At 43.4% G+C, this 72,089-nt stretch overlaps 1 protein-coding gene across 1 annotated transcript; it reads right to left on the reverse strand.

The window, feature by feature from the left end:
- Nucleotides 1-4,690: 4,690 nt before the first annotated feature.
- Nucleotides 4,691-27,463, reverse strand: LOC311109375 (uncharacterized protein). The gene is made up of 15 exons (XM_084152229.1): nt 27,392-27,463; nt 19,948-21,147; nt 19,509-19,667; nt 18,977-19,138; nt 18,791-18,872; nt 18,340-18,547; nt 11,728-11,795; nt 11,431-11,524; nt 11,005-11,152; nt 10,525-10,662; nt 10,136-10,289; nt 8,182-8,296; nt 6,180-6,331; nt 5,981-6,067; nt 4,691-5,740 (listed from the first exon to the last, which is right to left on the reverse strand). Exons 1-15 carry the CDS (start codon nt 27,448-27,450, stop codon nt 5,537-5,539), a joined length of 3,030 nt encoding a protein of 1,009 aa, XP_084008355.1. The 5' UTR covers nt 27,451-27,463; the 3' UTR covers nt 4,691-5,536.
- Between the last annotated feature and the right edge of the window lie 44,626 nt (nt 27,464-72,089).

Raw genomic sequence — 72,089 nt, forward strand, 5'->3', positions numbered from 1 at the left:
ATGTACTCTGTGGTGTACTTGTGGGTTTATCCTCTCACTTGGATGGCAAGGAGGTTCAGATTGTCATAATGGGTAATGCACACATTCATTATAAGTATTTTCTTTTTTACAATCTGGGATGACACCCATATGGTAGACCCCAGTCAGTGAGGTTGACCTACACTGAGTGTACAAAACATTCGAAACACCTGCTCTTTCCATGAAATAGACTGACCAGGTGAATCCAGGTGAAAGCTATGGTCCCTTATTGATGTCACTTGTTAAATCCACTTCAATCAGTGTAGATGAAGGGGAGGAGACATGTTAAAGAAGGATCCAGGCGCACCGGTTTGAGTGTGTCAAGAACTGCAACGCTGCTGGGTTTTTCACGCTCAACAGTTTCCTGTGTGTATTAAGAATGGCCCAAAGGACATCCAGACAACTTGACCCAACTATGGGAAGCATTGGAGTCAACATGGGCCAGCATCCCTGTTGAATGCGTTCGCCACCTTGTAGAGTCCTTGCTCCAATAAATTGAGGCTGTTCTGAGGGCAAAAGGGGGTGCAACTCAATATTAGGAAGGGGTTACTAATGTTTTGCACACTCAGTGTATATCTAATCTGTTAACCCAGATGGTACACTTTGGGAGATTTTGAAGAGTGCACATTCACAGGTAGGTAATTAGAGCCTATTGAGCCTCCGACCTTTGTAATGACAACCAGCGCATCTGTCCATGAGAGATTACAACCTTGTGACAGTTATTACTGAACCGGATGCAGCTGAGAAGAAACAAAACACTAAATTGGTGAATTTAGTGGAAACATGCCCATTTGTAACAAGCATGGTTGTTACACCTCTATTTACAGACTGCAAGATTAACACTAGTTACATGTTATTACAGTGTAACTATGAGTTATTACAATTAACTACAATACTTACCTTGACCACTGTAATAAGGACCCCATAAAATGAAGTGTTACCATTCTGTGATATGGAATTATCTTGGTAGAAAATCCCTAATCTTCTCTGATACACTGAGATTCTTATATTTTGACCAAAGATTGCCCTCAGAAGATTATCTGTGGCTCCAGAGATTTCATTTCATTTCAGTCATTTAGCAGACGCTCTTATCCAGAGCGTTAGTGAGTGCATTCATGTTTTTTTTCATACTGGCCCCCCGTGGGAATCGAACCCACAACCCTGGCGTTGCAAGCGCCATGCTCTACCAACTGAGCTACAGGTAATGGATCATCTGTCCCCTTGTGAGACTCTCTGATTGACCTCTTTGCCATCTGCCATTTCACAATGCCCATAATTGACCCAATCCTTTAAAATGGCAACTCAATCCATTAGCAACCATTTCAAGTCCTTTAGGTGCCCTTGACGTAAGTAGAGCCAAGTTTAACTTTATTTTGCCTTTCCCCTGGACATTGTAAGACTTCCTAAATGCTCTCTGCCTTTTAGAAGCCACAGTGACTGAACACTGCAATCACCGAGATTGAAATGGAGGACTTTCAAATGGGTACCTACTACGTAGCATCAGAAGACAGGAAATAAAAAGAGGAGAGCTAAATCGTTCCAACTGGACACGTGAGATGGGCTCTTTGACTTTGAAGCTCCCAGGCTGCAAATGTTTCAGACAAGAACAGTTCCCTTCAGAGACATTTCTATCTCCTTTTGACTCCAGCTCTAGCTCTCCTCAGTCTGTCTCAGACTGAAATGGTAGGCGTGTTTCAGGGAACAGCTGTCAGAGCCCTGGTTGGTGCCCTCTCAGGGCAGAACTTCAATGCTAAATGGAGAGACAGATGGGGATACCTGTCAATCTGAGTTCATATTTTCACAAGTCTCCTCTTCCTCAGTCAGCATCCAAACCTAAAGAGGAAGTCAACCAGTCTTACATAGAAAATACACTGAAGACAAGGATGCCCTCTATCCAGTTATCCGTTTGCCACCCCAAACATCAATAATTACAACTCATTGCTCAATTGAGGCAAATACACTGTGCTGTACATTTGTATTGTACTTGAGAAAAGAGGAGAGCCAAAACAATATTGAATATGAAATATTTTATTACTAAAAGTTGTGGTACACTGAAGGTGCTCTTTTCACATCAGCTGAATTTCACAACTCAATTATTTGCTTAAATCACAATATTTTTTCCCTCAGTGAAAAAACAAACAAATCAAACATGAAGAAAGACGATGGTAACAATGGAATATACACTCACCGGCCAGTTTAGTTCACAAAAATGTATCGCTCCTACAGACAGTGAGTCATGTGGCTGTGGCTTGCTACAGTGCATTCGGAAAGTATTCAGACCCCTTCCCCTTTTCCACATTTTTTTTACGTTCCAGCCTTACTCTAAAATATATTAAATAAAAAATGTTCCTCATCAAGCTACACACAATACCCCATAATGAAAAAGCAAAAACAGGTTTTTAGATTTTTTTGCAAATGTATTAAAAACAAAACACATAAATACCTTATTTACATAAGTATTTAGACCCTTTGCTATGAGACTCGAAATTGAGCTCAGCTGCATCCTGTTTCCTTTGATCATCCTTGTGATGTTTCTACAACTTGATTGGAGTCCACCTTTGGTAAATAAAATTGATTGGACATGATTTGGAAAGGCACACACCTGTATATATAAGGTCCCACGGTTGACAGTGCACGCCAGAGCAAAAACCAAGCCATGAGGTCGAAGGAATTGAGACAGGATTGTGTTGAGACACAGATCTGGGGAAAGGTACCAAAAAATGTCTGCAGCATTGAAGGTCCCCAAGAACACAGTGGCCTCCATCATTCTTAAATGGAAGAAGTTTGGAACCACCTAGACTCTTCCTAGAGCTGGCGGCCCGGCCAAACTGAGCAATCGGGGGAGAAGGGCCTTGGTCAGGGAGGTGACCAAACCCGATGGTCACTCTGACAGAGCTCCAGAGTTCCTCTGTGGAGATGGGAGAGCCTTCCAGAAGGACAACCATCTCTGCAGCACTCCACCAATCAGGCCTTTATGGTAGAGTGGCCAGACGGAAGCCACTCCTCAGTAAAAGTCACATCACAGCCCGCTTGGGAGTTTACCAAAAGGCACCTAAAGGACTCTCAGACCATGAGAAACAAGATTCTCTGGTCTGATGAAACAAAGATTCAACTCTTTGGCCCGAATGCCAAGCGTAATTTCTGGAGGAAACATGGCACCATCCTTACGGTGAAGCATGGTTGTTGCAGCATCATGCTGTGGGGATGTTTTTCAGCGGCAGGTACTGGGAGACTAGTCAGGATTGAGGGAAAGATGAACGGAGCAAAGTACAGAGAGATCCTTGATTAAAACCTGCACACAGCCAAGACAATGCAGGAATGGCTTCGGGACAAGTCTCAATGTCCTTGATTGGCCCAGCCAGAGCCCGTACTTGAACCCGATCAAACATCTCTGGAGAGACCTGAAAATAGCTGTGCAGCAATGCTCCCCATCCAACCTGACAGCGCTTGAGATGATCTGCAGAGAAGAATGGGAGAAACTCCCCAAATACAGGTGTGCCAAGCTTGTAGCGTCATACCCAAGAAGACTCGAGGCTGTAATCGCTGCCAAAGGTGCTTCAACAAAGTACTGAGTAAAGGGTCTGAATATTTAAGTAATTGTGATCAGTTTTTTATATTTTTATAAATTTGCAACATTTCTACAAACCTGTTTTTGCTTTGTCATTATGGGGTATTGTGTGTAGATTGATGAGGGGAAAAAACAATTCAATCCACAACATGTGGAAAAAGTAGAGGTCTGAATACTTTCCGAATGCACTGTATATAAAGCAGGCAGACAGGCATCAAAGCATTCAGTTACTGTTCGAATGAACGTTAGAATGGGCAAAACGAGTGACCTAAGCGACTGAATGTGGTATGATAATCGGTGCCAGGCACACCAGATCCAGTATCTCAGAAACGGCTGACTCTTGGGCTTTTCACGCACAACAGTGTCTAGGGTTTCCCCAAGAATGGTGCGACAAACAAAACATATCCAGTCAGCGGCAGTCCTTTGGGCGAAAACAGCTCGTTGATGAGAGGTCGAAGGAGAATGGCAATAATCGTGCAAGCCAACAGGCTGGCCACAAACAGACTCGTCGATCCTATTCACGGTTGGGCTATTGCGGCAGACGAGCACACCGGGTTCTACTCCTATCAGCTAAAAAGAAGAAGTGGCTCCAGTGGGCATGTGATCACCAACACTGGACAATTGAGAAGTGGAAAAATATTGCCTGATCCGACGAATCCTGTTGCATCATGCTGATGGCAGAGTCAGGATTAGGCCTAAGCAGTAGGACCCATCCTGCCTGGTGTCAACGGTACAGGCTGGTGGCGGTCGTGTACCGCTGTCCAATCTGCAGCAACTGCGTGATGCCATTGCGTCAGCATGGACCAACATCCCTGTGGAACGTTTCCGACTTGTAGAATCCATGCCCCGAAGAATTCAGGCTGTTCTGGAGGAAAAGGGAGGTCCAACCCGGTACTAGATTGGTGTACATAATAAACTGGCCGGTGACTGTATACAACATAGGAGGAGAACAATGAGGGAGGGTGGTGGCTTCCACAAGCTGGCATTGTTCTGTGTTCTACACACAAGTCTCATGCACGAGGCACTTAAAACTGAGAGCCTATAGCCAGGACCGTGTCAGAGAGAGAGAAAAATAGAGAAATAAAGAGAAGTTATGAAATCATTGGAGCCAATCGGGGCTGTGCTTGAAATGGAACATTTATATTGTTCAGAGGGGAGTACAGTACTACTGTTGAGTCCATTCCTTAATCACGGGCCTGGGACCTGTGAAATGGGGCTTGTGCTGCCATCTGCCATTACATATGGGACATAAATGCTGCTGCACACAGAGAGCATTTACATTACACAGGCCCGCGCTACACATGTCTAGGGCACAACGAAAGAGTGCACATTCAAAAGCATGCATCACCGCAGACTGAGCAATGTTGGTAATCATAAAAAATGAACTGCAGAAGACGTGCTATTATATATCATCTTCTTGATGCGACTAGTACACAACACACATTTCAAACCGACCAACACTCTTGATTCTTCCAACAACGCAATAGACATATTTACAGGAATTATATTCTTTCAATGTCTGTCATTTCAATGCCAGTTAAATAGAAAAAGTCCATAGCCGCTGCATCACCGCCCGGGCGGGGTGGGAGTTTTACAATGATAAATCACAAAAGTATAGTTTTTTTTCAGAATGTCAATTTTCCATGACCTATTTACAATAAAACTAGATACCAGGTTATAGTACCCATCATAATCAAAATCGGGGGAAGGAAAAATATAAATCCATAACATTCTCAATGGGGAGTCTGGTCTTGTCTTTTTGGCTGCCATACTGCAGTATTCAACCTGACATCGCTGCTCTGGGTGGTGGTGGTGGTATAGTAGCCTGGTCCCAGATCTGTTTGTGCTGTTTTGCCAACTATGGTTGTTGTCATGCAATGACCATAGCTGGCGAGACAGCACAAATGGATCTGGAACCAGGCAACTGGTATAGTGTGAGCTAGTCTGAGGTCAGATCTTCTCCTGGATGAAGGGGTGCTGCAGGGCCTGGTTGATGCTGATGCGTTTGGCCGGGTCCAGCATCAGCGTGCTGTCGATCAGGTCTTTGAGGACCAGGACCTTCTTCCTCTGCTCCTCGGGCAGCCGCTGGCCGCCCACCATGTCACACAGCAGGTCCTTGGTGGGGTTGATGGTGCTCATCACTGTCACCTTCTCCTGTGGACGGGATGGTGATGGGTGGATGGAGGGGTGGAATGGAGGGGGTGTGAGACAGTGTAACTATTCAAAACCCATTAACCATCTGAATGAGCCTTCATGATTAGCCCAGCAAACCTAGCAAGTTATTTATGCTTGAACCACAGACTGAAGATCGATAGAATCAGGGAAACTGTTTTGTCCTCTTTCTTAGATTGTTTCCTGAAAATGTAGCAGGTGAAAAGTAGAACATATACAAACCCTTTCAGTCACTTTATCTACTTCAATGTAGAGGAAGTTGAGGTTATGATCAAAGTGCTGGTCTTTGAACAGACCTTTCCGGATCATCTGAGAACAAAAGAAGAAACATCATCTGTACCTTACAGCCCAGTGTACAATGCCCCAGGTTATAACTTTGAGAAAAAGGTTGAGGCCAGGTCCAGTAATGTGGACAGTTTACCTTGTTGGGCATCTTGCCCTTGAGGTCCATGGCCAGTTTGATCATGTGGTTGTTGGAGGAGCCGGGGAACAGGATCTTGCCTGTGTAGAGTTCGTATAGCGTGCAGCCCACCGACCACATGTCTATGCTGTAGTCGTACGGCTTCCCAATGACTGTGACAGAGAGAAATCATAATGAATGTGATCCAAGAATGTGAGACCATTATTCAGGGATGCAAACTGGTGAGGGCCCAAAAAGGTGAGAAAAAAAATCTGCAAGGAAACACGCAAAATAATCTGTGGACTGCAACAAAATGTCCCTATTTTCAGTGTGGGGTTTTCACAATACCAACATTTCACTAATGATGTTGATACCACGGAGTTTGCCTGCCACCCCCAGGACGCCTGTTCCCGTTTTCTATACGTTCTGCACCTGTGCTGCACAAAAACCTGTCCCTGATATTCACACCTCTACTCAATACAACACATTGAATTTAACTTCATACTGTATAATACAATAGGCTACTTCAGAAAATGGCTGATTTGCTCATATCCAAAGGCCTTCCTGTGATTGGGCAGGAGGGATGTAGTAAGGAATATAAATGCATAATGATCAGTAAGGGAAAAACACACTAGGCCTATTTGAAACCATCTTCACCCTACTCTTCAGACAACTTTACACAAATAGCCTACACCCCCCCCCCCCCCCACTCTCCCTCACACACACACCACTCTCCCTCACACACACACACCACTCTCCCTCACACACACCACTCTCCCTCACACACACACCACTCTCCCTCACACACACACACCACTCTCCCTCACACACACACACCACTCTCCCTCACACACACACCACTCTCCCTCACACACACACCACTCTCCCTCACACACACACCACTCTCCCTCACACACACACACACACACACCACTCTCCCTCACACACACACACACACACACCACTCTCCCTCACACACACCACTCTCCCTCACACACACCACTCTCCCTCACACACACCACTCTCCCTCACACACACCACTCTCCCTCACACACACCACTCTCCCTCACACACACACCACTATCCCTCACACACACACCACTCTCCCTCACACACACACCACTCTCCCTCACACACACCACTCTCCCTCACACACACCACTCTGTCACTCTCCTCACACACACACACAGCTCCCAAAAGTTGAGTAGCCTCACAGCTGTCACACGTGATATTGGATGAAGCACTCATTGACATACTGTATCTGATTTTCTATTTGTAGGACGTGTAGGGATGCATTCTGTGCTCAGTAATTAATTTCGATATAAGAAACATACACTACCAGTCAAAAGTTTGGACACACCTACTCATTCAAGAGTTTTTCTTCTTTTTTGACATGGGGCAGAGAGAAAAAAAAGTGCAGTTTTACAGCTAATTTCATGCAATTCTACCCATTTTGCCAAGACTTATGCCATGTTAATGATATCTGAGTGAGAGTAACTAACAAAATCAATGGGGGCCTCCTGAAGGTCCCCTGAGCACGTGCCCTTTAATTTACCGATCTAAAAATGGTTAGCTTAAATGGCTAATTGAGTGTCTGTCAGTGACTGACAAAACGAGAAAAATTGCTGATAAACAACCAAATTTCGAACTTGCACCTTGTGTATTCTACTATTCTAACTCTCAACATTAAGTTGAGAACCTGACTTTCCTAAAAAAAATAAAAATAATGTGTTGTGTTGGGTTGGGGGCCCCCTAGCAGCCTGGGGCCCTATGCGACCGCTTATGCCTGGAGCGGGAGCTACGCAGGGAGAAGAAGTCAAGAAAATCTGTTCACGCCTCTTTTATAGCTCAATGGGTGATACACTCTGCGCACTTTTCATCAGACAGATCTACACAATTCATGTGGATGATCTATTTTGAGATCGAAACGGCGAATATTGCTGAAAAGTGACAAGTTTACAACATCCCTGATTATTACAGAAAAATCTTTATAGTCAACAAACAATCTAAAAATAAAACTTACTGATTTCGGGAGCTCTGTAGAATCTGCTGACGAGGTATGGCGTGATGTCGTTGTCCGCCACGTGGGACGCGGAGCCAAAATCGCAGAGTTTCAGGATGGTCTTTGACTCATTCACCTTGTGGGGAGAGACAGAGAAACAGACACTATCAGACCAGGGCAGTGTCGCAAAACGCAAACAAAAAAAAGACTCTATAGAAAGCGAAAAAACAAGTGATTCTTACTGGACGAATCCAGGCAGTCCCTCCCTGTTTCAGTCTGCTTTCTTCCATTTGGTGCCTTATGAACACGACCCAGCCTCAGTGCAGTGGTTAACAGTCATGTGATGATATATATAAACGTAGGGGTGTGAACGTTTATTAACAAAATTGGAATCCTTAACATTAAGAAGAATCCCTAACGGAATGTTTTTGTTTTTTACCCCCCAGAAAATGTTAATCACAGTGCAGCTGGCTAGCCTGCTCTTTCTCTTCGCTATTGATGCGAGAGTCTGTTGGGTGTAGAATATCCTAGCCTATTCATTGATGATAGGCACTGCTTTACTGAATTTGCGAGACATTGCAAGCCAAGAAATTGCAAAAAAACTGCATTCCATTGCGAGATACAGCTTTTGATTTAATAGATAGGCCTAGTGCACGGTTCCGACTGTCTGCCTGGTGGCCGACCTGCCTATACCGTGCCCCTCCCCTCTCTCTTTGTCCCTCGCTATGAAACTTGCAAGTGTTTGTGTTCTCGGAAGTACGGCAATTAATAAGTCTCCTCCGTTCCAAAAATACTGAATCTTAGGAGTCGGTTCCTTGCGAAAGATGCGTTTTCTTTTGACTAAATGTCTTGGTAAGTCACGGTATTTAACAAACTTTAAAGTACTTTTATAGGAGAGAGTGGTCTGCATGCAGACAGGTCAAGATTAATCACTGACAGTGTCACCAGCAAAGCACCCCCACACCATCACACCTCCTCCTCCATGCTTCACGGTGGGAACCACATGCAGAGATCATCCGTTCACCTACTCTGCGTCTCACAAAGACACAGCGGTTGGAACCAAAAATCTCAAATTTGGACTCATCAGACCAAAGGACAGATTTCCACCGGTCTAATGTCCATTGCTCATGTTTCTTGGCCCAAGCAAGTCTCTTCTTCTTATTGGTGTCCTTTAGTAGTGGTGTCTTTGCAGCAATTCAACCATGAAGGCCTGATTCACGCAGTCTCCTCTGAACAGTTGATGTTGAGATGTGTCTGTTACTTGAACTCTGTGAAGCATTTATTTGGGCAGCAATCTGAGGTGCACCAGTTACCTCTGCAGCAGAGGTAACTCTGGGTCTTCCTTTCCTGTGGCGGTCCTCATGAGAGCCAGTTTCATCATAGCGCTTGATGGTTTTTGCGACTGCACTTGAAGAAACGTTCAAAGTTCTTGAAATTTTCCGGATTGACCTTCATGTCTTAAGTAATGATGGACTGTCGTTTCTCTTTGCTTATTTGAGCTGTTCTTGCCATAATATGGACTTGGTCTTTTACCAAATAGGGCTATCTTCTGTATACCACCCCTACCTTGTCACAACACAACTGATTGTCTCAAACGCATTAAGAAGGAAATTAATTACACAAATTAACTTTTTAACAAGGCACACCTGTTAATTGAAATGCATTCCAGGTGACTACCTCATGAAGCTGGTTGAGAGAATGCCAAGAGTGTGCAAAGCTGTCATCAAGGGAAAGGGTGGCTACTTTGAAGAACCTCATTTGTTTAACACTTTTTTGGTTACTACATGATTCCATATGTGCTATTTCATAGTTGTGATGTCTTCACTATTATTCTACAATGTAGAAAATAGTAAAAATAAAGAAAAACCCAGGATATTTGTTTTACTGAAAACAGTTAAAGAAATTGCAGTTTAAACGTTAAGCAACATTTTCCATTTGTCACATCCCTAACATAATGATAGTATGGGCCTCGTACCAAGATGTTGTCAGGCTTAATGTCAGCGTGGAGGATGCTGCAGCGTTTGAGGAGCTTTAGGGCCAGGAAGAGCTGCTGGGTGTAGGAGCGGACAGCCTTGATGTGGAGGCCCACGTCCTTACCGTACTTCTTCAGCACCTCGCGCAAGTTCATACTGGGAACAGTAAATGACACAGAAAGACATGAGTTAGAGCCAGTGAAGCTGTGTGCTAGATGACAAATACGTCGCAGTGTACAATGCCACTAAGGACATTGGGTGCGTCTGAAATGGCACCCTATTCCCTTTCAATTGCATTAATTTTGACCAGAAGTGCACTATAATAGGTTGCCATTTAAGACGTAGCCATAGTGCGGTGACAGTGCAGTAGTGGTAGTCTCCCAGTCAGTACCTGAGGGGCTCAAACACCAGACACAGGTGCTGCTTGTGGTAGAAGTGTCTGAAGAGGCGCAGGCAGTGGAACTTGTCGTCGGGGTCGGCGTCGTTGAGCCTCTTGAGGAACTCTAGCTCCTTTAGGCCAGTCTTCTGCCTGGAGACCCAAAACAAAATCAGCATCGATTGTTTTTTATTTATTTTTATAAATAAATCAGATAAATTCCCATCTTCCAAGGGAACCCTGGACGATTCACATAGACATAGATGGAATACTTCTAATGAGAGTGCACATTCAAATGTATGGGTGGTGAAGGCAATATGCTCCCATAACAATAAGTAAAACCCAAATGGCACCCTATTCCCTATATAGTGCACTACTTTTGCCTAGAGCGCTATGGGCCCTGGTCAAGCGTGCTGGTCAAAAGTAGTACACTATATAGGGAATGGGGTGTCATTTGAGTCCTGAGGCTTGCCTTCCTGAGGCCTGAGGACCTACATGAGCTCGTTGTTGCGGATGATCTTGACAGCCACATCCTGTCCGGCGCGGGCCGTGTCCCTGCCCCTGATCACGTTGCTAAACATTCCCTGGCCTGTGTAGCCGTACACGTCGTAGCGCTTGTCCAGCGTCTCCCCGATGTTCACACCTAACACACGGGTGGGACACAGAGGGAAGAGATGAGGGGCATGTTTATAAAGTGTTGGACATTTCTCAATGAGATATCCAGTTTCCAGGCCTAAAATAACACTTTATTGAATGATAGTGAAATCAAAGGACCGCACTCATACACAGCAGAGGTTGGAATACTGTAAGACTATATGGACTGGCTCCAAACAGGGCTGACTTATAGAGAAAAATGCTCAGCAGCCTTTCATTGATGAATTAGTGAATGACATGAACATTTGTACAGTCAAGGGCACTTACGGTAGTAACCCTCTGCGTCGGTCCAGTTGTCCCGGAGGTTGGGGTTGTCTTTGAAGTCCTTCCCCCCAACACCCGCTGCTCTCATCCTGGCACTCTGTACAGGATAGACGACCAGCGGTTCAACCGCAACATGACCAAACATTCAACCACACTCACATAATGAACTACTGCCACAGACAGATCATTCAGAAGATAAAGACGGGCATGCATGTCTGATCCAGAGTAGCACTCTAACGATCAGAGATATAAACATGGCTGGAGATCAGTGGAGGGGAATGAGGCTCCTGTAAGACTTACATCAATGGCTGCTTCAAACATGTCGTCCGATTCTGTAAACATATCAGGGGCCGAGGGCTTTTTGGGTCCTAACGGAAAGAGGGAGGAGGAAGCAAGATTTAAAAATATATTACATTTGTGAGTTATTAGTAGAAACATGTTTCGACTGGCACACGTTTTGGCCTAAAGATATGACCTGAAGGAATGTAACTGAATGACTATAGTGGAACCAAATACTTATTTACAGACCAAAGACTAATTTACAACCCTCCATTGGTCAATGTTAGTCATAAGTGTTAAGTCCCTACATTGCATTGTCAGCTTTCACACAAGCCCCATGTTAGACAGATTCAAATTCAAATTCAGATCAACTTTATTATCCCATTAGGGGGATAACATTAATATGAAATTAACTTAAATATGATTAGACTGTAGTTTACTAGTGTCTCCAAATAAATATTAATAATGGTTAAATATTAGACTAGTTTACTACAGTGTCTCCAAATAAATATTAATAATGGAAAGAAGTCGAGGGCGCTCAACCAACATGAGTCGAAGTGCAATCAAAAAATTGAATCATCATTGAAAAGGAAAAGGCACAACGCGCACATTGGTTAGGCTACTATGGTGAGCGAGCGTTGCACCTTTTCATTTTCAATAAATATTGATTACCCTTTTATTTGTCTCTGCCTGCAAATCATCCTCATAAACAGTAAGATATATCCTATAGGACTATGCAAAACGTAGCAAGTGTCGCTGTCGTCATTCTTGCTGCTTCCAGTTCAGTAGCCTACCTGCGAGATCAGGTGCGCGTGTGGTCTGAATTAAATAGAGTAGGCTATAGCCTACGCATGGGCGGAGAAGCAAGGGGCAGTTATCTTTCCAAGGAAATGTACTTCCTGAATATGATTAGGCTATAGTTTACTTCACTGCCTAGAAATAAATATTGATCATCATATTTCTCTGTCTGAAAATCGTCCCGCTCCTAAAAGTTAGGCTATAAAAATAGCTAAAGAGAAAGTGCAAGTCTCTCCAACTCTGCTCTCTTCAAACTAAATCTAGCATTTTGGCTGATATACCCCAGTAATAAAATGTAATTTCTGGTAATTTAACCTATTTCTTAAGTTATTTTGGGGCATTTGATATTGCCTTTAGGACGCAAAATTGCTGGGACCATGGCTGGCAGGTGAGCTGCGTCACATACGCCTAAAATAACATTGCGGGACTACGGTTGGGTTTGGGACCAGATCTTTTGTAAAACTTTTTTTTATTCTTTCCTTTATTCTTTTCCACTAACCCTACCACCCCTCCCCTAATTGGAGTAAAATAACGAACAACAACACTTAGGCTTCTACTTCCAGCTTATACATACTATATACATTTTACGGACACAATCTATTTTACAATAGTTATATTTTTGTTTTTACAGCTATTCTTCCATTACCCTCAACCCCTCCCATCTACTTCTGAAGACCATGCAGTTTGATTTCTATTTGCCATATATTTTTAACTGTGCTGTTTCACAAAAGTTCTGAACCTATATACATTTTACGGACACAGTATATTTTACATTAGTTATCTTGTTGTGATTAGTCCCATCCTTCAGCTCCATTCAACACCACCCATCTACAGTGGGGAGAACAAGAATTTGATACACTGCCGATTTTGCAGGTTTTCCTACTTACAAAGCATGTAGAGGTCTGTAATTTTTATCATAGGTACACTTCAAAAATCCAGAAAATCACATTGTATGATTTTTAAGTAATTCATTTGCATTTTATTGCATGACATAAGTATTTGATACATCAGAAAAGCAGAACTTAATATTTGGTACAGAAAATTTTGTTTGCAATTACAGAGATCATACGTTTCCTGTAGGTCTTGACCAGGTTTGCACACACTGCAGCAGGGATTTTGGCCCACTCCTCCATACAGTCCTTCTCCAGATCCTTCAGGTTTCGGGGCTGTTGCTGGGCAATACGGACTTTCAGCTCCCTCCAAAGATTTTCTATTGGGTTCAGGTCTGGAGACTGGCTAGGTCACTCCAGGACCTTGAGATGCTTCTTACGGAGCCACTCCTTAGTTGCCCTGGCTGTGTGTTTTGGGTCGTTGTCATGCTGGAAGACCCAGCCACGACCCATCTTCAATGCTCTTACTGAGGGAAGGAGGTTGTTGGCCAAGATCTCGCGATACATGGCCCCATGCATCCTCCCCTCAATACGGTGCAGTCGTCCTGTCCCCTTTGCAGAAAAGCATCCCCAAATAATGATGTTTCCACCTCCATGCTTCACGGTTGGGATGGTGTTCTTGGGGTTGTACTCATCCTTCTTCTCCAAACACGGCGAGTGGAGTTTAGACCAAAAAGCTCTATTTTTGTCTCATCAGACCACATGACCTTCTCCCATTCCTCCTCTGGATCATCCAGATGGTCATTGGCAAACTTCAGACGGGCCTGGACATGCGCTGGCTTGAGCAGGGGGACCTTGCGTGCTCTACAGGATTTTAATCCATGACGGCGTAGTGTGTTACTAATGGTTTTCTTTGAGACTGTGGTCCCATCTCTCTTCAGGTCATTGACCAGGTCCTGCCGTGTAGTTCTGGGCTGATCCCTCACCTTCCTCATGATCATTGATGCCCCACGAGATGAGATCTTGTGTAAAACTTTTTTCCACTAACCCTACCACCCCTCCCCTAATTGGAGTAAAATAACGAACAACAACACTTAGGCTTCTACTTCCAGCTTATACATACTATATACATTTTACGGACACAATCTATTTTACAATAGTTATATTTTGTTTGTTTTTACAGCTATTCTTCCACTACCCTCAACCCCTCCCATCTACTTCTGAAGACCATGCAGTTTGATTTCTATTTGCCATATATTTTTAACTGTGCTGTTTCACAAAAGTTCTGAACCTATATACATTTTACGGACACAGTATATTTTACATTAGTTATCTTGTTGTGATTAGTCCCATCCTTCAGCTCCATTCAACACCACCCATCTACAGTGGGGAGAAAAAGAATTTGATACACTGCCGATTTTGCAGGTTTTCCTACTTACAAAGCATGTAGAGGTCTGTAATTTTTATCATAGGTACACTTCAACTTTGAGAGACGGAATCTAAAACAAAAATCCAGAAAATCACATTGTATGTTTTTTAAGTAATTAATTTGCATTTTATTGCATGACATACAGTGGGGGAAAAAATTATTTAGTCAGCCACCAATTGTGCAAGTTCTCCCACTTAAAAAGATGAGAGAGGCCTGTAATTTTCATCATAGGTACACGTCAACTATGACAGACAAAATGAGATTTTTTTTTCCAGAAAATCACATTGTAGGATTTTTTATGAATTTATTTGCAAATTATGGTGGAAAATAAGTATTTGGTCAATAACAAAAGTTTCTCAATACTTTGTTATATACCCTTTGTTGGCAATGACACAGGTCAAACGTTTTCTGTAAGTCTTCACAAGGTTTTCACACACTGTTGCTGGTATTTTGGCCCATTCCTCCATGCAGATCTCCTCTAGAGCAGTGATGTTTTGGGGCTGTCGCTGGGCAACACGGACTTTCAACTCCCTCCAAAGATTTTCTATGGGGTTGAGATCTGGAGACTGGCTAGGCCACTCCAGGACCTTGAAATACTTCTTACGAAGCCACTCCTTCGTTGCCCGGGCGGTGTGTTTGGGATCATTGTCATGCTGAAAGACCCAGCCACGTTTCATCTTCAATGCCCTTGCTGATGGAAGGAGGTTTTCACTCAAAATCTCACGATACATGGCCCCAATCATTCTTTCCTTTACACGGATCAGTCGTCCTGGTCCCTTTGCAGAAAAACAGCCCCAAAGCATGATGTTTCCACCCCCATGCTTCACAGTAGGTATGGTGTTCTTTGGATGCAATTCAGCATTCTTTGTCCTCCAAACACGACGAGTTGAGTTTTTACCAAAAAGTTATATTTTGGTTTCATCTGACCATATGACATTCTCCCAATCCTCTTCTGGATCATCCAAATGCACTCTAGCAATCTTCAGACGGGCCTGGACATGTACTGGCTTAAGCAGGGGGACACATCTTGCACTGCAGGATTTGAGTCCCTGGCGGCGTAGTGTGATACTGATGGTAGGCTTTGTTACTTTGGTCCCAGCTCTCTGCAGGTCATTCACTAGGTGCCCCCGTGTGGTTCTGAGATTTTTGCTCACCGTTCTTGTGATCATTTTGACCCCACGGGGTGAGATCTTGCGTGGAGCCCCAGATCGAGGGAGATTATCAGTGGTCTTGTATGTCTTCCATTTCCTAATAATTGCTCCCACAGTTGATTTCTTCAAATCAAGCTGCTTACCTATTGCAGATTCAGTCTTCCCAGCCTGGTGCAGGTCTACAATTTTGTTTCTGGTGTCCTTTGACAGCTCTTTGGTTTTGGCCATAGTGGAGTTTGGAGTGTGACTGTTTGAGGTTGTGGACAGGTGTCTTTTATACTGATAACAAGTTCAAACAGGTGCCATTAATACAGGTAACGAGTGGAGGACAGAGGAGCCTCTTAAAGAAGAAGTTACAGGTCTGTGAGAACCAGAAATCTTGCTTGTTTGTAGGTGACCAAATACTTATTTTCCACCATAATTTGCAAATAAATTCATAAAAAATCCTACAATGTGATTTTCTGGAGAAAAAAAATCTCAATTTGTCTGTCATTGTTGACGTGTACCTATGATGAAAATTACAGGCCTCTCTCATCTTTTTAAGTGGGAGAACTTGCACAATTGGTGGCTGACTAAATACTTTTTTTCCCCACTGTAAGTATTTTATCACCTACCAACCAGTAAGAATTCCGGCTCTCACAGACGTGTTAGTTTTTCTTTAAGAAGCCCTCCTGTTCTCCACTCATTACCTGCATTAACTGCACCTGTTTGAACTCATTACCTGTATAAAAGACACCTGTCCACACACTCAATCAAACAGACTCCAACCTCTCCACAATGGCCAAGACCATAGAGCTGTGCAAGGACATCAGGGATAAAATTGTAGACCTGCACAAGGCTGGGATGGGCTACAGGACAATAGGCAAGCAGCTTGGTGAGAAGGCAACAACTGTTGCCGCAATTATTAGAAAATGGAAGAAGTTCAAGATTACGTCAATCACCCTCGGTCTGGGGCTCCATGCAAGATCTCACCTCGTGGGGCATCAATGATCATGAGGAAGGTGAGGGATCAGCCCAGAACTACACGGCAGGACCTGGTCAATGACCTGAAGAGAGCTGGGACCACAGTCTCAAAGAAAACCATTAGTAACACACTACGCCGTCATGGATTAAAATCCTGTAGCGCACGCAAGGTCCCCCTGCTCAAGCCAGCGCATGTCCAGGCCCGTCTGAAGTTTGCCAATGACCATCTGCATGATCCAGAGGAGGAATGGGAGAAGGTCATGTGGTCTGATGAGACAAAAATAGAGCTTTTTGGTCTAAACCCCACTCGCCGTGTTTGGAGAAGAAGGATGAGTACAACCCCAAGAACACCATCCCAACCGTGAAGCATGGAGGTGGAAACATCATTATTTGGGGATGCTTTTCTGCAAAGGGGACAGGACGACTGCACCGTATTGAGGGGAGGATGCATGGGGCCATGTATCGCGAGATCTTGGCCAACAACCTCCTTCCCTCAGTAAGAGCATTGAAGATGGGTCGTGGCTGGGTCTTCCAGCATGACAACGACCCGAAACACACAGCCAGGGCAACTAAGGAGTGGCTCCGTAAGAAGCATCTCAAGGTCCTGGAGTGACCTAGCCAGTCTCCAGACCTGAACCCAATAGAAAATCTTTGGAGGGAGCTGAAAGTCCGTATTGCCCAGCGACAGCGCCGAAACCTGAAGGACTGTATGGAGGAGTGGGCCAAAATCCCTGCTGCAGTGTGTGCAAACCTGGTCAAGACCTACAGGAAACGTATGATCTCTGTAATTGCAAACAAAGGTTTCTGTACCAAATATTAAGTTCTGCTTTTCTGATGTATCAAATACTTATGTCATGCAATAAAATGCAAATGAATTACTTAAAAATCATACAATGTGATTTTCTGGATTTTTGTTTTAGATTCCGTCTCTCACAGTTGAAGTGTACCTATGATAAAAATTACAGACCTCTACATGCTTTGTAAGTAGGAAAACCTACAAAATCGGCAGTGTATCAAATACTTGTTCTCCCCACTATATCTCTTAACACCATCCATATTGGATTTCTATTTGCCATATTTTTCAACTGTACTGTGATGTTTCACAAAAGTTCTGAACCTTTCTATTCTCATAGTTTCTAAACATTGTAAATTAAAGATAAAAATGTTTGCTAAAAGCATTATTATATTATAGATCGATTGACTATGACTTTTCAAATCACCCAGTAGTGCTATCTGCAGAGTTAGCTCCAGGTAAATGTTGCAATTCTTCAGCCATTCCTGGACATGCGACCAAAAACAAGCTACATGTGGACAGTACCAAAACAAATGACCTAATGATTCTGTCTCTTCGCAGCAAAATCTGCAGAGCTGGGATGGTTGTATTAACCATATACTGTAGGAAATAAGGCGCTGTTTGGGACACCCAAACATATATTTTCTCCTTGCCTGACCCTTTACTCACCGTCCTTCTCCTGCGTGATGAGGCCTTGCTTGGCCTTGATGTTCTCCTCAAACGTGTCCAGGTTCTCCCGCTCGTACTCCTTGACGTCGGCCGCCACGCGCTCCAGGATGTCGTCTGGTGAGGGCGAGCGGCTCCGCGTGCTGCTCTGGGGGCTACTGGGCTCCGACGCCATGGACGTCATGCTGTCCTCGTTGCCGCCACGGTATTTCTGTGCAGGGAGAAAGGTGTCAGGCATAAAGAGATCACAACAATGGAAATCAGGAAAAATAAGATATTGGTTTGGATGTGGGTCAATTTCAACGGAGTATCATGAAAAATCTAATCATGAAAATTCCCATATCTGTGTAGAACAAAATAGAGGATGTGTCTCTAAACACACAAAACACTGGACTTGGGGATCCCTGAAACAGCTACGGACAGTCCAACAGCAGAGTGACAGAGAGGAACTGACCTGGACGATAGCCAGGCGCTGCTGGCGGCGCTGCTCTATGAGGGCCTCTTCATCCACCTCCTCACCATCAAAGTCCTCCAACCTGAGCACAAAATAAACCCGCTTACAAAAACACACAATCACCAAGAGAATTACCATATTGCCGAGTGTAGCATTTATGTGTGTGTGTGTTCTCCCTCTACTCACACTTCCTCTTCGGAGGACTCCTTGTCGACCTTCATGCCCTCAGAGAGGCTGCCCTTGAATTTGTCCTCGTCCCGGCCATGTCTCCTCCTCCTGTCCCGGTCCCAGGAGTTGGAGCGCCTGCCGTACTGTCTGAGACGGCCGTACCTATCCCTCTCTGGTGACCTGGAGGAAGGAAACGCTTTGTGTTGTTCTGAACGGTTTGTTAAACACTTAACAAACCCTTAGACAACCTTGGCTTATGAGCCTCCTACTGTGACATCACTAAAGCTTCATCAATAGAGCCAGACAGAATCTGAAAGGGAATCAGTTGGAAAGGATCTTATAACTACTATGACAGCATTGCCTGCCTATTCAATTACAATAATTGTAACTAGCCCAGTATCTGTAATAGTAATACAGTATTACCACTATTATTATAATTATTTCCTGGCATCATCTCAATACATTTAAGAAGGCTTGAGGCAGAACCCTTGCAGATTCCATTTTGCCCAGCTCATCCACACACACAAAGTTTCAGCTTGTCTCGTCTAACCTGCGTTTCAGTGGAGACCTGCTCCGTCTCCGGAAGGGCGAGGGGGACCTTCTTCTGAAGGGAGAGCGGCTCATCCTGCGACCTTGGGGAGCACCTCTGGGGCTGGTCTCCCGTGACCTCGCTCTACCCCCTGGCCCTGCTTCTGGCCATTTTCGCTTTCTGTAGGAGAGAGAAAGCTTAGAAGATCAGTGGTAGATAGTAACACATTCTTAATGCCCAATCCTAAAACACAAAAGTAATAGTTGCCCTTGCCATGTACAGACCACTACTGCTGTTCAATACGGGACAAGAAACGGGCAGAAACAATGCAAGTGGCACCGCATAAAAATGTCTTAATAATATAGGCTTAAATAAATGATGGCCCATTTAAAAAATAAACATTGGGACTCAAAGTTGGAGAAATACGGGGTTGACTGCAGGTTATTCCATAGTAACGGACCTTAGTGGTGAGGAGCCCTGTCTGTCAGCATCCCTCCTCCTGGCGTCTAGGGAGCGACTGCTGCCTCTCCTGGCTGGGGACCTGGCTGCTCTGGAAGGAGAGCCCTGTTTGGAGGTGGAGGCTGAAGCTGATGCCTGCTGGGAGTCTCTGGTGGGGCGTGGGGAGGTGCTGCGTCTCCTCTGGGGGCTGCTGAGCCCCCCTCCTCCTCGCCTTTGGGGAGAGCGATTCTCTTTCCCTGACGAGGTGTCCTTAGACTGGGACTTGGTCGGCCTCTTGTCCCGCTCTCTCTCCGCCTCCGACCGTCCTGGGCGCTCCCGTGATCTGGACTTCCGGCCGCCGTGCTCCACGTTTGGTCTGTTGTTATTCTGGGGTGAGGAGCGTTTGTCCGAGCGGCTGCCCCTCTGCTCTGCTCTCCTGCTGGAGGGGGAAGGAGACTTCTTTCTTCTGTCTTTGGACCTGCTCCGGGAGCGTTTCCTCTCTTTTGATTTGCTGCGGCCACGGTCTTTGGCGCCTTTAGTCGTTTTGTCTGACTTGGACTCCTTGCCTGTCCTCTCCCTGGACTTGCTCCGACTGTAGCGCTTGGAGCTGGACTTGCCCGCTTCTGTGGCGTCCCGTCTGGCATTACCACTCCTACCCCTGGGGGAGGGGGGTTTCACCATGCTGCCCCTCTGGCGCTGCTCCCCGTTCCGGACCCCCCCCTCTCCATCTCCCTCCTCAGAGCCAGAGTTATAACCCTGTAGGATGAGGCCCATGCCTGACTGCACCTTGCCCCCCTCCATCATCTGGCTGTCTAGCTCTGCTTTGATCATGGCCCTCTGTTTCTCCAACTCCTCCAATAAGGCCTTGTCGTCAGTTGAAGGGGATATGTCCGTTTTTCTGTGGCTAGAGTTGATGCCAGGGGCGGATGGAGAGGAGCCATCTTTACGTTTGTGTTTCTTGTGTTTGTGTCGATGTTTGCGCTTGCGGTCCTTGTCCTCTTCGGAGGCGTGTTTGTGTTTTTTGTGCTTGCTGCGGTGTTTGTGTTTCTTTTTCTTGTGCTTGCTGCCACTGCTGTAATGTTTGGACCCCTCTGCTGTCTTTTCTCCATTCGTTTCAGCTTCCCCCTTTCTGACCTCTTTAACATCCTCCTCTTCTTCTTCAGAATTTTCACCACTCTCCTCCTCACTCCCACTCTTCTCATGTCTCTCCAAATCTTCTTTCCTGTGGAGATAAAAAGAGATTGGTCAAAGATATAATTTAAACCAGTAACTTTTTTGTAACTTGGTTGGCCACAACATTCATCGTCCAAAACATGACTATCCTTTCTTTCTGACTTTACCGCCATAGCTAATGTTACTTAGCCAATGCATATGCAAAAATCAACTATCATTCTGAAGACTAAGATGTCTACTATTTTGCCAAAGTCTCTTATTTTAAATAAGTTAATATGCACATTTTCACCCCAAATATTCATTAATGAAATGCGTTCGGATTAAATTCACAGGTCATTTGATAAAATTTTACTTCAGATAAACCTAAATTAGTTGAATAAAACACTAAATATGTTGCTGTAGTTTGTCCATAAATCATACAAATGGTATACTAGTTGAAGTTTACATTAAACTGTAATATTTATTACGTAAAAACACAGTGTCTGTGGACATGTCTCATTACCGCACCCACACCCCTCGTTGGCAGATTTTTTTTTTTTGCAGGTTGAAGCTTATTTCCTGCAATTCTAGACATTTTGTCATGGTGTGCAAAATTTTTTTGTTGCTGTTTTAAAGATAATTTCCTACAATTCTAGACATTTTGTCATGGGGTGCAGATTTTTTTTGTTGCTGTTTTAAAGATAATTTCCTACAATTCTACACATTTTGTCATGGGGTGCAGATTTTTTTTGTTGCTGTTTTAAAGATAATTTCCCACAATTCTACACATTTTGCCATGTCTTATGTGTTCATGTGATATTTGAGTAACTCAAACATTACAACAAAATCAATGGGCTAAAAAAACCTTGCTAAGAAACGTTAGCTGACATGGGCTAGTTGATCTGTATGTTATAAATAGCTCTCTAAGGTCTGTAATGACTGACATGACAAGAGGAATACTGCTGATGCACTACCCAATTCAAAACTTGCACCTTGTGCATTCTACTATTACAACTTTCAAGAGTAAGTTGAAAGCTTGACTGAGTTCCTTAAAGGTCACGAACAGTCAAAATCATGTTTTTCATGAAATGTGATGATATTTGGATGAAACCAGATGAAAGAATGATGACCAAAGTATGAAAAATGACTGTTGCTTCTACATTGATCAAGTTTGATCATAAAGTTACTGGTCCCCTCCCCCATGTTAAACACTTGGATTCAGAAGGCGGGATTATTAAGGGGACAGGGTGACATCATCCCAACTCTCATTTTAATACACCAATGGTAACATGATATTCTCTTACCTAATTTAAATAAGTACTGCCTTGTAACCAACATCGGAGAAGGCGTGTTTGTGAAGGGGTGTGGTTTATAAAGCTAGATACTGTAGCTACTCTACTGGTGCCAACATTTGACTGTAGGGTGTCAACAAATATAATTAATCTATGGCAAAGATACTTATATGTCAGTGGAAGCTGCTGAGAGGAGGACGGAGGGGAGGATGTTTGATGCATTTGATACCATTCCACTCATTTCGCTCCTCGCCCTCCCCAATTAAGGTGCCACCAACCTCCTGTGTTATATGTCTCCCCTTTCATCTGTGTCTGGTGTTGTCATGTCAACACATCTGTCAGTGCTGCTGTGAACCACATCACAAGAGACATGCGGGAGATGTAAACATTTTTGGGACATAATTGATGCAATTTCAATGTTGTTTGGGGTGCTTTGTGTATCACCAAATTAGCTAGAGATGATCGTACTGCAACACTGCATCGAAGTTTCTTGACATACGCGTTTCAAAGAGCTGTCAGTCAAGGCGACCTCATTAATATAAGCTCCACGCCCACTGTCTATCTTTTCAAACCTCCTGGTTAGACATGAGGAAACAGTACTTTTCCTCAATTTTTTGGCATTTCTATCCCACAAAGATACAGTGGGGAAAAAAAGTATTTAGTCAGCCACCAATTGTGCAAGTTCTCCCACTTAAAAAGATGAGAGAGGCCTGTAATTTTCATCATAGGTACACGTCAACTATGACAGACAAATTGAGGAAAAAAATTCCAGAAAATCACATTGTAGGATTTTTAATGAATTTATTTGCAAATTATGGTGGAAAATAAGTATTTGGTCACCTACAAACAAGCAAGATTTCTAGCTCTCACAGACCTGTAACTTCTTCTTTAAAAGGCTCCTCTGTCCTCCACTCGTTACCTGTATTAATGGCACCTGTTTGAACTTGTTATCAGTATAAAAGACACCTGTCCACAACCTCAAACAGTCACACTCCAAACTCCACTATGGCCAAGACCAAAGAGCTGTCAAAGGACACCAGAAACAAAATTGTAGACCTGCACCAGGCTGGGAAGACTGAATCAGCAATAGGTAAGCAGCTTGGTTTGAAGAAATCAACTGTGGGAGCAATTATTAGGAAATGGAAGACATACAAGACCACTGATAATCTCCCTCGATCTGGGGCTCCACGCAAGATCTCACCCTGTGGGGTCAAAATGATGACAAGAACAGTGAGCAAAAATCCCAGAACCACACGGGGGGACCTAGTGAATGACCTGCAGAGAGCTGGGACCAAAGTAACAAAGTCTACCATCAGTAACACACTATGCCGCCAGGGACTCAAATCCTGCAGTGCAAGACGTGACCCCCTGCTTAAGCCAGTACATGTCCAGGCCCGTCTGAAGTTTGCTAGAGTGCATTTGGATGATCCAGAAGAGGATTGGGAGAATGTCATATGGTCAGATGAAACCAAAATAGAACTTTGTGGTAAAAACTCAACTCGTCGTGTTTGGAGGACAAAGAATGATGAGTTGCATCCAAAGAACACCATACCTACTGTGAAGCATGGGGGTGGAAACATCATGCTTTGGGGCTGTTTTTCTGCAAAGGGACCAGGACGACTGATCCGTGTAAAGGAAAGAATGAATGGGGCCATGTATCGGGAGATTTTGAGTGAAAACCTCCTTCCATCAGCAAGGGCATTGAAGATGAAACGTGGCTGGGTCTTTCAGCATGACAATGATCCCAAACACACCGCCCGGGCAATGAAGGAGTGGCTTCGTAAGAAGCATTTCAAGGTCCTGGAGTGGCCTAGCCAGTCTCCAGATCTCAACCCCATAGAAAATCTTTGGAGGGAGTTGAAAGTCCGTGTTGCCCAGCGACAGCCCCAAAACATCCCTGCTCTAGAGGAGATCTGCATGGAGGAATGGGCCAAAATACCAGCAACAGTGTGTGAAAACCTTGTGAAGACTTACAGAAAACGTTTGACCTGTGTCATTGCCAACAAAGGGTATATAACAAAGTATTGAGAAACTTTTGTTATTGACCAAATACTTATTTTGAACCATAATTTGCAAATAAATTCATTAAAAAAATCCTACAATGTGATTTTCTGGATTTTCTTTTCTCATTTTGTCTGTCATAGTTGACGTGTACCTATGATGAAAATTACAGGCCTCTCTCATCTTTTTAAGTGGGAGAACTTGCACAATTGGTGGCTGACTAAATACTTTTTTCCCCCACTGTATTATCCCCTCGGGCGCGCCCTACAGTTTGTGAACCACTGATCTAGAGGGGTAGTCCTTAGATGAGCACAAGTTAAGTTAATTTATTGGTTTATAAGTCTTCAAAATTAGATTCTTATTCTCAAACACCCCCTTTAACCCACTTGGACTTCTCATTACCAAAACGGCTAAAAAGCTCAAATTGGGAAAAGGTCAGAGAACCATTACCTTAGCAACATGGAGGCATGAAAGGCTTTAGTGATGTGGTCAATTGTTTGCTGACTCATAATGGCTGTCTCCTATTATTTGCATATTGAGTTAAGGTACTCATTACGACATCATTTTTAGGTCAGTTTCGGTAATAAGAACCTTAATTTCAGTAATGATAATAAGCTAAGTCTCATTTATAGTCAATGGGTGAGCTATGCTGGTAACTTTATCTATTTACAAGGCCCAATCCTTAAACCTTGATTTTTTGTAAAAACAACATTTATTTGATTAACTACGGTTTGTCAAGAAACATGGGGTCTAGAAACCCCATTTAACTTACTTTAAGCCACATGTACATATTACCTCAATTACCTCGACTAACCGGTGCCCCCGCACATTGACTCTGTACCGGTACCCCCTGTATATAACCTCCCTACTGTTATTTTATTATACTGCTGCGCTTTAATTGTTTGCTATTTAATTTTTTTTCTTAAACTGCATTGTTGGTTAAGGGCTTGTAAGTAAGCATTTTACTGTAATGTCTACACCTGTTGTATTCGGCGCATGTGGCAAATACAATTTTATTTGGAATCGGCAGTTTGTGTTTCAGCAAAGCGCAACCCCACCACTTAAAGGAGGATATCCCTCATTTTTACATCTGTACCTGTTTTCACACTTACCTACACTGTTGGTTAAAGGTAGACTCAGCGAAATGATATTGCCACAAGCAGCACCGCAGATATTGAGATGAGCGAGACGCAAGACTTAGCGCTCACACAGTCACATACAGTATCTGTGCATGGATTCGCTTCACGCTGTTCACAGCGTGGTAGTCAGGGCAACAAAACAGTGGCGAAGTTGAGCTTCACGCTTCAACGCTCTTAGTTGTTGCGGATATTGACCCCCTATGCTGTTTACTTTCTGCAGCTACGTCATATCGCTGAGGTACCTTTAATATCCCAAGACAGTTTTTGTTCCATATCTCATGTATTTAGATACTTTATAGGCATATTGTGTTATGCCGTTTGCCCATAGCATCCCATTCAATCCAGAAATACATCTAAAATACCTTACAACCACAAATATCCATGTCCTAATACACCAATACTACCTGTAAATTTACATTTTTTAAACATTTTTAGTCATTTAGCAGACGCTCTTATCCAGAGCGACTTACAGTTAGTGCATACATTATTTTTTTATCGAACCCACAACCCTGGCGTTGCAAACGCCATGCTCTACCAACTGAGCTACATCCCCTGCCGGCCATTCCCTCCCCTACCCTGGACGACGCTGGGCCAATTGTGCGCACCGCCCCATGGGTCTCCTGGTCGCGGCCGGCTACGACAGAGCCTGGATTCGAACCAGGATCTCTAGTGGCACAGCTAGCACTGCGATGCAGTGCCTTAGACCACTGCGCCACTCGGGAGTACAAGTAAAGACCTTGGATATTATTATTTTCAAAATACATGCATGTAATTATAGTACTTATACTGTAATATGGGGTATTTTAGTAAATTGCATTAATATCATTGATTTTAGTATTATGCAAGTCATTTGGGATTAACATATTACACACTTTGATGATTTGTTGGGTTACTGAATCTCTGATAGAGATCAGTACAGTTTTTCAATGGCAAACTATGCAACACTCTTTACTGAAACATGCAGTCTCATCTCCGAAACCAGCTCAGCATTACCATAATGTACCAATATTTAGGAAATATTAGGAAAACTAAAATGTTGGCTTAATCTAATAGTTTGACTTTTGTTCTTTATCCAAATATGTGTACATAAAAAAACATGTATACACAAGTGATGACAAACAATATTAAAACGTTTATGTTACGGTAATGAGATAAATTACAAAATACATTTCAGTAATTTAATTTTATATATTTTTATTTTCAGTGCTATGTTTAACTCTGGCCTTTTCATTAGGGCAGCAATGTAAAAAATATATTAGAAATTGATTTGTTTATTACTTTTTTGGACTTTGAAAACTGTTACTGTACAGTAATGAGAAATGTTGCGTTGGTTGTTGTGGAAATTGAGGTAAAATGCATCTGTAAAAAACAACAACATAAGACTAATTATGGAATAGATAAGTACATATCCTAATCTCAGTGATCCAATAGAACATTTCGTGAAAAATGACAACTGTTTGGTCAAATGTCAAGTTTCATGAGAATGACCCAACTAACGCTTTAGCTTGCTAGCAAACACTGGCTAGCTTGCTACGTTAGCTTCTTACTTATGCAATAGGTATAGTTAGCTAGATAGCTAGGGAGCAAACTAGCTAGAATATAAAGTCACATGTTATGGCACTACGGTTTGATTGGCTTATGGTATAGTTATCTGTGGTTTCGCTATTGAAAACATGTAAACATGCCAGCAAACACTGACATGCTAGCTAAAGTCGAGCTAGCAGGCTAGCTCTATTTGTTAGCCAGCTAGCTAGCCTAGTACTGTTTTAATGCTGCAGAAAACAGATACTACGACCACAACGTCGACTTGCCAAAATCACTGAGCCAGCTAAAAGTACTACAAATAAATTGCATGACTGTGTAATCTTCTAAAATGTCTTACACGTGTTCGTTTCCATTATTCATTCTTGTAGACTCGATATCCATCTCTACGTCGGCCATTTTCCTCAGGGGAGGGGGGGGGTCCTATCATTCAATGATTATTCACAATACACACGGCTGCAATAAACTGTACTTCTGCCCTCTACAGCACCGGCGACGTACTGTGTTGACTGAAAATGCAATGGGACAGTGATGCATCAGCGTATGCTGACAGTGGCAAGGAGAGGGTGGTAAATCAGGTTGGAACTTATGTGGAAATTACAAATGTCAGAAGCCTTTTTAAACCTCAAATACACTATACGTTTTAAAGAAGTCCTCCAGCGATTTTTGAACTATTACTGTTGAAAAGCAATATCCCAAGTATAAATACAGTAAAGTACACACACTAAAGGGTAAAAAAAAAATGTTTTTTAGACAACTGCAAACTTCAAGGAGTATGGCATTCAAGGACTTGGTCTGATAGGAAACCGTAAATGTAAAAAAAAAAAGTTATGTCATCAGCCTCCCCCTTGCTTGAGGAACAATAGAGGAGCAATAGAGAACAAAAGAGGAAAGACTGGAGTGCCACTTAAAGTTTCCTGCATTGCAAGAAAGTTCCCCTGCAACAGGGTGATCAAATTAAAATCCTACATCTGTAGGTTCAAGTGTTTATTTTCTAGGTTCCTGCTGTTCTAGGGAGTTTTTCCTAGCCACTTTGCTTCTACATCTGAATTGGTTGCTCTTCTGGGTTTTAGTCTGGGTATCTGTATAGCACTTTGTGACAACTGCTGATGTAAAAAGGACTTTATAAAAAAGCCAAGACAATGGCAACAATAGAGACGAAAGAAGATATACACAATCAACCGTTTTACTTCATAATTATCAGCTAGATACTGTATATGTGAATCGTAATAATGTAGCTAACCAGATAGTTTATCAGGCAAAAATGACCTAAAACCAATGTTATCTAAGGCAAGGTAGTATGCATTTTGAGAAACACCCACAGAGTATTCATCCCAGCTTGCTATCAGGGCTTCCTGAGACCCAAACATTCCCATGATTCTCTTCTCCTTGTCGTACATTCAAATGCTGCTCATTGAGGAGAGCACCCCCCATGGCGTTAAATCAGTGCCTGTCTCTCCTAACCCCCCCCCCCCCCCCCCCCCCATTATTCTGGTGAGCAAGGATTTATTTAGTCTTCTAGGGTAACATATAATGACAGAAGAGAAGCTGCATGTATCTAATTATAGACAAGTTGACTAGCAAATAGCCTACCAAAATGTCGGCAATTATAAACATACATTTTATAAATGTTATTGCACCAGCCAATACATACATTACCAATAAATATGCCATAAAAACACAACAAGGACACACAGATGCTAAAAGCAGCACATCATCAATGAATAAAACTAAGTCTTCGTGTTAAAAAAAGCTTCATAGCATATAGTAAAAAGGATCTGCGGAAACGTTCTGTTTTGGACCTGGGTAGAATAAATCTGTATGCCATCGGACTGCGATGCTCCAGGCAGGTACTGTGGAGGGGGTGGCTACTGTTGGCCTCTACACTCCTGAGCTTTTTGAGGATCTGCTTATCCAGGATGGGCTCTAGATTGTCCTGGTGGGTGCTGATGGTAGATCCAGCCTTCTTGATGATTTTGTTTAGCCTGTTTGCATCCTCCCTAGTGATGTTACCCCCCTCCCCCAGCAGATTACATTGGAAAACAGGACACTAGCCACAATACATTAAAAAAAAACACTTGGAGCATTTTTGAGCAGACATCGAAGGATCTGAGCTACCTTAAAAAGAATAGCCTTTGCTGAGCCTTTTTTAAAATCCCTATCGGCCCTTGTCAAAGGTAATGCACATTGTAGGGAATAGGGTGCCATTTGGGACGCAACCATAATGAAGATTTCAGAAGTGCTCACTCATCAGGAATCCTTGCCTGTCTGAACACATAGGGCCAGATCAAGAGGAAATATTCAGAGAGGGTGTTCAGACACGCAAGGATTCCTGATGAGTGAGCACTTCTGAAATCTTCATTATGGTTGCGTCCCAAATGGCACCCTATTCCCTCTCTGAATATTTCCTCTTGATCTGGCCCTATCTGGCACAATATGTTGTTTCATATCTGGTCAAAAGTGTTGACCTAGCAGAACTGAAGGGGAGGATCTTTGTGAGTGTACTGCACACTGATTGGCTTATGGAACTGTTTTCTGTTTTGTTGGAGCATTGATTGTTTGTGAATCTTGTGCTGTGACCACAGGGGACAAAGGGGTTAGAGCTTGTGTCCCAAATGGCACCCTATTCCCAGCCTGGTCTCATAGACTAGACGTAACATAGTAAATGTAAAATTGGGACTTAGCTTGCGATGTTTGGTATGGTTACATAAGACTGATGGCTATTTAAAGCAAAAAATAAAAGTAGGGTTGGTCGGGTGGATGGGTTGGCGTATAGCGCAAACGTCTAGCAACCCAAAGGTTGCGAATTCGAATCTCATCATGGACAACATTTTAGCTAATTAGCAACTTTTCAACTACTTACTAATTTTTAGCTACTTTGCAACTACTTAGCATGTTAGCTAATGCTTCCACTAACCCTAACCATAACCTTAACCCTTTTAGCTAACCCTTCCCCTAACCCTAACCTTAACCCTTTTAGCTAACCCTTCCCCTAACCCTAATCTTAACCCTTTAACCTAACTTCTAAACTTAACCCTATCCTTAACCCTAACCCCTAGCCTAGCTAACGTTAGCAAGCTAGCTAACATTAGCCACCTAGCCAGAATTCGTAACATATTATACGTTTAGCAAATTCGTAAAACATATAATACGAATTGTAATTCGTAACATATGATACTAAATGGAGTGTCTCGGATTTACATACAGAATAACACGAAATGCTCTGAGACCGGGTTGCTATTCCCTATAAGGCATGGTCAAATGTAGTGCAGTACAATAGGAATAGGGTGCCATTTGGGCCTCAGCCACAGATTGCACCTCAAATGAAGGATTGTGTAACGTGACTGCCTATTACTGTCTCCCTCAAAACCAGTAGATATATGTGGAAAAGTTGTCTTTCCTCTGACTGTCTAGTGTCTCCCTTTAGTATTACTACAGGAGGATAGTAGAATGTCTGCTGGATCCAGGCCTGTCTCAGCTCAGACAACCTCAATGGTTCCCTTCCCTCCACTACACATCCCCCTGTGACACCTCACAGTCGAGTCCAAGTCTGCATCCTTAATGGCACCCTGTTCCATGTATAGTACACTACCCGTAGGCCTCTGGTCAAAGCTAGCGCACTATATAGGGAATAGGGTGCAATTTGGGACACAAACCAAAGATTCCTCCAGTCCTTTCCTTGGGAGAAAGGTTGCAGGTCGTAACTTACGGCCGGCGAGGGCTTCCTCTGAGCTCCACGTCGTCTTTGATTTATACAGTAAATGTGCGGGCCGCAGGTCTCGCCAGAGATTAAAGTGTTGGCGTGAAAACATTAGATATTCCATTAGTGGAGGCCTCTGTCCTACCATGGCCATTCAATCACAGACCTGGACCTACGTGGCGTAGGCTGTATGCTGTGTGCTCTCTGGCCAGGTGCATGTGGACTGGGAGCAGACAGGAGTCTGGATCTGCTGCTGGAGATTTAAACTAAGGCTGTGAATGAGTCTATGTGGTCCTCATCCTCCATATCGTTCTCAACTTTAGTTTATGCTTGCCACGGCCCTTTCTTATTAGGTTATGGGTGTGGTTCATTTTTTATTAAACGTTGTATTTATGTCACTTATACTGTATGTGAAATGAGCACATGCATGACTATGTCTGTGCTTATTTTTAAATAAATGGCAGCTGGCCGAATCCACCACCTTCTTCTCTAACATCCATGAAAATGTGGTGAAAGTAATAGCTTGTCTGCAGCAATTAGCCTGTCTCTATAATAAAGAGGTTCCTCCTCCGCCTGCAGGCCACACGTCACACACAACCCACACTACTCCTCCCTGCTCTGTCTGTCTGCCCTCAAGAGATCTCTCAGTACAGGCCAAGTCTTGAAACTGACAACACCTGCCACAGCCACACAGTTGCTCTTAATTTTACTGTGGTCCATGGTGGCTAGACAATCATATTAGTGGTGTTTTTGTGTATTAAAAAAAGCAGTCGGCCGCCACAATCAGCTCTGTGGCCTTTCAAAGTTGGTTTGTCACTAAACTGGAATACAGCGAGCAGACTTCAGGTCTCTTCCCTGTATGGGAGACAGAAAACCTTTACTCTCTCTGCTTCAGCGGAGACAAAATAAGGACCATAAAACATGGATTCCAGCAGATGCTCCTTGATGGCGACCGCAGTCCATTACCAGGTCAGTAAAAAATACTCAGGACCTTTAGCTAGCGTACTGTCTCCCCTGCCCCTCCCTACCCCCCCTGCCCCCTGCTCCTCACAGGGCTTTGTCTGGGAGCATGGACGGGTCCAGAGTTATGGCTTCAGCTCCAGATGACTTCCTCCTGGTGAACAAGGTTGTGTGGAGGTAATGGCCCGGCCCACATAGTCTCTCACTGAGCCAGGGGACCCCGTCTCCATCCACGCAGATGTTCTTTGTTCCTCTTTTCGTTTATTTTTCACTCCTTTTTTTCTAATTGAAGTTTTATGTCCTTCCACTATTTGGTTTGTGCAAGTGGAGGGGTCAGCGGAGGATTTGCAGGGGTCTGGGGGACAGGGGGAGTGGTTTCGGAAGCACGCCCCACACTCTTAGAAAGAAAGGTGCTATCTAGAACCTATAAAGGTTATTCGGTTGTCCCCATAGGATAACTCTTTGAAGAACCCTTTTTGGTTCCAGGTAGAACCCTTTTGGTTCAAGTTAGAACCCTATTGGGTTCCATGTAGAACCCTTCCCCCAGAGGGTTCTACATGGAACCCAAAATAATTCTACCTGGAACCAAAAAGGCAGAAGAACCCTTTTGGAACCCTTTTTTCTAAGAGTGCAAGCATATGGCCTTGTTGGAGGCTGGGATTTATGTTTGAACCCAGGGAGGATGTGGGAAGGCAGACTCAGATTCATATGCCAGCCCGGGGTGCTGTGGAGTGTGGGCATCCTTAATGACTCAGAGAGAGGGGGCAGTTCTCTATGTTCAGTGTTATAATTTGTCATGTAAACCATCACCAGCCAGGCAGTTGGCTCCAGTACGGCACACATTGAAGCAAACACACAAACTTGCATGGCATTGCATCAGCCACAGACATACAAACACCTGCGTCCTTCCGGAAAAGTGACTGTCGGGCCTGAGATAAAGTGAAATACAGTTTGATTAAAGGTGAGAAGAGCAGCAAATCCCAATTACATTTCACCCTTTACACTGACAGAGGTGCTCAACCTTCATAACCATACAGTTGATGTCATTAGGTAGATGATCCTAGACTCTGATCAAGTTGCATTGATTTAAAACATCTTAAATTAAACACATACAATTATATAGAAAGATATGTACAGACAGACATATAGACAGACATAGGCTATAGACAGATACCTTACAGACATACGCTACATATAGACAGATATCTTACAAACTAGATTGAAGTTGTGGGCATGTGTGCAAATGTGTAGGTAAATCGATGATTAACTAGAGGTCTCTCTGCTCACACCCATGCTGTCACAGAATTCTCCAGGCTGTGGCTGCTGTTTAAATTGCCGGTAGTGGTTGAAGGATTAGAGAACAGGAGTAGCTGCAGACGTCTTCATTTTCCTGCCTTTCACTGCATAATGTATGGCTCTGCACTTTTATAGTTTTTGTAAAAACAGGTCTAAATTGTATTGAGGCAGAGCGCTGCTGGGTGCTGCAAAGAAGGTTATGCATGTCCACCACCACCTCATAGAGTAGTTAGTGTTAAATACTCTTTACACTTTTGGATGGTAGATCTAGGTCTGAAAAACAGTTCTCATGAGGGCGGAAGGAGAATGAAGTTGGATTGGCTGTTTCACTTTAAAAAACATGAAGGTCCAAAGAAATTCATGGTGGGACATTTTTTATTTGAGATTTGAACCCATTGTGTGGTACACTTTTAGAAAAAAAGGTGCTATCTAAAACCTAAAATGGTTATTTGGCAGTCCCCATAGGAGAATCCTTTGAAGAACCTGTCTTGGTTCAAGGTAGAACCCTTTTGGTTCCAGGTAGAACACCTTTTGAGTTCCATGAAGAACCCTTTCCACAGAGGGTTCTACATGGAACCCAAAAGGGTTCTTTCTACCTGAAACCAAAAAGGGTTCTAACTGGAACGAAAAAGGGTTCTCCTATGGGGACAGCCAAAGAACCCTTTTGGAACCTATTTTTCCTAAGAGTGTAGTGGTCATGCTGTGAGACCACACTGCTGAGACCACACTGTTGGTGAAACTTTCCAAATCAACCATGTCACTAGCAGATCTTTGTGGTTTGTGGGAAATCTCAAACATTATTTGGCAAGGGATCATAGAATCCTCCCATCCTCCCCATCATTGGTGGTGCAGCAGGCATTCATCTCTGCCCCTCCCACCAAAACCCCTCACCAAACTTCAAGCCATGCACCCCCTTTACCCACAAACGCACACATGCATACATGCTCACACACACTTACGCGCGGAAACACACACAAACACATGCACGCATGCAAACACATGCGGAAACACACACACAAAAACACATTCACGCACGTCCGCACACACGCACACACACACACACACACTGTCTTGATGCTACCATCACTGGATGAGTGTTGGGATTTATTTTTCCATTTGATGTTTTATTTTTCACTACAACAAAGTGAGAAGGGGAGATTTGCTGACACTGTGAATGCAGCTCACCTACAGAGCAAGTGTCACGCCCTGGCTCTGGGGACTCTTCAAAGTTGAGCCAGGGTGTATAGTGTCTATGTTGTATGTTCTATGTTCATGTTCTAGTTCATGTGTTTCTATCTTGGCCGTGGTGGTTCCCAATCAGAGGCAGCTGTTGCTTGTTGTCTCTGATTGGGAACCATACTTAGGCAGCCTGTTTTGCACTTGTCATTTGTGGGATCTTGTTCCGGAGAGGTTTGTGTTTTGTTAACCTTAGGACTTCACGTATCGTTTTGTTGTTTTGTTATTGTTGAAAAGTACTCATTAAAAGATATACGCATATCACGCTGCGCCTTGGTCCGCTTCTTACGACGATCGTGACAGCAAGGCCTTGCTCCAAAAAGAGTGATCCTATTATTCTAGGAGAAAAGGGGTCTTTCTTGGGAAATACAGCAAATGCTGTAATGGAACGGTATGGCTTGAGCACAGAGGACAGTAGACATCACAGCACTGCAAATAACAGTTACTCAGTAAAGATTCCTACCACTCCACGATGAGTCAACATGTTGATCCAAGCAGCTGTAGTTCAACTGTACATCACAGTTGAAAATCCCTATAGCAATGACGCCAGTGTATTAAAAGGGTTATGACCAAAGACTTTCATACATCAGTGGTTATAATTCATATTCAAAACCTTGCCAATACGTTACTCACAAAATATATGGGATAAGTCCCAAATGGCACCCTACTATATAGTGCACTACTTTTGACGAGTGCCCTATGGACCCTGGTCAAAAGAAGTGCACTATTGGGATTAGGGTGTAATTTGGGACTCAACCATGGACTGTGTGTCCTGAGCTATCACATTACAGTATGTGGTACATTTTGACAACTCTTAGTACAAAACTCCAAACTGGTCAGACTTGTAATACAGTCAGTCTTTCATTCAAAACCTGTCATTGTGCATTAATTTGGATCGTAAACATCTCTCACCACACAACCATTGATTAATTGTGAAATATAATGAGAACATTGGTTTAATCAACAAAACACAACATAATGATATATTTTCAATTTAGTCGTTTTAACTACCAGTTAATCCAATAGCAAACAATGCAAGATACGTGTTTCAAATCGCCCTTAGAAGTGCTGAAAGTAATATGCTACAGTACTGTAAATTACAGTTTTCACATTAGGCAATACACTTACTGTACATTACCCAACAAAATGTACGGAAAATCTATAATTTTCATAATATCTACGATCATTCATGCAAAAAAGCATTTTATTTTTCAGACATAATTGCAACATAGGTGTACTGTCTGTAATCAAATGTAAGAAATTAAATGTATGAAAATAAAACATAACGTTTAGCACGCATTAATTTGCATAGGGTTGAGGAAAGGAGAGAATGGGGGCAGGTATAGGGTCACGAATCGGGGATGGGCCCGAAACCATGCCTGAACCACCTCTGCATGGTGGAACCTGACATTGTCCCACACAATGACATAGGTGACCCCTTCATCTTGACAGGCCTGCTCAATTTCATTGAGAAACACAATGAGGTGTGCAGCGTGGTAGGATCCAAGTAATGCTCTACATCCTACCACATCATCTTCAGAGATATATGCGCACATGGAGATGTTTCCCCCACGTTGTCCAGTCACTTGGACGGTCGCCCGTTGGCCGATGAGGTTCCGCCCACGGCACCGACTTTTGGCAAGGTCGAAGGCCGCTTCATCAACAAAGATATACTTGTGATCGTTCACAGCAGCATCAAGCACAATCACCTTCTAAAAATATATTTTGGTTAGTTCTTTTTACAGTATAGTTCCAATATGATATTGTGAAGTAGCATGTGCATCAGATAGTAACAGTAATACTGTATATAGTGCTGTACATACTCGGCCCACAGTTGTTTTACCCAGTCGTTGTTTCTCTCAAAAGGCACCAGGTAAATGTGTTTCATAGATACCTGGTGCCTCTTCAAAAGGCGGGTGATTGTTGGTAGGCTGATGGATGCCACATTGGCAAAGGTGTCATCGTTCTCCTCAATGGCCTGCTTTATTTCGGACAGCCGTATGTCATTCCTGGCCCTCACCATTTCCACCACTGCCCACTAATGCTGGAAGGTCACCACACGGCCACGGCCACCACCATGGGGTCTTCTGTCAATTCTGAAGGTAGAACAGTAAGAATAACGTAACATGTTTTGTGAATTTACATGCATTACAATATGTCATTTACTGTAAATGTAATGGTAAAGCATAGTGCATCATTTTCTATTGGGTACTTTTTACACCACTGCAATTCAATCATGAGAACATTTCGCCAAGAAAACCGGTAAGTCTGTAGGATATGACTCAAGTAAAAGTGAAAGTCACCCAGTAAAATACTACTTGAGTAAAAGTCTAAAAGTATTGGGGTTTAAATATACTTAAGTATCTAAAGTAAATGTAATTGCTAAAATATACTTAAGTAAAAGTGTAAATAATTTCAAATTCCTTATATTAAGCAAACCAGACGGCACCATTTTCTTGTTTTTTAAATTTACGGATAGCCAGGGGCACACTCCAACACTTAGATATAATTTACAAATGAAGCATTTGTGTTTAGTGAGTCCGCTGGATCAGAGGCAGTAGAGGTGACCAGGGATGTTCTCTTGATAAGTGCGTGAATTTGACCATTTTCTTGTCCTGCTGGGCATTCAAAATGTAACGATTACTTTTGAGTGTCATGGAAAATGTATGGAGTAAAAAGTACATTATTTTCTTTAGGAATATAGTGAAGTAAAAGTAAAAGTAGTCCAAAATATAAATAGTAAAGTACAGATACCACAAAAGCCTACTTAAGTAGTACTTTAAACTATTTTTACTTAAGTACTTTACACCACTGTCGAATTGACAGTTGATCTTTTCATATTGGGTTGAACTAATCTGGCAGCCTCTGCCATGGTAAGGCCTCGGTTTACCTCATGGTCAACTTCATTAGACACAACAGTTCCCTGCCGTCTGCCTCCCTCTCTCTGATGTCCACCCCACTGCTCATGCCCACCTCTTTTACCTCTTTGATGGGGCCCATGCCTACCTCCTTTACCTCTTTGATGGGGCCCATGCCCACCTCTCTGACTGGCCCCTTGTCCACAAGCTCTTTAATTAGATTGTCTTGGCAAAGTTGAAATGCTCACTAACAGGGATGTAAAAGCTTTTGAGAAATAAGCTCTTTGTGCGAATGGAAAAATTCTGAGATGTTGCGTTTATATATACAGTGGGGGAAAAAAGTATTTAGTCAACCACCAATTGTGCAAGTTCTCCCACTTAAAAAGATGAGAGAGGCCTGTAATTTTCATCATAGCTACACGTCAACTATGACAGACAAATTGAGAAAAAAAATCCAGAAAATCACATTATTAGGATTTTTAATGAATTTATTTGCAAATTATGGTGGAAAATAAGTATTTGGTCACCTACAAACAAGCAAGATTTCTGGCTCTCACAGACCTGTAACTTCTTCTTTAAGAGGCTCCTCTGTCCTCCACTCGTTACCTGTATTAATGGCACCTGTTTGAACTTGTTATCAGTATAAAAGACACCTGTCCACAACCTCAAACAGTCACACTCCAAACTCCACTATGGCCAAGACCAAAGAGCTGTCAAAGGACACCAGAAACACAATTGTAGACCTGCACCAGGCTGGGAAGACTGAATCTGCAATAGGTAAGCAGCTTGGTTTGAAGAAATCAACTGTGGGAGCAATTATTAGGAAATGGAAGATATACAAGACCACTGATAATCTCCCTCGATCTGGGGCTCCACGCAAGATCTCACCCCGTGGGGTCAAAATGATCACAAGAACGGTGAGCAAAAATCCCAGAACCACACGGGGGGACCTACTGAATGACCTGCAGAGAGCTGGGACCAAAGTAACAAAGCCTACCATCAGTAACACACTACGCCGCCAGGGACTCAAATCATGCAGTGCCAGACGTGTCCCCCTGCTTAAGCCAGTACATGTCCAGGCCCGTCTGAAGTTTGCTAGAGTGCATTTGGATGATCCAGAAGAGGATTGGGAGAATATCATATGGTCAGATGAAACCAAAATATAAATTTTTGGTAAAAACTCAACTCGTTGTGTTTGGAGGACAAAGAATGCTGAGTTGCATCCAAAGAACACCATACCTACTGTGAAGCATGGGGGTGGAAACATCATGCTTTGGGGCTGTTTTTCTGCAAAGGGACCAGGACGACTGATCCGTGTAAAGGAAAGAATGAATGGGGCCATGTATCGTGAGATTTTGAGTGAAAACCTCCTTCCATCAGCAAGGGCATTGAAGATGAAACGTGGCTGGGTCTTTCAGCATGACAATGATCCCAAACACACCGCCCGGGCAACGAAGGAGTGGCTTCGTAAGAAGCATTTCAAGGTCCTGGAGTGGCCTAGCCAGTCTCCAGATCTCAACCCCATAGAAAATCTTTGGAGGGAGTTGAAAGTCCGTGTTGCCCAGCGACAGCCCCAAAACATCACTGCTCTAGAGGAGATCTGCATGGAGGAATGGGCCAAAATACCAGCAACAGTGTGTGAAAACCTTGTGAAGACTTACAGAAAACGTTTGACCTGTGTCATTGCCAACAAAGGGTATATAACAAAGTATTGAGAAACTTTTGTTTTTGACCAAATATTTATTTTCCACCATAATTTGCAAATAAATTCATAAAAAATCCTACAATGTGATTTTCTGGATTTTTTTTCCTCATTTTGTCTGTCATAGTTGACGTGTACCTATGATGAAAATTACAGGCCTCTCTCATCTTTTTAAGTGGGAGAACTTGCACAATTGGTGGCTGACTAAATACTTTTTTTCCCCACTGTATTTTACATGTTGTGTTTATATTTTTGTTCAGTATAATTTTAAACCATTTTCCAATAACATTATATAAAATTATGTTTTAAGCAATTTCTACCATAAAACTAGTGCAGCACTAGTAGGAGATATTTTTGAAATTAGAGGATTTTTGAAATTGAACAACTGGACATTAACACAATATAAAATCATGTTTTAAGCAATTTCCACATAAAAGTAGTAACACACTGGTTGAAATGATATTAGACACTATTTTGTTTGTTTCAAATGTGGAATATAATTTTTAACCTTTTCCATTAACATGATATAAAATAATGTTTTAAGAATTTTCCAACATAAAATTAGTACAGGAGTGGTAAGAGATCTCCTTTGACATGATAGAAGACACTTCTTTGTGTGTTTCCCCCACCAAAAAAAAACGTTTTTTTCCCCTCATCAAGCTACACACATACCACATAATGACAAAGCAAAAACAGGTTTTTAGAAATTGTTGCAAATTTATTAAAAATAAAAAACGGATTTCATATTTACATAAGTATTTAGACCCTTTACTCAGTACTTTGTTGAAGCACCTTTGGCAGCGATTACAGCCTTGAGTCTTCTTCGGTATGACGCTACAAGCTTGGCACACCAATATTTGAGGAGTTTCTCCCATTCTTCTCTGCAGATCCTCTCAAGCTCTGTCAGGCGTTGCTTCACAGCTATTTTCAGGTCTCTCCAGAGATGTTCGATCGGGTTCAAGTCCGGGCTCTGGCTGGGCCACTCAAGGACATTCAGAGACTTGTCCCAAAGCCACTCCTGCGTTGTCTTGGCTGTGTGCTTAGGGTCATTGTCCTGTTGGAAAGTGAACTTTCGCCCCCAGTCTGACGTCCTGAGTGCTCTGGATCTCTCTGTACTTTGCTCTGTTCATCTTTGCCTCGATCTTGACTAGTCTCCCATTCCCTGCCGCTGAAAATCATACCGACAGCATGATGTTGCCACCACCATGCTTCACCATAGGGATGGTGCCAGGTTTCCTCCTGGCGTGACGCTTGGCATTCAGGCCAAAGAGTTCAATCTTGGTTTCATCAGACCAGAGAATCTTGTTTCTCATGGTCTGAGAGTCTTTAGGTGCCTTTTGGCAAACTCCAAGCAGGCTGTCATGTACCTTTTACTGAAGAGTGGCTTCCATCTGGCCACTCTACCATAAAGGCCTGATTGATGGAATACTGCAGAGATGGTTGTCCTTCTGGAAGGTTCTCCCATCTCCACAGAGGAACTCTATAGCTCTGTCAGAGTGACCATCGGGTTCTTGGGCACCTCCCTGACCAAGGCCCTTCTCCTCCGATTGCTCTAGGAAGATTCTTGGTGGTTCCAAACTTCTTCAATTTAAGAATGATGGAGGCCACCGTGTTCTTCGGGACCTTCAATGCTGCAGAAATGTTTTGGTACCCGTCCCCAGATCTGTGGCTCGACACAATCCTGTTTCGGAGCTCTACGGACAATTCCTTTGACCTCATGGCTTGGTTTTTGCTCTGACATGTACTGTCAACTGTGGGACCTTATATAGACAGGGGTGTGCCTTTCCATATCATGTCCAATCAATTGAATTTACCACAGGTGGACTCCAATCAAGTTGTAGAAACATCTCAAGGATGAACAATGGAAATAGGATGCACCTGAGCTCAATTCCCAGTCTCATAGCAAAGGGTCTGAATACTTATGTAAATAAGGTATTTCTGTTTTTAATTTTTAATACATTTGCAATCATTTCTAAAAACCTGTTTTCGCTTTGTCATTATGGAGTATTGTGTGTAGATTGCTGAGGATTATTATTTTTTAAATCCATTTTAGAATAAGGCTGTAACGTAACAAAATGTGGAAAAAGTCAAGGGGTCTGAATACTTTCCGAAGGCACTGTAACTTGTACAGCACTTTTATAAGATATCCTTTCAAATGATAGGAGACTGTATTTTGTGTTACACTTTTAACCATGAAATTTCATTTTCAACATCTTTCCATTAACACACATTATATAAATTCGTGTCTTTAGCAAATTCCATGACAAAACTAGTAGACCACTGGTAGTAAATAACATTTGAAATGATAGGAGCCACTATTTTATGTTTCAACCATGAAATGACATTTTAAACAGCTTTTCATTAAAATGACATCAAATCATGTTTTAGACAATTTCCACAAAAAAACTGTACAGCACTGTTAGGACATAACTTTTGAAATGATAGGAGATGCTATTTTAAGTGTTTCAACCATGCAATATAATTTAACCTTTTGCTATTAACATGATATAAAATCATGTTTTAAGCTATTTCCACCATAAAACCAGTAGAGTACTGGTAGCAGATATATTTTCGAAATTATATGAGACGCTATTTTGTGTTTCACACTGAACAAACCTATAAACGCAACATGCAACAATTTCAAAGATTTTACTGGATTACAGTTCATATAAGGAAATCCGTTAATTTAAATAAATTCAATGGGCCCTAATCTATGGATTTCACATGACTGGAAATACAGATATGCATCTGTTGGTTACAGACACCTTGAAAAAAAGGTAGGGGCGTGGATCAGAAAACCAGTCAGTATCTGGTGTGACCACCATTTGCCTCATACAGCGCAACACATCTCCTTCGCATAGATATGATTTGGCTATTGATTGTGGCCTGTGGAATGTTGTCCCACTCCTCCTCAGTGGCTATGCGAAGTTGCTGGATATTGGTGGAACTGGAACATGCTGTGTCGTACACGTCGATCCAGAGCATCCAAAACATACTCAATGGGTGTTATGTCTGGTGAGTATGCAGGCTATGGATGAACTGGGACATTTTCAGCTTCCAGGAATTGTGTACAGATCCTTGCGACATGGGGCCATGCATTATCATGCTAAAACAGGAGGTGATGGCGGCGGATGAATGGCATGACAATGGGCTTCAGGATCTCGTCACGGTATCTCTGTGCATTCAAATTGCCATCGATAAAAGGCAATTGTGTTTGTTTGTTGTCCGTAGCTTATGCCAGCCCATGCCATAACCCCACCACAACCACGGGGGAATATGTTCACAACTTTAACATCAGCAAACCGCTCGCCCACACGACGCCATACACGTCTGCCATCCGTGAAGAACACATTTCTCCAGCGTGCCAGTGGCCATCAAAGGTGAGCATTTGCCAACTGAAGTCAGTTACGACGCCGACCTGCAGTTGGTGAGGACGATGAGCACGCAGATGAGCTTCCCTGAGACATTTTCTGACAGTTTGTGCTGAAATTCTTCGGTTACACAAACCCAGTTTCATCAGCTATCCGGGTGGCTCGTCTCAGACCATCCCGCAGATCAAGAAGCCGGATGTGGAGGTCCTGGGCTGGCGTGGTTACACGTGGTCTGCATTTGTGACGTTGGTTGGATCTACTGCCAAATTCTCTATAACAATGTACTGGTAGGAGATAACTATTGAAATGATAGGAAACACTATTTTGTCTTCCTCTCCCTTGCTGTCTATCCTGCTCCATGTTGAAAGAAACTACAAGTGCTCACACACACCCTTTTATATGGTGACCAATTGTAGTTACCACTATGTGAAATCAATTAGCAATAACGAGTAGTCATTATGTATGGTTATCATGTATCATACATGTAATTGAGATGTTTATACCTTACAAACACACATTTTATTTCTGTAGTTCTCAAGATCCATATATAGTAGACAAACCAGTTTAAAATCTAAAGGTTTACCCAACGGTTAAGTGATAAACCATTAAGCGCAGTTTGATTAAGTGGTGGTCAAATGTATTTAAAGAAATGAGAAGAGAATCATATGAAAAGTATTGTGAGCATTGCATTGTAAAAGGCAATTACTTTATATGAAAGGTATTTCTAGATGAAACAGGTTTGGTGGTGAAAAAGTTATTGTGTGATTTTGTGTGTTGTACTTACTCAATTGAAAATGTGCTTAAAGTTTTGAACAAACTGCCTTTTTGATGATCTGTTTTGAGTTTTGTACTAAGAGTTGTGAAATTTTACCAAAGCAATTAGCAAATAGTACCAAAGCAATTAAAAAATACTGCAAAGTGAAGGACTCAGTATCTGTACTGAGGCACAGCAGTGGAGGTCACAGCAGAACAGCCTCAAATTGGCTGGATGTTCTTTGGATGGTGGACCATTCTTGATACACACGGGAAACTGTTGAGCGTGAAATGTTCATCAGTGTTGCAGTTCTTGACACAAACCGGTGCGCCTGGCACCTACTACCATACCCCATTCTAAGGCACTTAAATATTTTGTCTTGCCCATTCGGCCTCTGAATGGCACATATATACAATCCATGTCTCAAATGTCTCAGGGCTTAAAAATCCTTCTTTAACCTGTCTCCTCCCCTTCATCTACACTAATTGAAGTGGATTTAACAAGTGACATCAATAAGGGATCATAGCTTTCACCTGGATTCACCTGGTCAGTCTATGTCATGGAAAGAGCAGGTGTCCTTAATGTTTTGTCCACTGAGTGTACATCACATCACCACAAGCGCCTGTTAGTATTCTGTGCGCACGCTACGTGGATATAATTTATCACATGTAAGCGCAAGTTTAGGATTTATAATTCATGGGTCTTTTATAGCAAATTTTTTACACATCATTTACTGTGCTCCCCATCAGATCCACTGTGAGAGAAAGATACTATTTTGAGAAGCTGCAAGGACTTAGAATATGCACCAGGGAAATAGGGATCACCGATTACCGATCTGTAATACTAAAACAACATCTCGTTTTGGAAACGGCCTATAAGGCATCAATATGAGTCAGAAAATGTTACTACAAAGTGTAAATAGGATAATTTTGTTCATAAAATCAGTTTCATCCAAAATTGAGATTTGCGAGATTATAGGAAAAATGTTATGTCACGGAATGAAGGGTACCATAACAGTTGTCCTTGGGTTGGGTTTATTTCAATCCTGTCTACATGCCCACAGCTGGCAGCACCTAATCATAAATTCTGAGGGCAGCTACACATAATCTAATGCCCTTGGTCAATTTGGTTTGACATTCGATATCCCTATGGGGCTAGTTAGGTACCATCAGTAAATTACACAACGTACATGGGACAATATTTTATAGTGTCAATAGCTCCAAATTTCAATGACTTAAAAACCTCAAACCAACTGTAAATTGTAGAAATTCATATACAAATATTGAAAGCATTTAAATGAGACAACTAAAAGATGTGCAACATGAAAGTATCGTCCCATTACATTGTGTAATTTATTGACGGTCCCTAACTAGCCCCAGAGATGGGCTATCCAATGTCATACCAACTTTGCCATGGTCAAACACCAGCCTGCTGAAGCTACTGTAATTGACAAAAGAAGTTGGCTGGCACTAGCTAACCTAGGCGACTTCAAGACACAATACCTTATTAGACTTGACCCTATTAGACCGTTTCAAGTTATGTAGAAGGGTGAGTGACTGTAACTGTGAACTGTTTTGGCAGAGTGAATGTACAAAGGCTTGCCACATGCGAACACACACACACACACAAGAGACACCCACATTAAAACATTCGCCTGATGTTGCAAAATCATTCCTGGAACACATTTCATCTGATTTTTAAAGGTTCCCAGAATATTTTATTAGTTTGTGGGAACAGTCTGGTGGGAACATTGTGGGGACATCACAAAAGATATGCCCAAAACTCAAAAACTGTCTCGTTGTTTGGATGATTCTACAATTTTTATTTTAGGTTGCAAAAAAACATTCACCTGATGTTGCAAGAACATTCCCAGAACAAATGTATTCTGTTCTTTAAAAGGTCCCCAGAATGTTTCTTTAGGTTGTGGGAACATTGTGGGGATGTGACAAGAGATAGGATCCCAAAACACTAAAACTGTCCAGTTGCGCTGGCATTCAGATAATGTTAGTATCAGGGTGCACAACACACTCCTTGAATGTTGCAAGAATGTTGACAGAACAGCCTTTTTGAGTTCTTTAAAGGTTCCCATAACATTTAATTAGATTGTGGGAACCGTGTGGGTACATTACAAGAGATAGGTTCCCAAAACACAAAATATGCTCAGTTGTGATGACATTCATACAATGTTTAAGTTAGGTTGCACAGGACATTCCGATAATGTTGTAAGAATGTTGACAGAACACCTGTTCTAAGTTCATCAAAGGTTCCCAGAACATTTAATAAAGTTATGGGAGTTGTCTGGGATGTTGCAAGAATATTCATGTGATATTCACATAGGTTGCACAGAACATTCCCACAATGTTACACAATGTTACACAATTTCCAAATAAGTCAGATGTTATGACATTCATAGCATATTGTTTTAGGTTCAACATAATATTCCATTGATGTTCACGCAATATACATTTTCCCTTGTCTTGTAGGTCCTCAGAACATTTCAATAACATATTTAAGTTTTACCTAATATTACCACAACATCCTCATCATGCAAATGTGTAGCTCCTTAAAGCATAAGAAAGCAGATTGGAATACATCCCAACTACGTTTCGCTCCAGATTTAATGGCACTTCGCATTTGAAGGTGATATAGAGACACATGGCATGTTAATTTCAATCATAGGACATTTGAACAGAATTTAATCATACAGACATATATTTTTTACACTTCATATGTTGAAAGTCTGTCTGCACATTATTTAATTCATAGGACATTTGAACAGCATGTACCCCTTTCCTGCAGTCAAATGACCGAATCGCCCTTTAGTGGCCTCATGGGTGGAATGTTATTAATATTGTTCATCATTTCATAATGAATCAACATTATAAAAAAAAAAAACTGCTGAAAATCCGGTGTTTCTATGTCAAACGGTTTTGTTATATTTCAGTTTTCTGTGAAGTACACTACCAGTCAAAATTTTGGACACACTTAATAATTCAAAGGTTTTTCTTTATTTTTACAATGTAGAATAATATTGAAGACATCAAAACTATGAAATAACACATATGGAATCATTTAGTAACCAAAAAAGTGTTAAACAAATCAAAATATATTTTAAATTTGAGATTCTTCAAATAGCCACTGTAGTATATGGAGAATTATGACTTTGCTAATGTTTTCAAGTGGAACCTGAGAGGATGTTTATTCAGTTTCAGAGGGAGCCGTTTTAGAGTGACACCTCATAGAACAGAGAAGTCTGTTTGTTGGAGACAGGTGATTGGACAGTAGGGGGAGCCACCCATATGTTTGTAAAGATTATAAGTATGGGCTAGAGACAAAGAACATTAGAACAGACTTATTCTTTTGGGACTCTGTTCTCCGGATGCTATAGACATCTGTAAACTTATGCTGAAATCTTGTGATATAACTAAAACTTATGATCAAAGCTCAGTATAAGCGGACTCCTTTGTTTCAGAGCATAATTAGCAACATTAACTCGACACTACACCACCCTTTGCCTTGATGACAGCTTTGCACACTCTTGGCATTCTCTCAACCAGCTTCATGAGGTAGTCACCTGGAATGCATTTCAATTAACAGGTGTGCCTTGTTGAAAGTTAATTTGTGGAATTTCTTTCCTTCTTAATGCGTTTGAGCCAATCAGTTGTGTTGTGACAAGGTAGATGGGTATACAGAAGATAGCCCTATTTGTTAAAAGACCAAGTCCATATTATGGCAAGAACAGCTAAAATAAGCAAAGAGAAATGACAGTCCATCATTACTTTACACCATGAAGGTCAGTCAATACGGAACATTTCAAGAACCTTGAAAGTTTCTTCAAGTGCAGTCGCAAAAACCATCAAGCGCTATGATGAAACTGGCTCTCATGAGGACCGCCACAGGAATGGAAGACCCAGAGTTACCTCTGCGCAAAGGATAAATTCATTAGAATTACCAGCCTCAGAAATTGCTGCACAAATAAATGCTTCACAGAGTTCAGGTCACAGACACATTTCAACATCAACTGTTCAGAGGGGAATGTGTGAATCAGGCCTTCATGGTCGAATTGCTGCAAAGAAACCACTACTAAAGGACACCAATAAGAATAAGAGACCTGATTGGGCCAAGAAACACAAGCAATGGACATTAGACCGGTGGACATTTGTCCTTTGTGTCTGGAGTCCAGATTTGAAATGTTTGGTTCCAACCGCCGTGTCTTTGTGAGACGCGGTGTGGGTGAACGGATTATCTCTGTATGTGTTGTTCCCACCGTAAAGCATGGAGGAGGAGGTGTTATGGTGTGGGGGTGCTTTGCTGGTGACACTGTCAGTGATTTACACTTAACCAGCATGGCTACCACAGCATTCTGCAGCAATACGCCATCCCATCTGGTTTGGGCTTAGTGGGACTATCATTTGTTTTAAATAGGACAATGACCCAACACACCTCCAGGCTGTGTAAGGGCTATTTTACCAAGAATGAGAGTGATGGAGTGCTGCATCAGATTACCTGGCCTACACAATCCCCCAACCTCAACCCAATTGAGATGGTTTGGGATGAGTCGGATGGCAGAGTGAAGGAAAAGCAGACAACAAGTGCTCAGCATCTGTGGGAACTCCTTCAAGACCGTTGGAAAAGCATTCCAGGTGAAGCTGGTTGAGAGAATGCCAAGAATGTGCAAAGCTGTCATCAAGGCAAAGGGTGGCTACATTGAAGAATCTCAAATATAAAATATATTTTGATTTGTTTAACAATTTTTTGGTTATTGCATGATTCCAAATGTGTTATTTCATAGTTTTGATGTCTGCACTATTATTCTACAATGTAGAAAATAGTAAAAATAAAGAAAACCTTGGAATGAATACGTGTGTCCAAACTTTTGATTGGTACTAAAGAGTAATATTGGGATGCAATCTCAAAATTGAATACATTTCAACTCTATAAATGATATGGTACAGGTGTCTTCTTTTTTTAAGCCCATAACCATGTGTGTGAGGTGTATACTTTTGTTTCAAACCATTTGTGTGACCCGATTTAGCCCACTGCAGTAAAAGGTTAATCCTATTAAATGTCCTATGAATGAAATGTTCTTTTTGGTAATTCACAGAAACAGAAGTTCTTGCTGCCTTATTAGCTATTGACACCAAGAAGTAATTTGGGGCTGACAATTTGTACCCGTATTTGCTTAAGTATGCAGCGCCCCTCATTGCTGGCTCAGTAACAAACATTTTTTATTTAACTAGTATCAGGAAATATTCCAAAAGTGTGGAAAGCAGCTTTTGTGCTACCAGTGATCTTGATAATTATCGACCCATTACCAGGCGCCCTTGCCTTGCGAAAATACTGGAATCATTGGTCAACAAATAGCTACGTTATTTTCTATCTGTAAATGGTATTCTTAAGGTTAATCAATCCGGATTCAGACCTAAACATAGCACCACTACGGCTACCATGCTTGTTGTAAATGATATTGCAAATGCCTTAGATGATAGAACTAATTGTGCTGCCATGTTTGTAGACTTGTTGTTACGTGAATCATTTAACAAACTATTTCAGTGTCTCTGTGCGTCTTTTGGGATTTAAGTAACGGACAGAGTCTCGGTCTGCATAGTCAGAGATTTATTCATTGAGAATTCTGCCATCACAATTTCAGAGTCCATCTTTTATACTCATACAGTGGGGAAAAAGTATTTAGTCAGCCACCAATTGTGCAAGTTCTCCCACTTAAAAAGATGAGAGAGGCCTGTAATTTTCATCATAGGTACACGTCAACTATGACAGACAAAATTAGATTTTTTTTCCAGAAAATCACATTGTAGGATTTTTAATGAATTTATTTGCAAATCATGGTGGAAAATAAGTATTTGGTCACCTACAAACAAGCAAGATTTCTGGCTCTCACAGACCTGTAACTTCTTCTTTAAGAGGCTCCTCTGTCCTCAACTCGTTACCTGTATTAATGGCACCTGTTTGAACTTGTTATCAGAATAAAAGACACCTGTCCACAACCTCAAACAGTCACACTCCAAACTCCACTATGGCCAATACCAAAGAGCTGTCAAAGGACACCAGAAACACAATTGTAGACCTGCACCAGGCTGGGAAGACTGAATCTGCAATAGGTAAGCAGCTTGGTTTGAAGAAATCAACTGTGGGAGCAATTATTAGGAAATGGAAGACATACAAGACCACTGATAATCTCCCTCGATCTGGGGCTCCACGCAAGTTCTCACCCCGTGGGGTCAAAATGATCACAAAAATCCCAGAACCACACGGGGGGACCTAGTGAATGACCTGCAGAGAGCTGGGACCAAAGTAACAAAGCCTACCATCAGTAACACACTACGCCGCCAGGGACTCAAATCCTGCAGTGCCAGACGTGTCCCCCTGCTTAAGCCAGTACATGTCCAGGCCCGTCTGAAGTTTGCTAGAGTGCATTTGGATGATCCAGAAGAGGATTGGGAGAATGCCATATGGTCAGATGAAACCAAAATAGAACTTTTTGGTAAAAACTCAACTCGTCGTGTTTGGAGGACAAAGAATGCTGAGTTGCATCCAAAGAACACCATACCTACTGTGAAGTATGGGGGTGGAAACATCATGCTTTGGGGCTGTTTTTCTGCAAAGGGACCAGGACGACTGATCCGTGTAAAGGAAAGAATGGGGCCATGTATCGTGAGATTTTGAGTGAAAACCTCCTTCCATCAGCAAGGGCATTGAAGATGAAACGTGGCTGGGTCTTTCAGCATGACAATGATCCCAAACACACCGCCCAATGATCCCAAACACACCGCCCGGGCAACGAAGGAGTGGCTTCGTAAGAAGCATTTCAAGGTCCTGGAGTTGCCTAGCCAGTCTCCAGATCTCAACCCCATAGAACATCTTTGGAGGGAGTTGAAAGTCCGTGTTGCCCAGCGACAGCCCCAAAACATCACTGCTCTAGAGGAGATCTGCATGGAGGAATGGGCCAAAATACCAGCAACAGTGTGTGAAAACCTTGTGAAGACTTACAGAAAACGTTTGTCCTGTGTCATTGCCAACAAAGGGTATATAACAAAGTATTGAGAATCTTTTGTTATTGACCAAATACTTATTTTCCACCATAATTTGCAAATAAATTCATAAAAAATCCTACAATGTGATTTTCTGGATTTATTTTCTCATTTTGTCTGTCATAGTTGACGTGTACCTATGATGAAAATTACAGGCCTCTCTCATCTTTTTAAGTGGGAGAACTTGCACAATTGGTGGCTGACTACATACTTTTTTTCCCCACTGTACGTCATACAAAAATCCCTCCTCTCTGTAGGCGGGCTGTAGTTTTCCACTTTAAAACTGTTCTCCTGACCATCAGTACACACACACACACACACACACAAACACACAAACACACAAACACACACAAACACACACAACACACACACACACACACACACACACACACACACACACACACACACACACACACACACACACACACACACACACACACACACACACACACACACACACACTTCCAAGCCTAACAGTTTCTCTCCTCCCTAAATTCCTCAGTTATCTTGGTTTCTCAGTTGCCTGTAGACAGTTATCCTTGTCCTTTGTTGTCTGGTCTAACTCTTACTCACATTGCTAAATAGTAGCTCAATGTCATAGTCTTTACTGGTCCTACACTCACACATTCTAACACATTTCACACAGTTTCAGGGTGTAATAATTAGTCATTAATAATTAATCTATCAATCCACCCTTTGACTAAATATTACACACATACTCACAAAATATATGTTGTTATAGAAATGAATCACACACATTGAAGCATATAAGTTGGTTTGCATATAAAAACATTACAAATTGTCTCATTCAATACAGGTTCATCAGGGTTAACCCATGATTAAAAGCGTAACGTTACTCTTTAGCAATGGTACCTAACCTGTTTACCCACTATCTGGAAAACAACAGTCTAAGCCTATAGTGAATAACATTTGCTTCATCACATCCTGCAACATCGGTTAACTAGTACATCACACTTAAAACAAGACTTTAATACACAAAAGATCATTACAATCACTTTTAAACTAGAGATTTATAGTTCTAGGAAAACATCCAGTCTCAAACTATCTGAATCGTCGTCATCCTCCACCAAGCCTGGTGGGTCATATTCTTCATTCGGTTGGTCGGAGTCCGGGATTGGGCCGTAGCTCACCATCTGCTGTGATACTGCCATCTCCAACGCCTTGCTCACCAACCCTCGGACACAGGGAATAAGACAACATCCACAAAGAACAAGCATACCCGCGCCTAAAATAGTTACAACAATAGTTTTCCATTTACCAAACATTTTATCAAACCAACCAGTCATTGATGTATTCACCCCCCAGTTCTCAGCCCATTCTTTACTTAATGCAGTGAGACCTGCCAGTACTCTAGTTACTGTACCATCTGGGGCTGTATTGTTGGGGATAAACATACAACAACGACCTCCCACCATCTTGAAAATCCACCCTTCTCTGCTAAAAGCATTTCGAGAACCAAACTATTCTGCAGGTCATGAGTGAGGTGGCGGATAGTTGGCCTGAGATTCTCTTCACTGCATCCCTTGTCTAATTAACGAACCTTTGTAGATGTAATTAATCCAGTCAACATTTTTATCAATTGTAACCCACCAGAAAAATGTTGTTGTAAACCCTTCTCCAATTTGATCTGTGATTCGCATTACTTTGGTGTCTATAACATTGATAATCTCCGGGGTTCATGGTGAATGGGGTGCCTTAGTATTATCCTTTTTAAGAGTGGTTATTTTAATATCAGAACAATTAGGTGAGGTTTGGTTTGATCCCAAATCTATCACACAAGTGAACATGGTCTGAGGCATAGGTGCAGTTACAAGGGTTGGCCTACTTGTTGAACAGGCATAACAATTAGTTTGACCCAACGCCCTAGCTGTGTAGTTATCCACCTTACCCAGAAGTTCTCATTTGAAATTCCTTCTACTTCTCCTTGGTTCATTTCCTGCAAGAGGAAATATTCTACCCTTGGTGGTTTAGTGCTATTTAGGATTCCTTCTGAGGGCCTTCCAAGGGGTATTAGACTATTTGTTGATACCTCTGGTGATAACATTAGATCTACCTGCTGTTCTGTCTCGGGGGTGGAAGATTAATTTCTCTCCTGAAAAATGAACCTCAAACATATATCTGCCCCGAAATCATCAACTCAGGCCCAATAGTTCCTTGCTATGTCATCTTGCATAATTGACTTTACCGTTATCACCAGTTCCGTTTTACATTTCTCATGGGTTTGTTTAATTCCCCATCGGTGTACTGCGTCCATTCCATTCTCATAGTATGTTCCCCAGGTATGTTTAAACACCCTTGCCCAAGGACATGAGCGTTCCCCAGTGCAAATGTATTTACCATACCTTCTAGGACCTAACTTTCTTGTACACGCCCCCTTCTTACCAAAGCCCCCAAAACCTCCTATCTCTTCATGGGAGAAGTCGAATGGTACCGTGAATCCCCCATCTTGTCCTAAACTGACTTTAACTATTAAAATAATCATTCCCCCAATAGTCTTTCTTGGTTTCAGTATTTCTCCGAGATCGAATCAGTGCCTTGGTATTATTTTGTTCATAATTTCCCTGTTTAGGTTGACCTGGATTAATCCATAATATGGTTAACATAATGATGCAGCTCCGAGTCCCCCAAAATCCCAAAAACCGCCATCCCAATCCTATCCCTGACCCACCTGCCTGGTACTTCCCCATACCCACACCTCTATAAACACCCCACAGTGATGAAAGGTCGGGGTAGGGTTTCTTCGTTAACAGAGTTTACCCCCGAACCCTAGTGGGTCAGTTCTTCTCTTTAACTCTGTGTGTGTTCAACGGTGTTGGTATGTGGGCCTACCTTTTTGCAGTGGGTAACATGGACCCAAGTGGCTCTCTCAGCTATTCTTATAGCGAAGGCAGTTACAAATAGGACTTGGTATGGTCCCTCCCAGTGTGACTGCTTTCAATCCTTTTTCCTCAACGATTGGAACCACACCCAGTCTCCAGGTTATATACTATGAATCACCTTCTCCTTTAATTTTCCTGTAGGACACAAATTCTTAGACATACGGTTAACAAACAATTTTCTCATGTGTTCTGCTAGTGTATTCTCTAGTTCCATGTCTGCCTGTCTGGTCCTGCCAACTGTGGCATTCTGTAAAAGTCTTCCAAACACTTTCTCAAAGGGGGATAACCCATCTTTATCTGGGGTTACTCTAAATTTCTTCCCTTCACTCCGTGATAACTCTATAAATTCAATTTCCAATTGCTGGAAGGGGTACTTAGCCGGAAGATACTCACCCTGAGGTGCCCTTTGTCTGCCCTGGTGATTATTTTGAGCACAGATATCACCTTGGACAAAAGTTTATTTTATATTTTTTATAATTAGTATCCCATATACAACAAAGTGTTGTCTAATCTGCTCTACCATCCATCCCTCCCGTTGACACATGGCTCTGGCTGTGTGTCAATATTGCAGCATATCTAAACAGTAATTTCGGGAGAATTGGTAAGCTGTCTTTGACCCATATTCCTTCCTTATTTACTGCGCCTTGCTTCACCCATCTGTGAACTTCCTTAATTGGGGCCCTACTGTAGCTCTCTATAAGTAGATCTCTATCTATCGAAACTTCCTCTTTTGACAGCTGACTGGGACCAGAGAAGTGTTTTAACCCTGCTGACAACATTTGATAATACCTCAACTTACTTCTATCCCATAAAAGTAATCCAAGATTAGTACAATTTACTAGCAACAGGTATCCCTCATTCAGGGAAAGCTCTCTCTCTCTCTTCTGTTATTTTATGGTTAGAATCATATATATTATTACCAAATTATAAATTTCTTCACACTTTTCACAGTACTATAAATTACCCTCAACTTGGTAAAATAAACTATCTTAAAGTCCTCCTCTCATGCCTTTAGAATACTAGGTGTGTTGTTTTTTATTTGAAAACCCCTATTAAAAAACAACAAACCAAAATAGCCAGGTCATGAGGACTCCTGATTTCTCTCTTCCCCTTCTGCCTACAGTTTCTTAACTGGTGCCATTTCCTTGCACAGTAACTACACGGTTCCTCACATTCTCTAGCAAAATGTCCCGTTTTGTCACAATTGTAACACTTCCACTCACTCCTGTCTCCACTATTACTGTTTCCTTCGTGTCTGTCTTTGCTACCGTAACCTCTCTTCTCTCCTAGGTCCTTCCAGTCTATCCTACCTCCCATCTCCCCTATGGCTGCCACTAGGTACTCAGCTCCCTTCACTTCCTTTTTCTTGTTTCGTTCCTTTCCATTCTGCTCATGATGGATTGCATAACGCTTAACTTCAGCTAAGGTTGCCATGCCCCAGTTTTTTATTGCTTGAGAGATTTATGGCCTCATTCCACTTAGGAAGGCAATCTTTAACTGTTGGTGATACGGACTCTCTTGTGCCGCCCCTGGTCCTGGATCTATTAGCCCACTGTTCGCATTGAACACATCTCTCAGTCTCTCTAGGTATTGACTAATAGTCTCACTGTCTCCCTGCCTACACTTGTGGATTTTGGAGAAGTCGGCATGTCTGTGACAATATTCTCTCAGATTATCACAGAGTTGTGCCAATTTATCTCCATAAGCCCCTCCTGCTGTCCACTCTAGAACCGGCGCATTCCCATCTCCGGGAACCCAGTTTCCTCTCACTGCCGCCCAGTCCTTTAGCTCTATCTGTCTGACTGCCCTCTCTAGTTCCCCTGTATTCAGCTTAAAGCTGGCAGTCAGCCCTTCCATATCTCTTCTGAACTGGTGTACCCCCGTCTTAGGGTGGGGTATCCCTTCCACTGCTCTCACTACATCTCTCTGCTTCGTTTACTAAATCCTGGCATTAGTAAATTCCATCCACACACCACCAAAAACGAATAACATATTTGCATACACATAACTAGAAAGCATGAATTTAATGCCATTCTTGCTTAAACAATGCAATTCAACCTTTCTCAAATCGAATTACCTCGGTTATCAACTAAAATTATAGCCACCTCTTATGAAACCCCCAATCTGTCATTGTTTAGAATACAGCAGATATACAGTGGGGAAAAAAAGTATTTAGTCAGCCACCAATTGTGCAAGTTCTCCCACTTAAAAAGATGAGAGAGGCCTGTAATTTTCATCATAGGTACACGTCAACTATGACAGACAAAATGAGATTTCTTTTCTCCAGAAAATCACATTGTAGGATTTGTAATGAATTTATTTGCAAATGATGGTGGAAAATAAGTATTTGGTCAATAACAAAAGTTTCTCAATACTTTGTTATATACCCTTTGTTGGCAATGACACAGGTCAAACATTTTCTGTAAGTCTTCACAAGGTTTTCACACACTGTTGCTGGTATTTTGGCCCATTCCTCCATGCAGATCTCCTCTAGAGCAGGGATGTTTTGGGGCTGTCGCTGGGCAACACGGACTTTCAACTCCCTCCAAAGATGTTCTATGGGGTTGAGATCTGGAGACTGGCTAGGCCACTCCAGGACCTTGAAATGCTTCTTACGAAGCCACTAATTCGTTGCCCGGGCGGTGTGTTTGGGATCATTGTCATGCTGAAAGACCCAGCCACGTTTCATCTTCAATGCCCTTGCTGATGGAAGGAGGTTTTCACTCAAAATCTCACGATACATGGCCCCATTCATTCTTTCCTTTACACGGATCAGTCGTCCTGGTCCCTTTGCAGAAAAACAGCCCCAAAGCATGATGTTTCCACCCCCATGCTTCACAGTAGGTATGGTGTTCTTTGGATGCAACTCAGCATTCTTTGTCCTCCAGACACGACGAGTTGAGTTTTATATTTTGGTTTCATCTGACCATATGACATTCTCCCAATCCTCTTCTGGATCATCCAAATGCACTCTAGCAAACTTCAGACGGGCCTGGACGTGTCCCCCTGGGCTTAAGCAGGGGGACACATCTGGCACTGCAGGATTTGAGTCCCTGGCGGCGTAGTGTGTTACTGATGGTAGGCTTTGTTACTTTGGTCCCAGCTCTCTGCAGGTCATTCACTAGGTCCCCCCGTGTGGTTCTGGGATTTTTGCTCACCGTTCTTGTGATAATTTTGACCCCACGGGGTGAGATCTTGCATGGAGCCCCAGATCGAGGGAGATTATCAGTGGTCTTGTATGTCTTCCATTTCCTAATAATTGCTCCCACAGTTGATTTCTTCAAACCAAGCTGCTTACCTATTGCAGATTCAGTCTTCCCAGCCTGGTGCAGGTCTACAATGTTGTTTCTGGTGTCCTTTGACAGCTCTTTGGTCTTGGCCATAGTGGAGTTTGGAGTGTGACTGTTTGAGGTTGTGGACAGGTGTCTTTTATACTGATAACAAGTTCAAACAGGTGCCATTAATACAGATAACGAGTGGAGGACAGAGGAGCCTCTTAAAGAATAAGTTACAGGTCTGTGAGAGCCAGAAATCTTGCTTGTTTGTAGGTGACCAAATACTTATTTTCCACCATAATTTGCAAATAATTTAATTAAAAATCCTACAATCTGATTTTCTGGATTTTTTTTCTCAATTTGTCTGTCATAGTTGACATGTACCTATGATGAAAATTACAGGCCTCTCTCATCTTTTTAAGTGGGAGAACTTGCACAATTGGTGGCTGACTAAATACTTTTTTTCCCCACTGTAGGTAACTGTCCTTTCTAAGTAGGCTACAAATAACACCAAACACATGCCATAGTTGACCAGCATATATTGAATTTATCTCCATAGTATTAATATCCAATGTAGTGATTGACGTTCCTTAATGGAAACCCTAAATTGGCTTTGTACAATATTATATTAATTATGTCTCACCCATGACGTATGTCTACGTTTGGATGAGCAAGTTAATATATAATTATTATTCCAATTATTATTTTATGAAGTCTCTAGCCTCTAGCCTAATTTAACACATTCCCTTCATCAAATATACTCCCAGCAGAACTGAAAAAAACAAAACATACTGTGATTTCCAGGACACTGCTCCTTTGTTCTGGCCTCACTATCTCCCCGAGAGTTGGCACTCCCTTAAGGTCTCTCCCAATCTGCTCTTGGTAAACTGCAAACCTTTTAACCTCAATATGTGTTGCTGTGCTTTTCTCCACCCTATCAAAGTATTTTTAATGGTCCTGCTTATCTCTGGTCTCATTCCACTGAGGAACACTATATTTTTAATTGCTGATGGTAGGGCGTATCATTCCCCTCTCTGGTCTGGTTCGGGTATGCCACTGTTTGCGTTAAACACATCTTTAACTCTCTCTAAGTACTGGCTGACAGTCTCACTATCCTCTTGTTTACACTCATGTACTTTAGAGAAGTCTGCATGATGATGGTAATGTTCTCTGAGGCTATTACACAATTCAGTTATTTTCCCAACATACTCTCCGTGATCGGCCCATGGCAAAAGTGCCCTCTGGGCATCCCCTGAAACCCACTGCCCTCTAACGGCAGCCCAAACCTTACTATTCCTGTTTTGGGGTGGGTCATTCCTTCTACCGCTCTGGCCACGTCCTCTGTGTTCATGACCTGTCTGCTAAATAGCATATTATTATTATTATTATTATTACTGTATACATCTAAGGTTGCTGGGGCCCCTTCATTCCCTGCCAATAGATTAGGTAAGGCTATCAATTGGGTACTGGCCCCCTCCTACTCTCTCATCTCCTGACTCATAATGACTCCCTCCTGAGCTCAGCTCCTAACTGGACCTTTGTGGGGTTCAAGTCTCCTGAGGGACCTGTCTTCCACCCTTCGGTCCCTTGACCCCCCTATTGTACCCTAGTACTCTAGTTACTTTCTTAGCCTTCTCTTTCCGTCTCTCTCTCTCTCTTTCTAATTTCTGCAATGACCAATTGGGTTGCTGCTGTTATTCCAAACATTTCCTTAGAACCTCAACTGTACTATCTTCCTTTGCCTTATCCTCAACCCCCCTGTGCGCTCCCTCAGCTTCCCCTTGGTTCTGGTAAGGGGGTGGAAACTCCAAAATGGCAGCCTGCTGTGGCACCCTTCCCCTCACCACTACCACCTCATCGTCTGGATTTATTCCTCCAGGCCTGATCTGCCAGGGAGTCTTGATCTAGACCTTTCTATAAGGGGAGCTGTGGGTTCTGTCTTAGACCTCTCTCTCTCACACACTGCTTCTTTCTCCTTTACACACCTTATGTATCTGTTTAAGCATGGATTCCAGTTTAATTACATCAAGTCGCCCAGTAAAGCCATTTAATTTTTTTCCAATTAGGTAAATAATACACATTTCGTTTGTCTCTAATTTCCATGTATTTCTAATCCCCAGTCAATTCTGGAACCTCTTGTGAGGATTTGCCTCCCATGGTTGGTTCTGTTAAAAATCCCTTAGCCACCTCTTCTATATAACAAGTTATTCAAAACAGTTTCACACAACAATTGGAATCACCCCTTCCTGTATAGATACTAGTCCCCCAGAATTATCTCCTACTCTACGGAGGAATTCATCCCCACAATGTAATCTTGATAATTCCTGAAAGTCTCATACAACAGGAATGGGTTCTCCCTCTTTTCTATACAACCACCTGGAACCACCCCTTCCTGTATATGTAGTCTTGACTAGTCCCCCAGAATTATCTCATACTCTACGGAGGAATTCATCCCCACAATGTAATCTTGATAATTCCTGACAGTCTCATACAACAGGAATGGGTTCTCCCTCCTCTATACAACCACCTGGAATTATTAATAGATGTGACTTTTGAGCAAATATTAGGTCTCACACGTATACAACCTTACATGATTATTGGTTAACACTATAGGTAACCCGGAGTTTGTAAGGCTCCAGTTTCATGAAACGGATAGAGTTACGGCAAAATCTACAGTTGTTTGTGACTTTTGACTTTACTAATATTCTATTTCTCACACATGCTATTTTAATTCCTTCTGGTGTACTTTTTGTATTTGTTTAACCCAGATGATTTGTTGACTGTTCTATACTCTCTTACAGGTTACATCCCTTAGGTGTACTTTTAATAGTTACTTCTATTTCAACACCGGGTAGTTTATTTTGGTAATGCCCTATTACCGTGAATCGTTACGGACCCACCAACAGGTTGACTACCCCAGAATTATCTCCTACTCTACGAGGAATTTATCCCCACAATGTAATCTTGATAATTCCTGACAGTTTCACTTAAAATGTCTATGCATTGATCAATTTGCTACTTTTCAATATTTGAGCAAGTTCTCAAATCAATTTCACCAAGTAATGAATAAAGACTACTGACCTTATCCTTGCAGCCGAGATTCAATGTAGGTTTGGATTCCGTCATTAATCAGGTGTCCTCTGGCCTGTCTTAACCCTTAATGTCAAAGGGCAGGACTTTCTATTCACGAATGTATCATTCGCCCGTCGACGTTTTTCAGAGTTACCTGGAATGACAGAGGCAGGTATTGGATTCCGAGCTCGAAGGACCAAGCTGTTACGTGAATTATTTAACAAACTATTTCAGTGTCTCTGTGCGTCTCCCAAAAGGTTGTAAATCTTTTGGGATTTAAGTAACGGAAAGAGTCCCGGTCTGCATAGTCAGATATTTATTCATTGAGAATTCTGCCATCACAATTTCAGAGTCCATCTTTTATACTCATACGTCATACAAAAATCCCTCCTCTCTATAGGCGGGCTGTAGTTTTCCACTTTAAAACTGCTCTCCTGACCATCAGTACACACACACACACACACACACACACACACACACACACACACACACACGCACTCTTCCAAGCCTAACAGTTTCTCTCCTCCCTAAATTCCTCAGTTATCTTGGTTTCTCAGTTGCCTGTAGAGAGTTCTCCTTGTCCTTTGTTGTCTGGTCTAACTCTTACTCACATTGCTAAATAGTAGCTCAATGTCATAGTCTTGGTCATAGTACTGGTCCTACACTCACACATTCTAACACATTTCACACAGTTTCAGGGTGTAATAATTAGTCATTAATAATTAATCTATCACTTGTCAAAAGCTTTTGATACTGTAGACCATGTTATTCTGTTGAATAAGCTGTCCTCGATAGGGTTGGGTACTGATGCTTGCTGATGGTTTCATAATTATCTCAAAAACCGGTTTTTAGAAAATGTTGCTAATTTATTACAAATTACAGCCTTAAGTCTTCTTGGGTATGACGCTACAAGCTTGGCACACCTGTATTTGGGGAGTTTCTCCCATTCTTCTCTACAGATCCTCTCAAGCTCTGTCAGGTTGGATGGGGAGCGTTGCTGCCCAGCTATTTTTAGGTCTCTCCAGAGATGTTCGATCGGGTTCTAGTCCGGGCTCTGGTTGGGCCACTCAAGGACATTCAGAGACTTGTCCCGAAGCCACTCCTGCGTTGTCATGGCTGTGTGTTTAGGGTTGTTGTCTGTTGTAAGGTGAACCTTCGCCCCAGTCTGAGGTCCTGAGCGCTCTGGAGCAGGTTTTCATCAAGAATCTCTCTGTACTTTGCTCCGTTCATCTTTCCCTCGATCCTGACTAGTCTCCCTGCCCCTGCCGCTGAAAAACATCCCCACATCATGATGCTATCACCACCATGCTTCACCGTAGGGATGGTGCCAGGTTTCCTCCAGACGTGACGCTTGGCATTCAGGCCAAAGAGTTCAAACTTGGTTTCATCAGACCAGAGAATCTTGTTTCTCATGCTCTGAGAGTCTTTAGGTGCCTTTTGGCAAACTCCAAGCAGGCTGTCATGTGCCTTTTACTGAGGAGTGGCTTCTGTCTGGCCACTCTACCATAAAGGCCTGATTGGTGGAGTGCTGCAGAGATGGTTGTCCTTCTGGAAGTTTCTCACATCTCCACAGAGGGACTCTAGAGTTCTGTCAGAGTGATCATCGGATTCTTGGTCACCTCCCTCCCCTTGCTCAGTTTGGCCAGGCGGCCAGCTCTAGGAAGAGTCTTGGTGGTTCCAAACTTCTTCCATTTAAGAATGATGGAGGCCACTGTGTTCTTGGGGACCTTCAATTGTGCAGAAATTTTTTTGGTACCCTTCCCCAGATCTGTGCCTCGGCACAATCCTGTCTCGGAGCTCTACGGACAATTCCTTCGACCTCATGGCTTGGTTTTTGCTCTGACATGCACTGTCAACTGTGGGACCTTACATAGACAGGTGTGTGCCTTTCCAAATCATGTCCAATCAATTGAATTTACCACAGGTGGACTCTAATCCAGTTGTAGAAACCTCTCAAGGATGATCAATGGAAACAGGATGCAACTGAGCTCAATTTTGAGTCTCATAGCAAAGGGTCTGAATAATGTAAATTATGGGGTATTGTGTGTAGATTAATGAGGAAAAACATTTATTTAATCCATTTTAGAATAAGGCTGTAACGTAACTGTCACGCCCTGATCGAGAGAACTCTCGTTGGTTGGGTCAGGGTGTGAGTTTTCTGTTGAGATCTATGTTAGTGTATTTCTATGTGGTAGATCTAGGTTGTATTTCTATGTTTGGCCGGGTGTGATTCCCAATCAGAGACAGCTGTCGCTCGTTGTCTCTGATTGGGGATCATACTTAGGTAGCCTGGTTGCCTACCTTAGTTGTGGGATCTTGTTCCTGTTAGGCTTGTATGTGTATAGCCCTTTGGACTTCACGTTACGTTGTTTCTTGTTTTGTTGTATGTTTATTGAGGAAATAAACATGTACGCTTTTCACGCTGCACCTTGGTCCGACCCGTCTCTCAATGTTCGTGACAGTAACAAAATATGGAAAAAGTAAAGGGGTCTGAATACCTTCTGAAGGCACTGTAGATGGGTTCAAATCTGAGTTCCTTGAGTTGCATAAAGTGGTGCCCCAAGGTTCGATACTCAGCCCACTACTGTTTACAATCTATATAAATAACATTGTTAATGCTTTAAATATGTATATATATATATATATATATATATATATATATATATATATATATATATTCATTTGTATGCAAACGGTACACAAATTGAGTGAGTTCCTTCCTACAAATATCTTGGTATCTGGCTTGATGACAAACTGTCATTTGAAAAATATGTCACTGAGCTGGTGAAGAAGTTGAAGTTCATGGTTGGTTTAATTTACAGAAACAAAGCATGTCTGACTTTTGTTAATAGGAAGGAAATTATCCAGGCCACTTGTTTTTCAAATGATAGTTTGTCATCAAGCCAGATACCAAGATATTTGTAGGAAGGAACTCGCTCAATTTGTGTACCGTTCAAACTAGTCATTACAAATTCATTGTATAAATTGTCAGTTCAACTTCGTAAAAAACGCACCCAATATAATTCCTCATTTGAGATGCTTGACATGGTCCCCCCTGTCTTATTTTCCATGATCTGAAAAGCAAAAGTGATCCTAGAACGGCACACATAGTCTTGGATACCTTGTAAATATGGGCCCAGAAGTATGCAGCATATAAAGAGGATGGGTGAAGTGATGGTGAATAACCCAGTTACCAGTATTTCCCTGGGTTAGTTATGTCTAAGAAGGCTATAAGGGAAGCATGGAATTCATGATTGACCATACTGCCATGGCTATATAATGAAAAATAATATGTAAGACAGCTTCCCTGGTTGTGCAGGGGATAAAAGTCATTTTTACATGACCTGGAAACCTAATGAGAACTTTTTGGGAATGTTCTGTGGTGGTTGTTACAGATGTTGCGCATTCTTTGAATGTTTTTGGGATGTTATCATTCTAATGTTAGGGTTTTATCTAACTGTCAACTATGCCTCTGTCTATCCCTGCTCTCTCCTCTCCGCACAGGCTATACAAACGCCTCACACCGCGTGGCTGCTGCCTCTCTAACCTGGTGGTCCCTGCACGCACCCCCCACGTGGAGTTCCAGGTCTCAGGCAGCCTCTGGAACTGCCGTTCTGCTGCCAACAAGGCAGAGTTCATCTCAGCCTATGCTACCCTCCAGTCCCTCGACTTCTTGGCGCTGACGGAAACATGGATTACCACTGAAAACACTGCTACTCCTACTGCTCTCTCCTTGTCTGACCACGTGTTCTCGTATACCCCGAGAGCATCTGGTCAGCGGGGTGGTGGCACAGGAATCCTCATCTCTCCCAAGTGGACATTCTCTATTTTTCCCCTGACCCATCTGTCTATCTCCTCATTTGAATTCCATGCTGTCACAGTCACTAGCCCATTTAAGCTTAACATCCTTGTCATTTATCGCCCTCCAGGTTCCCTCGGAGAGTTCATCAATGAGCTTGACGCCTTGATAAGTTCCTTTCCTGAGGATGGCTCACCCCTCACAGTTCTGGGGGACTTCAACCTCCCTACGTCTACCTTTGACTCATCTCTCTCATCTCCCCCCTACTCACAAGGCAGGCAATACGCTTGACCTCATCTTTACTAGATGCTGTTCTTCTACTAATCTCACTGCAACTCCCCTCCATGTCTCCGACCACTACTTTGTATCCTTTTCTATCTCGCTCTCCTCCAACACTACTCACTCTGCCCCTACTCAGATGGTAATGCGCCGTCGCAACCTTCGCTCTCTCTCTCCCGCTACTCTCTCCTCTTCCATCCTATCATCTCTTCCCTCTGCTCAATCCTTCTCCCTCCAATCTCCTGATTCTGCCTCCTCAACCCTCCTCTCCTCCCTTTCTGCATCCTTTGACTCTCTATGTCCCCTATCCTCCCGGCCGGCTCGGTCCTCCCCTCCAGCTCCGTGGCTTGATGACTCATTGCGAGCTCACAGAAGAGGGCTCCGGGCAGCCGAGCGGAAATTGAGGAACACTAGACTCCCTGCGGACCTGGCATCTTTTCACTCCCTCCTCTCTACATTTTCTTCATCTGTTTCTGCTGCTAAGGCCACTTTCTACCACTCTAAATTCCAAGCATCTGCCTCTAACCCTAGGAAGCTCTTGCCACCTTATCCTCCCTGCTGAATCCTCCTCCCCCTCCCCCCCCCCTCTGTGGATGACTTCGTCAACCATTTTGAAAAGAAGGTTGACAACATCCGATCCTCGTTTGTTAAGTCAAATGACACTGCTGGTCCTGGTCACACTGCCCTACCCTATGCTTTGACTTCTTTCTCCCCTCTCTCTCCAGATAAAATCTTGCGACTTGTGACGGCCGGCCGCCCAACAACCTGCCCGCTTGACCCTATCCCCTCCTCTCTTCTCCAGACCATCTCCGGTGACCTTCTCCCTTATCAACTCATCCTTGACTGCTGGCTATGTCCCTTCCGTCTTCAAGAGAGCGAGAGTTGCACCCCTTCTCAAAAAACCAACACTCGATCCCTCTGATGTCAACAACTACAGACCAGTATCCCTTCTTTCTTTTCTCTCCAAAACTCTTGAGTGTGCCGTCTTTAGCCAACTCTCTTGCTATCTCTCTCAGAATGACCTTCTTGATCCAAACCAGTCAGGTTTCAAGACTGGTCATTCAACTGAGACTGCTCTTTTCTGTGTCACGGAGGCTCTCCGCACTGCTAATGCTAACTCTCTCTCCTCTGCTCTTGTCCTTCTAGACCTGTCTGCTGCCTTTGATACTGTGAACCATCAGATCCTCCTCTCCACCCTCTCCGAGCTGGGCATCTCCGGCGCGGCTCACTCTTGGATTGCGTCCTACCTGACCGGTCGCTCCTACCAAGTGGCGCGGTGAGAAGCTGTCTCCGCACCACGTGCTCTCACCACTGGTGTCCCCCAGGGCTCAGTTCTAGGCCCTCTCCTATTCTCGCTATACACCAAGTCACTTGGCTCTGTCATTTCCTCACATGGCCTCTCCTATCATTGCTACGCAGACAACACACAACTAATCTTCTCCTTTCCCCCTTCTGATAACCAGGTGGCGAATCGCATCTCTGCATGTCTGGCAGACATATCAGTATGGATGACGGATCACCACCTCAAGCTGAACCTTGGCAAGACGGAGCTGCTCTTCCTCCCGGCTCGCCATCACGGTTGACAACTCAGTTGTGTCCTCCTCCCAGAGTGCGAAGAGCCTTGGCGTGACCCTGGACAACACCCTGTCGTTCTCCGCTAACATCAAGGCGGTGACCCGATCCTGTAGGTTCATGCTCTATAACATTCGGAGAGTACGACCCTGCCTTACACAGGAAGCGGCACAGGTCCTAATCCAGGCACTTGTCATCTCTCGTCTGGATTACTGCAACTCGCTGTTGGCTGGGCTCCCTGCCTGTGCCATTAAACCCCTACAACTCATCCAGAATGCCACAGCCCGTCTGGTGTTCAACCTTCCCAAGTTCTCTCACGTCACCCCGCTCCTCCGCACACTCCACTGGCTTCCAGTTGAAGCTCGCATCTGCTACAAGACCATGGTGCTTGCCTACGGAGCTGTGAGGGGAATGGCACCTCCGTAACTTCAGGCTCTGATCAGTCCCTACACCCAAACGAGGGCATTGCGTTCATCCACCTCTGGCCTGCTGGCTCCCCTACCTCTGCGGAAGCACAGTTCCCGCTTAGCCCGTCAAAACTGTTCGCTGCTCTGGCACCCCAATGGTAGAACAAGCTCCCTCACGACGCCAGGACAGCGGAGTCACTCACCACCTTCCGGAGACATTTGAAACATCACCTCTTTAAGGAATACCTGGGATAGGATAAAGTAATCCTTCTAACCCCCTTACCCCACCCCACAAAACAAAACAAAAAAATAAACATTGTAAAGTGGTTATCCCACTGGCTATAAGATGAATGCACCAATTTGTAAGTCGCTCTGGATAAGAGCGTCTGCTAAATGACGTTAATGTAAATGTAGAACTTAATGGGAATCTTAGCTAATGTTCTGGGAATGTTCCCGGTTTGCTCGGAAGAGAGCATGTGACAACAACTTGTCCAATCCAGGTATCAAATTATTTCTGTGTTAGTAGAGTTTACACCTCTTAAAACACAATATCCAAAGAGCAGAAGCAACTCCCACAATCATAGTCTTTCTCTTCCAGAAGGTTTTAGGTTTTTAGGTTTTATTTAGTCTCACCAAAGAAAAGAAGTGAAAGACAAAACAGTACAAATAAAAAAACAGGTAAAAATGGTGTACAGGTAAGGTTGGAAGCCCAAAAGGGCTTATATGAAAACCATACCACAAATATAAGATTATAAAAAAAGTTTGTTCAATCAGTTAAACAAAGCATATTAATTATAATTGTACATGACACACTCAGTATACAAGAAAAAACATGTTTGATTATGTGTGTGCATTTGTGTGAGAGAGAGTATGAGAGTTAGGCTACATGGAGGGGATTATTGGGTAGTTTGGTTCATCAGGCTGACCCCCAGTCCTCGCTTGAAGTTATTGAGGGATGATGAGGTTTTAGCAATGTGAAGATAAGAATTCCAGAGTATGGTACCTCTGTATCTGAAAACACTGCTACTCCTACTGCTCTCTCCTCGTCTGACCATGTGTTCTCGCATACCCCGAGAGCATCTGGTCAGAGGGGTGGTGGCACAGGAATCCTCATCTCTCCCAAGTGGACATTCTCAATTTTTCCCCTAACCCATCTGTCTATCTCCTCATTTGAATTCCATGCTGTCACAGTCACTAGCCCATTTAAGCTTAATATCCTTGTCATCTATCGCCCTCCAGGTTCCCTTGGAGAGTTCATCAATGAGCTTGACGCCTTGATAAGTTCCTTTCCTGAGGATGGCTCACCCCTCACAGTTTTGGGGGATTTCAACCTCCCTATGTCCACATTTGACTCATTTCTCTCTGCCTCCTTCTTTCCACTTCTCTCCTCTTTTGACCTCACCCTCTCACCGTCCCCCCCTACTCACAAGGCAGGCAATACGCTTGACCTCATCTTTACTAGATGCTGCTCTTCTACTAATCTCACTGCAACTCCCCTCCATGTCTCCGACCACTACTTTGTTTCCTTTTCTCTCTCGCTCTCCTCCCACACTACTCACTCTGCCCCTACACAGATGGTAATGCGCCGCCGCAACCTTCGCTCTCTCTCTCCCACTACTCTCTCCTCTTCCATCCTATCATCTCTTCCCTCTGCTCAATCCTTCTCCCTCCAATCTCCTGATTCTGCCTCCTCAACCCTCCTCTCCTCCCTTTCTGCATCCTTTGACTCTCTGTGTCCCCTATCCTCCCGGCCGGCTCGGTCCTCCCCTCCAGCTCCGTGGCTTGATGACTCATTGCGAGCTCACAGAACAGAGCTCCGGGCAGCGGAGCGGAAATGGAAGAAAACTAAACTCCCTGCCGACCTGGCATCTTTTCACTCCCTCCTCTCTACATTTTCTTCATCTGTTTCTGCTGCTAAGGCCACTTTCTACCACTCTAAATTCCAAGCATCTGCCTCTAACCCTAGGAAGCTCTTTGCCACATTTTCCTCCCTCCTGAATCCTCCCCCCCCCCCGCCCCCCCCTCCTCTCTCTCTGTGGATGACTTCGTCAACCACTTTGAAAAAGAAGGTTGACGACATTCGATCCTCGTTTGTTAAGTCTAATGACACTGCTGGTCCTACTCACACTGCCCTACCCTATGCTTTGACTTCTTTCTCCCCTCTCTCTCCAGATAAAATCCTGCGACTTGTGACTGCAGGCCGCCCAACAACCTGCCCGCTTGACCCCATCCCCTCCTGTCTTCTCCAGACCATCTCCGGTGACCTTCTCCCCTACCTCACCTCGCTGATCAACTCATCCTTGACCGCTGGCCATGTCCCTTCCGTCTTCAAGAGAGCGAGAGTTGCTCCCCTTCTCAAGAAACCAACACTCGATCCCACTGATGTCAACAACTACAGACCAGTATCCCTTCTTTCTTTTCTTTCCAAAACTATTGAGCGTGCCGTCTTTAGCCAACTCTCTTGCTATCTCTCTCAGAATGACCTTCTTGATCCAAACCAGTCAGGTTTCAGGACTGGTCATTCAACTGAGACTGCTCTTCTCTGTGTCACGGAGGCTCTCCGCACTGCTAAAGCTAACTCTCTCTCCTCTGCTCTTGTCCTTCTAGACCTGTCTGCTGCCTTTGATACTGTGAACCATCAGATCCTCCTCTCCACCCTCTCCGAGCTGGGCATCTCCGGCGCGGCTCACTCCTGGATTGCGTCCTACCTGACCGGTCGCTCCTACCAAGTGGCGTGGCGAGAAGCTGTCTCCGCACCACGTGCTCTCACCACTGGTGTCCCCCAGGGCTCAGTTCTAGGCCCTCTCCTTTTCTCCCTATACACCAAGTCACTTGGCTCTGTCATATCCTCACATGGCCTCTCCTATCATTGCTACGCTGACGATACACAACTAATCTTCTCCTTTCCCCCTTCTGATAACCAGGTGGCGAATCGCATCTCTGCATGTCTGGCAGACATATCAGTATGGATGACGGATCACCACCTCAAGCTGAACCTTGGCAAGACGGAGCTGCTCTTCCTCCCGGCTCGCCATCACGGTTGACAACTCAGTTGTGTCCTCCTCCCAGAGTGCGAAGAGCCTTGGCGTGACCCTGGACAACACCCTGTCGTTCTCCGCTAACATCAAGGCGGTGACCCGATCCTGTAGGTTCATGCTCTATAACATTCGGAGAGTACGACCCTGCCTTACACAGGAAGCGGCACAGGTCCTAATCCAGGCACTTGTCATCTCTCGTCTGGATTACTGCAACTCGCTGTTGGCTGGGCTCCCTGCCTGTGCCATTAAACCCCTACAACTCATCCAGAATGCCACAGCCCGTCTGGTGTTCAACCTTCCCAAGTTCTCTCACGTCACCCCGCTCCTCCGCACACTCCACTGGCTTCCAGTTGAAGCTCGCATCTGCTACAAGACCATGGTGCTTGCCTACGGAGCTGTGAGGGGAATGGCACCTCCGTAACTTCAGGCTCTGATCAGTCCCTACACCCAAACGAGGGCATTGCGTTCATCCACCTCTGGCCTGCTGGCTCCCCTACCTCTGCGGAAGCACAGTTCCCGCTTAGCCCGTCAAAACTGTTCGCTGCTCTGGCACCCCAATGGTAGAACAAGCTCCCTCACGACGCCAGGACAGCGGAGTCACTCACCACCTTCCGGAGACATTTGAAACATCACCTCTTTAAGGAATACCTGGGATAGGATAAAGTAATCCTTCTAACCCCCTTACCCCACCCCACAAAACAAAACAAAAAAATAAACATTGTAAAGTGGTTATCCCACTGGCTATAAGATGAATGCACCAATTTGTAAGTCGCTCTGGATAAGAGCGTCTGCTAAATGACGTTAATGTAAATGTAGAACTTAATGGGAATCTTAGCTAATGTTCTGGGAATGTTCCCGGTTTGCTCGGAAGAGAGCATGTGACAACAACTTGTCCAATCCAGGTATCAAATTATTTCTGTGTTAGTAGAGTTTACACCTCTTAAAACACAATATCCAAAGAGCAGAAGCAACTCCCACAATCATAGTCTTTCTCTTCCAGAAGGTTTTAGGTTTTATTTAGTCTCACCAAAGAAAAGAAGTGAAAGACAAAACAGTACAAATAAAAAAACAGGTAAAAATGGTGTACAGGTAAGGTTGGAAGCCCAAAAGGGCTTATATGAAAACCATACCACAAATATAAGATTATAAAAAAAGTTTGTTCAATCAGTTAAACAAAGCATATTAATTATAATTGTACATGACACACTCAGTATACAAGAAAAAACATGTTTGATTATGTGTGTGCATTTGTGTGAGAGAGAGTATGAGAGTTAGGCTACATGGAGGGGATTATTGGGTAGTTTGGTTCATCAGGCTGACCCCCAGTCCTCGCTTGAAGTTATTGAGGGATGATGAGGTTTTAGCAATGTGAAGATAAGAATTCCAGAGTATGGTACCTCTGTATCTGAAAACACTGCTACTCCTACTGCTCTCTCCTCGTCTGACCATGTGTTATCGCATACCCCGAGAGCATCTGGTCAGAGGGGTGGTGGCACAGGAATCCTCATCTCTCCCAAGTGGACATTCTCAATTTTTCCCCTAACCCATCTGTCTATCTCCTCATTTGAATTCCATGCTGTCACAGTCACTAGCCCATTTAAGCTTAATATCCTTGTCATCTATCGCCCTCCAGGTTCCCTTGGAGAGTTCATCAATGAGCTTGACGCCTTGATAAGTTCCTTTCCTGAGGATGGCTCACCCCTCACAGTTTTGGGGGATTTCAACCTCCCTATGTCCACATTTGACTCATTTCTCTCTGCCTCCTTCTTTCCACTTCTCTCCTCTTTTGACCTCACCCTCTCACCGTCCCCCCCTACTCACAAGGCAGGCAATACGCTTGACCTCATCTTTACTAGATGCTGCTCTTCTACTAATCTCACTGCAACTCCCCTCCATGTCTCCGACCACTACTTTGTTTCCTTTTCTCTCTCGCTCTCCTCCCACACTACTCACTCTGCCCCTACACAGATGGTAATGCGCCGCCGCAACCTTCGCTCTCTCTCTCCCACTACTCTCTCCTCTTCCATCCTATCATCTCTTCCCTCTGCTCAATCCTTCTCCCTCCAATCTCCTGATTCTGCCTCCTCAACCCTCCTCTCCTCCCTTTCTGCATCCTTTGACTCTCTGTGTCCCCTATCCTCCCGGCCGGCTCGGTCCTCCCCTCCAGCTCCGTGGCTTGATGACTCATTGCGAGCTCACAGAACAGAGCTCCGGGCAGCGGAGCGGAAATGGAAGAAAACTAAACTCCCTGCCGACCTGGCATCTTTTCACTCCCTCCTCTCTACATTTTCTTCATCTGTTTCTGCTGCTAAGGCCACTTTCTACCACTCTAAATTCCAAGCATCTGCCTCTAACCCTAGGAAGCTCTTTGCCACATTTTCCTCCCTCCTGAATCCTCCCCCCCCCCCCGCCCCCCCCTCCTCTCTCTCTGTGGATGACTTCGTCAACCACTTTGAAAAAGAAGGTTGACGACATTCGATCCTCGTTTGTTAAGTCTAATGACACTGCTGGTCCTACTCACACTGCCCTACCCTATGCTTTGACTTCTTTCTCCCCTCTCTCTCCAGATAAAATCCTGCGACTTGTGACTGCAGGCCGCCCAACAACCTGCCCGCTTGACCCCATCCCCTCCTGTCTTCTCCAGACCATCTCCGGTGACCTTCTCCCCTACCTCACCTCGCTGATCAACTCATCCTTGACCGCTGGCCATGTCCCTTCCGTCTTCAAGAGAGCGAGAGTTGCTCCCCTTCTCAAGAAACCAACACTCGATCCCACTGATGTCAACAACTACAGACCAGTATCCCTTCTTTCTTTTCTTTCCAAAACTATTGAGCGTGCCGTCTTTAGCCAACTCTCTTGCTATCTCTCTCAGAATGACCTTCTTGATCCAAACCAGTCAGGTTTCAGGACTGGTCATTCAACTGAGACTGCTCTTCTCTGTGTCACGGAGGCTCTCCGCACTGCTAAAGCTAACTCTCTCTCCTCTGCTCTTGTCCTTCTAGACCTGTCTGCTGCCTTTGATACTGTGAACCATCAGATCCTCCTCTCCACCCTCTCCGAGCTGGGCATCTCCGGCGCGGCTCACTCCTGGATTGCGTCCTACCTGACCGGTCGCTCCTACCAAGTGGCGTGGCGAGAAGCTGTCTCCGCACCACGTGCTCTCACCACTGGTGTCCCCCAGGGCTCAGTTCTAGGCCCTCTCCTTTTCTCCCTATACACCAAGTCACTTGGCTCTGTCATATCCTCACATGGCCTCTCCTATCATTGCTACGCTGACGATACACAACTAATCTTCTCCTTTCCCCCTTCTGATAACCAGGTGGCGAATCGCATCTCTGCATGTCTGGCAGACATATCAGTATGGATGACGGATCACCACCTCAAGCTGAACCCTGGCAAGACGGAGCTGCTCTTCCTCCCGTTCCATGATCTCGCCATCACGGTTGACAACTCCGCTGTGTCCTCCTCCCAGAGTGCGAAGAGCCTAGGCGTGACCCTGGACAACACCCTGTCGTTCTCCGCCAACATCAAGGCGGTGACCCGCTCCTGCAGGTTCATGCTCTACAACATTCGGAGAGTACGACCCTGCCTTACACAGGAAGCGGCACAGGTCCTAATCCAGGCACTTGTCATCTCCCGTCTGGACTACTGCAACTCGCTGTTGGCTGGCCTCCCTGCCTGTGCCATTAAACCCCTACAACTCATCCAGAATGCCGCAGCCCGTCTGGTGTTCAACCTTCCCAAGTTCTCTCACGTCACCCCCCTCCTCC

Source organism: Coregonus lavaretus, assembly GCF_964263955.1.
Source record: "Coregonus lavaretus genome assembly, chromosome: 34".
Taxonomy (NCBI): domain Eukaryota; kingdom Metazoa; phylum Chordata; class Actinopteri; order Salmoniformes; family Salmonidae; genus Coregonus; species Coregonus lavaretus.

Coding starts and splice junctions, on each gene's coding strand:
- LOC311109375 (XM_084152229.1), bottom strand. CDS start 27,450: ATGGCCGACGTAGAGATGGATATCGAGTCTACAAGAATGAATAATGGA. Junction 10,663..11,004: donor ATCCGCAACAACGAGCTCAT/GTAGGTCCTCAG, acceptor TTGGGTCTCCAG/GCAGAAGACTGGCCTAAAGG. Junction 5,741..5,980: donor TAGATAAAGTGACTGAAAGG/GTTTGTATATGT, acceptor TCCCGTCCACAG/GAGAAGGTGACAGTGATGAG.